Below are 72,089 nucleotides of genomic sequence, written 5' to 3'. Positions count from 1 at the left end.
ATCCAATCATCTTAAAATTTTTGAAATTGAGAGGCTTGCTGGAGTTGCTTATCATCCAGTAGGTTTTAAAAAAGAAAAAAAGGAAGATAAGGAGCTCCTCCCCCAGATATTAGTGGTCTTTTCATGGGGAGAAGGGAGCATTAGAGTTTGTTAAGGCAGCATGGGATGAGAAGTATAAAGGAATGATCATGTGAATGCTTTAACGATATGCTAGGCAATACTCTGCCTAAGGAGCGGCATTAGGACTGCAGGTCTCCAGGTCAGGAAAGATGTTACTGCTGTTTTCTGACAGGAGGCATCGACAGTCAAGGAGACTCAGACTCTAATTTAATTCATTTATTTCCCAATCCGGTTTATTTCTGCAATCCTAAAAACAATTATTAAAATCTCTATGTCTGAATTATTTTGCTCTTAAATAATGAACATAAACTTTATAGAAACACATTTGAGAATTAAATGAATTATATATCAATTGTGTCTCCTATACCTTTATTATGTACTGGTGAGGGCAGATTTAAAGAGAGAGGATAGATTTGTTCATGATAGTTTCATGGATTTTGTGAATTATGTGGATTAATTTAGGATCTGTGAATGAGGATTTCATTTTTCTAAACTCAGGTATGTTGCATAAATACATTAGAACAACTCCTGTCTGAATGTCTTCTGAGACAATAGTTAAATAAGTGTTCAAAAAGTAATGACACAATAGGGTGCATTTAAAGATATTTTCTTGAAAATATTGCATGGAATGGACTAGTGCATTTTAGTAAATTAATTCACAGTTGCAGACAAAAAGTATTTCTCTGGGAATAAATGTTATAAAGTAGGATAAAAGTAAGGACAGAAGAGGTTCGGTGTACAACTTGTGCCACTATTTGTTTTTTGAGCATAAAGTAATTTTAAGAAATGTTTTGTCAAGTCTTCTATTTATAAACATTTTTCCTCTTTTCTTTAGAGCTACAGCTACTATTTCCCTACCAGATTCATTCCATTAATGTGAAATTAAAATTTAGTAAACTTTATTATTCAGTTGAAGTTTTAGATGCATAGAAAAATTTAAATGAAGGTAGATAATTCCTATATACCCCATGTCCCCATGAATGCATAACATCCTCCATTATCAGCTTTCCCCCCAGAGTGATGCATTTGCTAGAATCATACACAACCTTCACATATCATCAGTACCCAAGATCCATAGTTTACATTGGAGTTCATTCTTGATGTTAAGGAGCAACTTCACTGGTTTTTCTGTGTTTTATCTGGAAATCCTACCTGAATATAACTGAGGTGTGGTGTTGCCACTGACTTTTCCATGACACAGATGTCTCTTCTTTATACACAGGCTCTGACACCTATGCCAATCTGTTTTTACAATATAGATGATAAACTCACTGTGCTTAGACTCTGGCACTCCCAAGCTGTCCCTTTTTATGAATGATTTATTCATTATCATGGGGGTTTGCGATATGATGATGGTCCTCTCCGAACCATCGGAGACTTATGGACTACCACTCCGCATAACCAGTGCTCCCCTACCTACTTTTATATGTGTATACTGTTCTCATGCTGTCCAGGTCCTGACTCCTGTTGCCAGTCCACCTTGCCATTTGGAAGCTTACCCTATCACCCTGGTTACTTGACCCCCACATTATACCTTCCTTTCTCATTTTAAACTCAAAATTCAAATGTTGGCACAGTGCTTACAGGTATGGGTTTATTATGGGCATATTCCTGAGCTTCAAGATTCTGCACTTGGCTACCATGACTCTCATATCAAAGCTGTAGAAGTGAGCCTTTCTTTGCTCCACCTTATGGCTTTAAAACCATTTTTTTTTTTTTTTTTAATTTTCAGGACAGAAGAAAAGACAAGAGAAAAAGAATTAGCAAAGATTTGAATATAAAATAACATGAAATCTGAAAATACATGACATTAATGAATTTAAAAACTGAAAATATGAAAACTAGGATGGGGAAATGACAGAAAATGAGGAAGAAGAAATTTTTGATGGTGGAAATAAATTATTATAACAGCGTTCATGGCAGAAATACCAGAGTTTATGAGAAAATAAATATCATGTATATTGTGCTTGAATAAATGGTAGAATTTTTATCTTAAGTGAATGTATCCTAGGTCTCTGACCTTAGTAATGTTCAAGAATTCACCAAAATCATGAGTATAGAAAGAGAAATTCCTTGGAAATAAGAAAGGAATTAAATATTTGGCATATTGAAATTAAACTGTCTTGAGACATCCACAACTTAAGCAATGGAAAAAAAATTTTTTCAGTAATAGAAAAACGGATTTCCATAATAGTTATGGTTTAACTCATGTGAGACAATGCAAGAAAGTTCAGAGGTTAAATGAATGGGTTATGAGAGCCTTAATCTAATCAATGCATTAATCCACTGATTTGGATGAACTGGGCGGTAATTATAGGCAGGTAGTGTGTTGGAGGAAGAATTAGGTTACAGGGGATATGCCTTTGGGATTTATATTTTGTTCCTATAGAACAGAGCTACCTCTCTGATTCCCATTGCCATGTCCTGAGCTGCTTCCCTCTGCTATTCCCTTCTGCCACAATAGTCTGCCTTACATTGGACTCAGGGCGATGGAGTCATTTGTCTATGGACTGAGACCTCTGAAATCTTGAACACCAAATAAACGTTTTCTCCTTCAAAATTGTTCTTGACAGGTCTGCTGTTCCCAACAATGGAAAATTGGCTAAAACAGAAATTGCAACTGTGTGGAGTCATTTCTGTGACTAATCCGACCATGCAGTTCAGAAGTCTTTGGATCTGGTTTGCAGCAGGAGGAATTTTGAAAAATTTAGAAAGGCAGACTAGAACAACTTTAAACAATAGTAAGTAAAGTTTAAAGAGTGCATCTGGTGGGGACTCAAACAATCCAGAATGCTAGTAGGACCATGGACATTAAAGGCTGAGTTCCTGAGGTTTCAGAGGAAAAGGAGGACTCTATGGAAAACTGGACTAAAGGCCATTTATGTTATGTTTGGCAAATAAATTATCTGCATTTTACACATGTCCTAAGACTTTCAGTAAAGTTAAATTTAAAAGTAATTAACTAATTAATGTGGCAGAGGAACTTGCAAGGCAGCACAGCATTTAGGCAGTGGCATAGATATTGCTGGTAGTTTTTAGCCAAGTTTACTGTGCTAATCTGTAGCAGAAAGTAGAACAGAAAGAAAAACTTGGAGTTTAACCAGAAACGGTGAGTAAATCTGGGACTAAGTCTGGTGTTAGAGAAACTGCAACTACTAAAAAAATGTTAAGTGCTTTACCCAGAAACAGTAGGAAAGATGGTTTGCGGGATCTCAGAAATTGGCAAGACAACGACCATCTCAGACTCCATAGTATAAAAGTAAAATTTCTTTAAGAAATAATAGTGCCATCCTGCTTGCACAGGGTACCCTAGGAAGTGTTTCCAATGTGCTGTGCATCCAGGCACTTAGAGGTTGTTGCAGCCATGATCAAAAAGTACTAGCTACTGCTCAAGATGGAGGCAAAACTTGGTGTCACCATGTTTAAATCATCTATGCAAAAAGTGAAGCAGCAAGGTAAATTTAAATATATTTTAATTGAATAAAAATGAAAATAAGAAATTAAAATTAATGGAAATCTATTGAGTATTTTAGGATTATAAGAAAAGTTTATAGCATTTTTGTGTTTATTATATTAAGAAAGTTTCAAAATCAGTAATTTAAGCTCAGTTTCAAAACAAGGGGAAAAAAGGACAAAGTGTATAAGGAAAGTAGATAGATAAAAACAAAAATCCATATGATTAAAACAGCCAAACAACATAATTAATAAAACCAAAATCTTGGCCTTTAAGACAACCATAAAATTGACAAAACTGTACTGAAAGAGATTATTAGAAATGAAAGAGAGAATATCACTACCACCTGAGACATTGAAAACATAAGCAAATACTACATACAATTTTATGTCCATTATATTGACAAAAATCACTCAAGAAGAAATAGTAATTTAAGTAGACATCTTTCTAAGATAAATTAAATTTATAGTTAAAATCTTTCCAACAAAGAAAACACCATGCTCATATGAACTTGCAGTGAAATCTACTAAGCATTTAAGAAAGAAAGAATGGTGATTTTGCAAAATATATTCTAAAAATCACAAGAGGAGTGTTTATTTACTATTTATTTTCCAGGTCTCATGATCTGTTATTAGCACAAAAAATGACAATATAAAAAAGAAAACTTTGGACAAATATCCTTGATAAAAATAGATTTGAAACTACTCATTAAAATATTAATAATTTGAATTCAGCAGTATATAAAAATAATATATCATGACCAACTTATTTTATGATCATGACCATATGAGGAATGAGTCTGGCTCAACATTAGAAAGTAAACATAATTCATATTGAAAGAATAAAACTAAATGCTATTTTATCATCTCAATACATGAAGTAAATATATTTTAAAATTTTAGCATTCATTCATTCATGGTGCAAATATTTTCAGCAAACTATAAATAGAGGGAATCTCCAGCTTTTTATAAAGCACACATAGGAAACTAGCAAAAAAAATAAATAAATAAAAACCCTGTAAGTTACATCTTAGATATTGTTGAAAGACTCATTTTTTTCTCCATTTTTAACAATCCAATAATGTCAGTCATCACTATTTCTACTCAGTGTATTGGAAACTCTAGATAGTACAACAAAGCTAGAAAGAGAAGTTGAAGTTGTAAATTTTTGAAAGGAAGAAATAAATCCATCTTACTTTTCTTAAAGCATGACTTTCTAAATAAATAGACCCACAAAATATTTGTCACTCTTAAATATGAATTAGTGAGCATACAAAATAATTTCATGTCAAATATTTTATGCAGATCATTAATTAAAGAGAGAATCCTTATATTCTGAATATTCAAAAAGAATTTGAAAAATAAAATGTCTACAGGCAATGTTAGGATGTGATTATTGATAGACAGGTTTTGTGTCCTATCATACAAGTAAAACATATATCCAAAGGACCATAAAACATTATCATGGAGTTGTTGGCTCCTCTGGACAGAAATTATTTGCATGTTTACTAAAAGAAAACATAGAACCTAGTTTGTGACCCTTGAGAGGTATAATATATACTAGACAATAGAAAGTAAATTCTAGCACCTCAAAGAATACAGAGTGATTTATTTTCCTTGTTTTAAACATTGTAAATAATTTTTGTGATTATATTTTTGGAAAGGACATTTTCCAGAGGTGAAATTTCTTTCTAAATTTCCTTGAAAGGTTTATGAAAATTAAAGGAAGTAGAAAATTATAAATGAAAATCTGTAAGTTACCAAAAATATATATGTCTGATTCATGTTTTTCTTCATAAATACACTTCCTTCACAAAATAAACTACTTTCTGTTAGTTTTATTAATAAAAATTACACCCTTTTATATAAATTTGTCATGAAAAATTATCACTTATGTTCCAATCAGTGAATCTTATATAGCCATCTTCACTCTACAGAAATGCAGCCACAACCTTGAAACCCCTGACTGTAAAATGAAAGTATATTATCTACTTCTCCAAATTTCCTGACACTTCTACAATTTACAAGGTGTAGATCAAATTAACATTTCTTAAAGAACTGTCACCTTTATAAATATTTATAATTTTCATGCTAGTAAATTATTATCACATATTGGCTATATGTGTTATTAAATATGTAACTAAGAAAATAGAGTGTTCTTCCAAATACTTTAATTCTGTGTACTAAGAATGACCATTTCTAACAGAAAGCCCCATCACCTCTGCCAACTGAACTTCTGCTGGTCTGTTTGATGAATTGAACGGTCAGAGCCTGAAGGCACTAGCAACTCTTGATCTAACAAAGTAGAATAAGGAAAGCTACAAGCAATAGTAAAAATCCTTATGGACAGAACATTTATAAGTCCATTTGAAATACAGGAATATCAAATCTGTACCTATGCTTCTGAAAAATTAAGAGTAATATTTACATAATATAAAGAAGGCCAAGTTTTCATCTGAGAACTTTATATGTTGGCTTCAAAAATCTCCCTTCACTTTTATATCTCTATTCAATATAAATCATTAAGATGCTGTGTTAGCCTTTTATCATTGTCACCAAAATATCCAATAATAACAACTTAGAGGAGTGAAAGTTTATTTTGGTTCAGTTTCAGATATTCAGTTAATAGAGGGCAGATTCCATTGATATGGGTCCAGGTAAGACAGAACATCATGGTGGAAGGGCTTGGTAAAGAAATGCTGCTCCATCCATTCAAGGCAAACAGAAAACAGAGAAAGCAAGAAAGGGACCACAGGGAAGATGAACCCTTCCAGGGTATGCCCCAGTGACTAAGCCCCTCCCACCCACGCTGCACCTGCCTAGTTACCACCCAGTTAGTCCATTCAAACTAGGATGGAGTGATTAAGTTATGGTCCCATAATCTATTCATTTTACTTCCTGCTGCATTAACACAGGTGCAGTTGGGGGACATTTCATATCCAAACCATAGCATAAGCCAAATATAAACAATCATGAGGTACATGCTTACAAAGAGTATATACGTAATTAATTAACTGCATGCATGTGTTCTTATATCATATAAATGATAGGCTTTGACAGAAACTAGAGTTTACATGCAGGTACATGTTTATTTTTGTTAAACATTCTTCAAGTTCTGATTTTGGCTATCTTTTCTTGAGAGTCAGGATAGCTAGAAATTCCAACTATTAAGAAATAATCAGAGATCCAAGATGACGGACTAGAGGGAGGCTGCATTCCTTGTCGCTCTGTAACTCCAGTTTCAAGCAGAGGATATCTGTTTCTCGGTGAGGCAGTTTTTGCTGCTTATCGATCCCCTCGTGTTTACCCCATTTGTCTGCTGTGATGACCTGCAGTCTGCCAGCATATCCACGCCTTTTTTGAGTGCAGAATTGCTCACTGTCAGGCATCTATCATCTGCCACTTGCCTGCCTCTCGCCTGTCCATCGCCTGCCTTACTCCTGTCCATTACCCAACGCAGGAGGTTCACCTCCCGATCTTCCGACAACAGTCAGCAAACTGATCTCCAACCACCAGTGGAGCACCAGCTGCCTGCTGTTGCCTGGAAATTCACTGTTACAGTACCTGCAGGTTTGATTACACGTGGCTGCTGCCATTTTGAGACAACAGCCAGGCCCCCGTAGGACCCCTGGCCGGAGTGACTGAGCCCCATCTCCAGGATCCCTCAGCCCAACCGATCACTCCCTGCCTCTGGGGCCATCACATCAACTGACTGTTCCCTGCCACCAGGACCCCCAGACCAACTGACTTCGCCCTATCACCGGGACCCCAGACCAACTGATTGTACCTGGGATCCAGGATCCCACAACCACACCAAACACACCAGACCTCCAGGACTCCTGCCTGACCAACTGCATCACACCTCCAGGACCTCCAGCTGACCACGTCCACCCCTGAGCTGCAGCTCCCCATTTGCCAACACATTTCAAAGCCAGAGTGGCCATCTTGGATAATCCTGGAAGCCATAGCTCTGATCTTTGGGTGGGGCAAAACCCATCCTGAGAGCCTGCTGGAGGCTTGAAGCTCATTGTCAGGTACCTCTCATGCATCAGGCTACTGAACTCTGGGAGGTTTCATTAGTATATGACTGTTATACTGTAGATTTTCTTTTTTCTCCTTTTTAAAAAATTTAAGTTTTTATTTCTTTACTTTTCTTGCTCTCTTTTCCTTTTGTTTACCTGTTTCCTCAGAGTCTCTTTCTCCCTTTTTTGCATGCTAATATCCAATTACTTTTTATTACACTCTCACCCTTTCTACTTTCTAGAACTTCTGTATATTCTTTTCTTATCCCATTAACAGTCACATTCTACATCCCTCTGCATCCTCTTTGTCCTCCATTAGAAACTGCAGACCTTATTGCAAACCTGTTTGTTTTACTGAAGATAATATTTGAACTCACTCTGTTTACTATGACAATTTTGTTATTGTCCCCATAGGCTATTTGGTTTAGGATTGCATAGTGTCTGATTTGGGCACAGTTAATATTGATCTCCCCTTAAAGAAAGGGTTTTGGAAACACACAGGGCCACTATAAGCCTATAGGGGGAAATCTGCAATACCCCAGATCTACACTGCTAGAGGGGAAGATACATGAACAACATGAAAAAACAAGGGAAGAAAATGATCCAAACAAATCTAGATTCTATATTAATAGAATCCAATGACAGTATGTTAGAAGAAATGTCAGAAAAGGACTTCAGATTATACATGATTAAGATGATTCACGAAGCAAAGGATGAGATAAGAGAGCAAATGTAGGCAATGAATGATAATACCAATAAGCAGTTGAAAGAGCAACTGCAGGAAGCAAAAGATCATTTCAACAAAGAGATAGAGATTCTAAAAAAAAAAAAAAAAAAAAAAAAAACCAAACGGAAATCCCTGAAATGAAGGAAACAATAAATCAAATAAAAAACTCAATGGAAAGCATAACCAAAAGACTAGACCACTTGGAAGACAGAACCTCAGACAATGAAGACAAAATATTTAACCTTGAAAATAAAGTAGCCCAAACAGAGAAGATGGTAAGAAATCATGAACAGAATCTCCAAGAACTATGGGACATCATGAAAAGACCAAATTTAAGAATAATTGTGATTGAGGAAGGCACAGAGATACAAACCAAAGGAATGAACAACTTATTCAATGAAATAATTTCAGAATATTTCCCAAATCTGAAGAATGAAATGGAAAATCAAATACAAGAGGCTTACAGAACACCAAATGCACAAAATCACAACAGATTCACACCAAGTCACATTATAATGAAAATGTCTAACATTCAAAATAAAGAGAGGATTTTGAAGGCCGCAGGAGAAAAGCATCAGATTACATACATGGGGAAACCAATATGGATAGCAACAGACTTCTCAACCCAGACTCTAAAAGCTAGAAGGGCCTGGAACAACATATTTCAAGCTCTGAAAGAACATGGTTGCCAACCAAGAATCCTATACCCAGCAAAACTAACCTTAAATTTGTAGATGAAATAAAATCCTTCCATGATAAACAAAAGTTAAAAGAATTTATAAATAGAAAGCCTGCACTATAGAATGTTCTCAACAAAATATTCCACGAGGAGGAGATGAAAAACAACAATGTAGGTCAGCAAAGGGAGGAACTACCTTAGAGAAAAACCACTCAAAGGAGAAACCAAGCCAAGTTAAAAACCAAAAATAAGTCAAATGACTGGGAATACAAATCATATCTCAATAATAACCCTGAACATTAATGGCCTAAACTCATGAATCAAAAGACATAGATTGGCAGAATGGATTAAAAAGAAAGACCCAACAATATGCTGCCTGCAAGAGACTCATCTCATAGAAAAAGACATCCACAGACTAAAGGTGAAAGGATGGGAAAAAATCTACCACGCACATGGACTCAGCAAAAAAGTGGGGGTTTCCATCCTTATATCAGGTAAAGTGGACTTCAAGTCAAAGTTAGTCAGAAGGGATAAAGAAGGACATTTCATACTGCTTAAGGGAAGCAAAAATCAGGAAGACATAACGATAGTAAATATTTATGCCCCAAACAATGGTGCATCCCTGTACATCGAACGAATCCTTCTCAATTTCAGGAATCACATAGACAACAACACAATAATTCTGGGTGACTTTAATGCACCACTGTCACCACTAGATAGATCTTCCAAACAAAAACCAACCAAAGAAACCATAGAACTCAATAACACAATCAATAACCTAGACTTAACAGACATTTATAGAATATCCCATCCATCAACGAGCGGTTTCACTTTCTTCTCAGCAGCACATGGAACCTTCTCAAAAATAGACCATATGTTATGCCACAAAGCAGTCCTTAGGAAATGCAAAAAGATAGAGATACTGCCTTGTGTTCTATCAGATCATAATGGGCTGAGAGTAGAAATCAAGGACAAAATAAAAAAGAGAAATTACTCCAACACCTGGAGACTAAATAATATGCTATTGAATGAAACATGGATAACAAAAAACATCAGGGAGGAGATAAAAAAAAATTCTTAGAGGTCAATGACAATGACGATAGAACATATCAAAATCTCTGGGACACTATGAAAGTGGTACTAAGAGGAAAATTCATTGAATGGAGCGCATTCCAGAAAAGAATGAAAAATCAACAACTAAATGACCTAACATTATAGCTCAAAGCCCTAGAAAAAGAAGAACAGAATAACAGCAAAAGTAGTAGAAGACAGGAAATAATCAAAATCAGAGCTGAAATCAATGAAATTGAAACAAAAGAAACAATTCAAAAAATTGACAAAACAAAAAGTTGGTTCTTTGAGAAAGTAAACAAAATAGACAAACCCTTAGCCACACTAACAAAGAGAAGGAGAGAGAAGACTCAAATAACTAAAATACATGATGCAAAAGGAAATATCACAACAGACACCACTGAGATACAGAATATAATGAGAAGCTACTTTGAAAATCTGTATTCCAACAAAATAGAAACTACCGAAGACATTGACAAATTTCTAGAGACATATGCTCCTCCCAAACTGAACCAGGAGGACATATACAATTTAAACAGATCAATGTCAAGCAATGAAATAGAAGAAGCCATTAAAAATCTACCATCCAGGAAAAGCCCAGTACCAGATGGATTCTTAGCTGAGTTCTACAAGACCTTCAAAGAAGAACTCATTCCAATACTTCTAAAAGTATTCCAGGAAATAGAAAAGGAGGGTACCCTACCGAACTCATTCTATGAAGCTAATATCACCCTCATACCCAAACCAGGAAAAGACACATCAAGGAAAGAAAATTTAGACCAATATCCTTGATGAATATAGATGCAAAGATCCTTAACAAAATATTGGCAAAACGTGTCAAAAAACATATTAAGAAAATTGTGAACCACGATCAAGTGGGGTTATTCCTGGAATGCAAAGATGGTTCAACATTCGTAAATCAATAAACATAATCCATCATGTCAATAGACTTAAGGATAAGAATCATATGGTTATTTCAATTGACGCAGAAAAAGTGTCCGACAAAATATAACAACCCTTCATGCTCAAAAACACTAGAAAAAAATAGGGATAGTAGGAACATACCTGAACATTGTAAAGGCTATTTATGCTAAGCCCATGGTCAACATCATTCTTAATGGAGAAAAACTGAAACCATTACCTTTGAAAACGGGAACAAGACAGGGATGTCCTCTTTCACCACTTCCATTCAACATTGTCCTTGAAACTCTAGCCAGAGCAATTAGGCAGACCAAAGAAATTAAAGGAATACGAATAGGAAAAGAGGAAATTAAGCTGTCACTATATGCGGATGACATGATTCTTTATTTAAGGATACAAAAACCTCCTCAAGAAAACTTCTAGACCTCATCAATGAATTCAGCAAAATAGCAGGCTATAAAATCAACACACACAAATCTAAAGCACTTTTATACACAAGCGACGAAACAGCTGACAGGGAAATGAGGAAAACAACCCCATTTGCAATAGCCTCAAAAAAAAAAATAAAATATTGGGAATCAATCTAACCAAAGAGGTAAAATATCTCTACAATGAAAACTACAAACATTGAAGAAAGAAACTGAGGAAGACCTTAGAAGATGGAAAGAAGTCCCATGTTCTTGGATAGGTAGAATTAATATTGTCAAAATGGCCATACTATCAAAAGTGCTATACAGATTCAATGCAATTCCAATTAAAATCCCAATAACGTACCTTACAGAAATAGAGCAAGCATTCATGAAATTCATCTGGAAGAATAAGAAATCCAGAATAGCTAAAGCAATCAGCAGGAAGAATGAAACAGGGGGTATCGCAATACCAGAACTTCAACTATACCACAAAGCAATAGTAACAAAAACAGCATGGTATTGGCACCAAAATAGACAGGTAGATCAATGGTACAGAATAGAGGACATGGCACAAACCCAAATAAATACAATTTTCTCATACTAGACAAAGGGTCCAAAAATATGCAATGGAGAAAAGATATCCTCTTCAACAAATGGTGCTGGGAAAACTGGAAATCCATATGCAACAGAATGAAACTAAACTGCTATCACTCACCCTGCACAAACGTCAACTCATAATGGATCAAGGACGTTGAAATCAGACCAGAGACCCTGCATCTTATAGAAGAAAAAGTAGGTCCAAATTTTCAACTTGTTGACTTAGGATCAGACTTCCTTAACAGGACTCCTATAGCACAAGAAATAAAAGCAAGAATGAATAACTGGGATAGATTCAAACCAAATAGCTTTCTCTCAGCAAAGGAAACTATCAGCAATGCGAAGAGAGAGCCTACAGAGTGGGAGAATATCTTTGCCACTCATACTTCAGATAGAGTGCTAATTTCCAGAATCTATAAAGAACTCAAAAAACTCTACACCAAGAATACAAATAACCCAATCAACAAATGGGCTAAGGATATGAACAGACACTTCACAGAAGAAGATCTACAAGCAATCAACAAACATATGAAAAAATTTTCACCATCTTTAGTAATAAGAGAAATGCAATTCAAAACTACAATAAGATTCCATCTCACCCCAATTAGAATGGTGATTATCAAGAATACAAGCAATAATAGATGTTGGAGAGGATGTGGGGAAAAAGGTACACTCATACATTGCTGGTGGGGCTGCAAATTAGTGCAGCCATTCTGGAAAGCAGTGTGGAGATTCCTTAGAAAACTTGGAATGAACCTACCATTTGACCCAGCTATCCCACTCCTTGGCCTATACCCAAAGGACTTAAAATCAGCATACTACAGAAATGCAGCCACATCAATGTTCATAGCTGCTCAATTCACAATAGCCAGACTGTGGAACCAAACTAGATGCCCTTCAATTGATGAATGGATAAAGAAACTGTGGTATATATATATACAATGGAATATTACTCAGCTATAAAGAATAATAAAATTATGGCATTTGCAGGCAAATGGGTGAAATTGGAGAATATCATGATAAGTGAGATAAGCCAATCTCAAAATCCAAAGACGAATGATCTCTCTGATAAGTGGATGATGACACATAATAGGAGGTGAGAGTGGGGCAAGAATGGATGAAGGAGGGACTGTATAGTGGGAAAAGAGAGTTGGGAGGGGTGGGGAGGAAGGAAAAAAATAACGGAATGAATCAAACATCATTAACCTATGTAAATGTGTGATTATGCAAATGGTATGCTGTTACTCCATGTACAAACAGAAACAACATGTATCCCATTTGTTTACAATAAAAATAAATTTAAAAAAATTAAAAAAAATAAAAAAATAAACATGAGTTCTATCTCTGCTGCTAAAAAAATAATAATTATCAAACCTTATGTAAAACATTCTGATTTTTAAAATTTGCCTGATTTTTTGAGGAAATATTGGTCAAACAAAACATGACTGACCAAAATATAGGTATATTTATGTAGATCTTGAAACTGTTAAGCATTGCAGTACCATAATCTAATTTAATTTTTTTATTTAACTTTAATTTTTTAATTATATTTTTATTTGATCAATAGGGTAGATGAAAGAAAACTAATATTGCCTTAGGAAAATACTTTTAGCTGTCTTAAAGAGTAATGATACTTATTTACCATTCAGGTACTAGGGACAGAATTTTAAAATAAATTACAATAAATTTTGTTATGAAAGCATAACATTTAAATGATAATAAAAAATTTATAGAAATTATCATAATAATGTGTGGAATATATTTACAATTAAATTTAAGAAAAAAATTAATATTTTTTCCAAACACAAATAAAAGTTGTTTATTCCTCTTTTATTCATCTATATAAATATTGTTCATTCCATGGAAAGGTGTATTCAAATGCTTTAGGCTAAATGCCCATTCAGGTAAAAACTGGATTATTCAGGATATCAGTCAGCAAAATTTTGGCCAGTGAATTTTTCAAGGTTGCAGCAACTAACTAAACTGAGCAAATCATAGAAAGCCTAAAAAGACCAAATTTTACTGAATGCTCTTCCAAAGCCTTACTGAAGTTCAGGTTCACATTCTGTTGTTTTAGCCTGATTCAGATTGCAGCCACATCTCTTGCTGACTATACATCCTTCCCATCACCATTCAAGAGATATCTTATTTTATAATATTTAGTAGAAGTAGTCTTAGATGACAAGAATTTTAGCTCAATTCAATTAAGCTCTCAAGCTTCAGAATTCACATTTTAAAGTGTCAGGATACAACAATTTCTAACTTTCATATCTGAAAAATAATTAAATGCATGTCATAAGAAGTAGATGATCTGTTTGAAAACAATGTTTGGAAAAGAAAATACTGCATAATCATAGAAATGTCATTTTAGCTAGGCCTAGAAATACTTTGATTTTAAAGTAACAAAAGTACCTTTCTAATATATTTAATGCTTCACCTACTCCAAGTAAAGATAGACATTGCTTACTTAATTCTTAGCGTCAAGCACCTGAATGATGTGATTGGGAATGAATCATAAAATGCTCAATTGATAAAAAATCAATTCACAAGCAGGCTTAAAAAATATCTTTGGTCTCTTTTTGATTTTTTTTATCTTTTTTTTTTTTTTTTTTTTTACTTTTTTTGCTTTCTGCTTTCTCACTTGATTTTTTTTCCTATATTTTTAAATTGGTGCATTATAGTTCTGCATAATGGCAGAATTTGTTGTTTCATATTTGTACATGTACACAATATAGCAATATGATTTAGCCTATAGCATTTTCCAGTGTTTCTCCTTTTTATCCCCATCATCTTCCCCCTGTTCCCTTTCCTCTACTCTACTGATTTCACTTTGATTTTTATGAAACCTCTCCATCTTTCTTTTCTTTTTCCACTCTAATAATGCTAATAGTACTAATGATCCTCTGAACTTCTGTGATGTCTGTGGTGGTTTCTCTTTTGTAATTTCTAATTTTATTAATTTGGATCTTTCTTTTTCTTTTGGTTAGTTTGGGTTAGGGATTATAAATCTTGTTTATGTTTTCACAGAAAGAACTTTTAGTTTCATTGATTCTTTGTATTTTTTTAAAATTCTCATTTTCATTGCTTTTAGCTCTGATCTTTATTATTTACTTCCTTTTATGGATTTTGGGATAGATTTGCTCTTGTTTTTCAAATATCTTAAGGTACGTTTTTAAGTTGTTTGGGATCTTTCTGCTTTTCTTATTTAGGTACTCATAGCTATAAACTTTCTTCTTAGAACTTTCTTCATAGTGTCCCAGAGATTCTGGTTTGTTTTATCATTATTCCCATTTAATTCTAAGAAATTTTAAAATGTCTTCCCTGATGTGTTCTATCACCTATTCATTATCTGTTGTTCAATATCCTTGTATTTATATAGTTTCTGTAGTTTTTTGTTAGTGATTTTTAATTTCATTCCATTATGGTCTGAAAAGATGCAGAAAATTATATTTTTTTTTGTATTAAGAGTCACTTTGTGGTCTAAAATATATATATATATATATATATATATATATATATATGAAAGTTCCTTGCAGCTGAGAAGAAAATATATTCTGCTGTTGTCAGATGAAATATTATATGGATGTTTGTTAAGTCCACTTGACTTATAATATTTTTTTCAGGTCCAAAGAAACTTGAATGAGTTTCTGTCTGTAAAAGCTATCTATTGGTGAGAGAGGTGTTGAAATCACACAAAGTTATTATAATGGGGTCATTCTGAGACTGTAATTTGAATAGCATCTCTTATGTAATTAGGTAAACAAATGTATGGGGCATAAATGTTTACTATCATTATATATTGCTGTTAGCTTGTTCCCTTTACCAATATGAAGTAATCTTCATTGTCTTTTCTGAGTAATTTTGAGTTGAATTCTGCTTTGTTGTATATGAAAGTAGCTACTCCTCTTATTTTGTGGCTCCATTTGCATGATATATCAGTTTCTATCCTTTTACTTTCAGCCTGTGACTGTCTTTGTATGTAACATGAGTCTCTCGCAAACAATTTATATTTGCATTTTCTTTTTAATGTATTCTGCAAGGCCATGACTTTTAATTGTAAAGTTTAGACCATTTACCTTCAGTGTTATTATAGAAAATTTTTTTATACATTTTTTTCTGTTTCCCATTTTTTTTATTTAGCTTTTAATTTTGTACAGACTGCATTTTGATTCATTGTACACAAATGGGGTACATCATTTCATTTCTATGGTTGTACACAATGTAGATTCATACCATTTGTGTAATCATACGTGTACATAGGGTAATGATGTCTGTCTCATTCCACCATTTTTCATACCCCCCTCCCTCTCATTTCCTTCTACATATTCTAAAGTTGCCCCATTCTTCTCTCATTCCCCACTCCCCCATGTCCATTATATATCATTCTCCACTTATCAGGGAAAACATTCGGCCTTTGGTTTCTTGGGCTTGGCTTATTTCACTTAGCATGATATTTTCCAATTCCATTCATTTATTTGCAGATGCCATAATATTATTCTTCTTTATGGCTGAATAGTATTCCATTGTGTGTGTGTGTGTGTGTGTGTGTGTATATATCACAGTTTCTTTATCCAATCATCTGTTGAAGGGCATCTAGGTTGGTTCCACAATCTAGCTATTGTGAACTGAGCTGCTATAAACATTGATGTGGCTGTGTTACTGTAGTTTGCTGATTTTAGGTCCTTTGAGTATAAACCAAGGAGTGGGATAACTGGGTCAAAAGGTGGGTCCATTATAGAAAATTTTTTATTAATTCCTGCCTTTTAATTTATTATGTTTAATGTTTATGTTTATTTATTTTTAATGTTTAATTTGGTCCTGTTTCTCATTTGCTTAGCTACTCTTCAGATGAGATTTGGCCATTTGTGAGTTCTGGCGTTTGTTTTTGACTTACTCTGTGTGGAATATTTCTTTGAGTTTTGCAGTGCCAGCGTAGTAGTCATGCCTTCTTTTATTTTCTGCTTTTCTTGGAAGGTTTTCACTTCTTTAATTTTGAAGGACAGCTCTGGTGGATATACCAATCCTTGTTGACAGCTGTTTTCTTTCAAGACTTGAAACACATTCCAAGATCTTCTGGCTTTTAAATTTTGTGCTAAGAAATTGGAAGTAATTTTGATTGGCTTGCTTCTAAATGTGACCTGGTGTTTTTCTTGTGAGATTTTAAAATTCTATCCTTGTTTTGTGCTTTAGGTATTTTAATAATGTGTTATGGAGATTTTTTTGGTCTTGTCTATTTGGGGTTCTGAATGCATCCTATATCCATCTCATTCTCAAAGTTTGGACTTTTTTTCTGTTATTATTCCCCTAAAGAGGTTATAGACTGCCTCTCAAAACCCTCTTTAATTGCAGCGATTATTAAGTTTGGTCTCTTAATGTTGTCCAAGGTTCTTGTATATTCTGATTATGATTACTTGTTTTCTTTTCCATAATACTCTCTGAATGTTCAAGTCTGCTCACTTTTTATTCCACCTCTGAAATCTGTCTTCAGCATGGTCTACTCTATTACAGACTTTCAACTGAATGTTTTATTTGATTTATTGTGCTTTTCATTTTCAAGATTTCTATTTTCTCCCTTTTCAATATCTCTATTTATTGAATTTTCATTTATAACCTGTAGTGACTTCCCTAATTCATACAGTGGGTTTTCTGTGTTCTCTTGGAATTCATTGATTAGTTTTATGATCATTATTTTGAATTAATTTCTGATATTTCATCTACTTTAATATATTTGGAGTCAGTTTTTGATGAATTATGTACTTTAAGAGGTGGTGTTTTCCCTTGCTTTTCATATTTTTTGTATTCGCTTTTGGATTTTATGTCTTTTGGAATGAATTTCTCTTCCACTCTTATTTGTGGATTTGTGGACCTTTCCAGGGGAAGGCCTAGTAGGCTAGTGTGATCTAGATAGTGCCCCCTAGGTGTGGTATCCATAGGCTTCGTGTTAATTCTCTGTATTTGTTATAGGAGTGGATGTCCATAATGAGACTTGAGGGCCCACCCCTAACCATTCCTACGTGGGGCCTGGGTTTTGAGAGTTTTTTTTTTCTTTTCTTTTCATTGTATTAAAATATAGCTGGAGTTTAAGTATTATTAATTTATGTGGGGAGCAAGGTATATTGTCTTTTGTCTGAGTTTTTTTCAGCAAGAGTGACTACCCTGTGAACTTGTAGTGTCCCTGTAGATTCTCAGCACCTCATAGAATAGGGATATGCAAACAATACCAACAACACCATTAAGATAAATATCCAGTGCCTACTGGAACATTTACAACACTAATTACCTCAAAAACAGAAATGATAATGAGTTAAGCAGTTGCCAACCACAGAAACAACAGATCTGGCTCTAAGATAAATAGCATTTATCAACTATGTAATTCATAGCAGTAAGAATTGCAATAATGTGAATGATGGGGCAGGAATTCCAAAAACCAAGTAGTTTTTAAAAGGTGGTAAAAATACAGTTAATTAAGAGAAAAAATATGATAAGAAGGTAGAAGAGAATTTAGAGTGTTCAAAATGTGATCACAGGGAATGCAAAAGAGAGAGTAAGTGATGGTTCCAATGAAGGAGGAGGAAAAAAGTAGGAAAAACAAAGTAAAGAAAGACAGAAAGAATAAGAGAATTTGACTTGTAGCAGGAGGAGAGATAAAAGAAATCAAACAACAACAAAAAAATAAGCAAACCAAAACCCTAATCTTGAAAAGACAAGGCAAAGAAAAATAACTGTTTAAAATGTTAAAAATGAATTTTAAAAAAGGAACAAATATGTATATATGTCCACAAATAATCAGCACAGCAAGAACAACAAAAAAAGGGGGAAAGATTCTTATAAACATGAAAGAATTGTCTCCATGAATGCAGTCAAACAGTAGATAAAGAATGAATGGTCATTGTCCATTCTATGCCTGACCGTTCTTGTACTTCTTTACATTTCTTCTTGACTGTGTACTGAGCCAGGGTGGAGAACAAGAGTGAGTGAACAAGGGCTTGGGGTTGTTAACCCCTTCTTTTTATGTTGCTCACTGAGTTGCCAGTTGGAGTCACCTAAAACTGAAGTTGGTTAAAATAAATCTTAGCATTCCTTCTCAATAGCAGAAGGTATGATGAAATGGGAAGTACTGTCAATTGGAATTTAGTCCAGAAACTCCAAGATGAGGCTGCTGCAGAGTTCTATGAGGGGAGTTTTGGCATCTGGGGCTTAGGTATAATCAGGCCTTAGGAAATTTGTTGGGTGGTGTCTGCTCTGGAGAGATTAGACCAACACATTCCTAGCACCAGGCAGATGCCAGTTTCTGCTGGAAGTCTGAATCTCATGAGCCTCCTAATAATTCTACTCACAGGGAAGGGGAGTCAATCCTCCATACACTCTATTAGACATGAACACAGCCTTGAATCTTAGTCCCTGAGCATATTCACACCCAACCCTCTTCAGTTGGTCACATGAGCCGCCAGATTCAAAGGCAAAGCAAGTTGGACTTCCCTTCATTTTTCTGACTTGAAGCTGCTGGGGTGCAACTGTCTTTGTGCTTGTTCCAATCACATTCTGCTAGGTGCACCCCAGGTTCTTGGTTGGGCAGTGTGGCAATGTGTGGTACACTCTCCCAGGCTCCTGTGGCAGCAGCTGCAGCATAGGCCTTCAAGACGACCCCCACTCAGCTCTCCATTTGCCAGTTGAGAAATACAGAGCACTTTTCAAACACCAGTTTGCTGTGGAGCATCTGAATCAGCTAACTTCAGGCTGCTGTACGGTTCTACAGATTTTTCTGTACCAAATATTTTGTGTTTCTCTCTGCGATATTTCTCCTGGCTCTACTGAACCAGTGTCCCTGAGGCTACTACTGCCACAACCAACTTGGCTTCGATGTATCTTTCTTATTCTCCTTCTGATTTCTGAGTCTCTATAACATCCTGACTTTCCAGTATTGAAATTCCTTTTTCATCCACCTCACTGAGAAACAGTACTTCTGTTGCTTAAATCACAAGCCATGGAGAAATTGGAAAGGCAGTATTCCTGTAATCTCCCATCTTGAATCTCCTCTTTGGTCTATTAATTATCTTAAAAAACTATGCATGCTTTTTGTATTGTTTAAATGAATAACACCTATTGGAGGAAAAATAATAAATATAAAATGATTAAAAAGAAGACATTTAAAATGTCCAATCTTTACCACTCAGTTATAAACATATTAGTGTGGTAAACTACTAGGTTTGTAGGACATGTATTTTTTTTTTGATATTGGGGTAATAAATATTTAAGATATTTTTTCACTTAGATTTATAATATAAACAAAGTATCATACAATTAAAGAACATTCCCTTAACAATATATCATGACTACAAAAACTGACATAAATAAGAACAAATTATGAAAAGCTAAGCGAGTTAAAACAGTAAGAATTTATAAAAAAAAAAAAAAAAAGAATTTATAATCTTACAGTTTGAGAAGTCAAAGGACTAAAATGGTATGGCAGCAAAACATTTCTTCCGGAAGCTGTAGAGGAGCATCTTTTCTTTGTATTTCTAGCTTCCAGAGTCAACCTACATTACTTAGCTCATAACCCCTGGCTCATCCACATCCCAACTGTGCTAGGGCAGTGGGGTGTGTTGCAGACAAGTTAAAGGAAGGTCCAGAGACAGTTTGGGAGACACATAATTTATTGGAGAAATTTCACAAGAGATCAGTGCCTGCTCCAAGAAGAATTTCACAGTGACAGACTGACAGCACCTATGTCCCTCATGTCTTTTTGCCAAAGAGGAACTCCTCTCCCTCAGGGTGTTTTGTCCAGCAGTGACTGTCTAGATTAAAGTGGCACATATCCTTTCCGCAGTGCCCTCAATTCCATGTCTGTCCACACTCAGAGAGCAATTTTATTATCTTAGCCCGAAGGAACAATGACATCATCAGAATTAGCTTGCTCAGTTTGATTAGTTTGATTGTCTAATCAGCATCCTATGGATCAATTGTTCCAGCGTACATGCATGAAAGTAGATTTTTGCAGTTAACACTAACTTGCCCTCATTCCCAGTGTGCATAAGAAGAAGTCGGTGTCCTTCAAGATAATATGTATCTGGACTTTCCAGTTCAGGTTTGCTCTCATTTTTCCCTCAACTTGACTAGATTTTTGGGGAACCAGAAGGGAGACATTCAGGGTCATGGTGTTTTACTGTCTCCCTTTCCTATAGGTATGATACACCACTCCACATAAAAGCCGGCAGCATAGCAATTTCAGTTTTCACTGGTCTCCTTTCTCCATTTCATAAAGACCTTGTGATTATATCAGGACAACCAGAGAGTATAATTCAAAATATTTTCCCCATTTCAAGATTCTTAATTTAATTTCTGCAAAGTTCTCTTTTTCATGTAAGAAATCATGTCAATCAATTTTGGGACAATTGTCATTTTGGTATCCAAAACTCAATTTATAATATAACTATTTTTGCATTTGCTGCCATTTTCCTTGCTATTATAAGCAATTGCATTTTACATCTGGATACATATACCTCTGTTTTTCAGGTAACTTTAAAAATTTGTTTGCTTTGGTAAAATTTCTGGGTTACATTTTAGAAACACAACTATTCAGTGTACATTATAAAAATTACCACTATCCTTAATTTTTCCAAATTATTTTTAAAAGACCATCAATTTACATTTCTCCCAAAAGTTCATGAGTGCATCAAAAATGTCATGTGCTACACAAATAGGTTAAGATACTTCATTAACTCTTAAGTAGGTTAAAGTACTGACAATTTTGTTGATAAATTCATCCCTCTCCACAGGCAATTCTTCCTCTTTTCACTGTTTAGTTGACTGCTCTAACATGCACAGTACCGAGGTGATTGTAGTATACAATGTGTCCTCAGTTCTGTTGGGATCTGTGCCCACTGTCTGAAATTTTCTTTTATTTCAAGTTTAGGTAACAAACTCGAACTTCATGTCTGTTTGAATAGCCATAGGACTAATAAAAACTAGTACTATTTGGAAATCGCTTTCTAATCTACAAATGCCTAATCCTACATACCTAATGCTAAACACAGAATTCATAGATCTGCTCTTTCATAGAGATTCTATAGATAAACTGGCATTTGTACTTAGAAAGAGAAATATTCCAAGAGAATATTAGAAATATCAAGCATTACTTTAAACTTTACTTTTACTCTACAGTGATAAACTCTTTCCATTAACTGATGAAATAGCCTTGTTTTCACTAATTTTTAAATTGTAAAATATTTATACCCTCAAAAGAAGTTGCAACAGTAGTACCAAAATGTCCTGGGTATCATTTACTTTGATTTTCCCAAGGATGATAGCATAAGTCACTGTAGTATACTATGAAACCATGGAATAGGTATTGATTACATGTGATCATGATTACAGTGCAACCTAGTATTTGAGTATTTCTTGGGAGTATTGCTTATGAAGACTGGGAAATATGGTGCTTTAGGATTTGTTTATTTTCAGTAAGATTCCAAAGTCCATAAATTCTATTAAGCAATCTGTTATTGTTCCCTTTTATTCTCTGAAGTTTCTATATAAGGAGTTTACAGTCATTTGAAATAAATATTATTTTTAGAAAGCATCACAGGTTTTCAGGAGCTACTCAGGAAATACAAAACCAAAATTATCATTTTTACAAAGACTGTTAAGTAACTTCAAAAGGTTTAGATTGAAATAATGGCTAAAGAAACTCTACCTTCATATGATTCTATATACTTTCAAAAGATAAACATTACATTCTGAGGGGTTTCTATAATGAAGTTCCTAATTTGAAGGTCCTCACTAAAAACCTTGGTGACATCATTTTCTTCCAAGAAAAAAATCTTTCAAAATAAAATATTTTACTTTAGTTCTATAGGCAAAATTAGTAATTCTTACTCAAAAGGTAAACAATAAAATTCTGATTTGAATACTATACCTTTTAGAAAACTGAGAATACATATTATTTGGTCTCTGCATGCATAATCAGAATAAAAGCTGTATTTATTTGGGACTATTAGATCCTTTGGAGGCACCAGTGACCTTCAAGGACATCTTTATTTACATTTTTGTATCTAACAAATATCTTACCTTTTCTTTCTTTTGTAAGTATGCTAAATTCTTAAGTAAGAAATCTAACAAAATGATGAACTAACTGTTAGATTCTCAGATTCTCAGATATTTTACACAAGTCTATGAACAGATAAATCATTGCCATAGGAATAAAAAGTTGTGGAGAAAACCTATTCTATGCTATAATTGTTTTTTGTAATAAAAGACCCACTTACTGCTTCTTATAATAATACTATTTTTTTTAAAATTAATTCTTGTTTCTATTTTTTTCACAATACTTGAAACATTTTTAAAAGAAGCAATAGTATGAGGAAAGTGCATCTTTCTGAAATTTTTGAAAATATGCATTACATCATTTTATATTTTTGAACATCAACTGCGTGATAAGTAGGTTTAGAAATTGAAATATTACTAACCATGTACCACTGAACGTTACTACTGCTTTCTATAAGAAAGTTTAACTAAACAACTTGAAAGTCAAAAATTGTTTCTTGAATTTGAACTTAGGTACACCATTCCTTATTTCAAGATGTACTTTAAAATCCAAGAAAACTCTCTCTCTCTCTCTCTCTCTTTCTCACACACACACACACACACACACACACACATACACACACACACAACCTTTTCCTCCTGTAAAATTCATACTATTATCAAGAAGCATAATGATAACATATAAAAAATAATGCTGCCAGATTCATTAGTCTTCTAGTTTTAGATTCAGCTCGATGGTTTTGATAAATCATAGCTATTTATTGTTAAGCCACTACTGAGCATTAAATACTCTTCTGAAAAATATAATTCAGAAAAAAATCACATAAAAAGATGTATCTATAAGGTATAATTAGTCTACTTGGAAATAAAATCACATGAAATGAATAGTTAAAATATAATTTTACCTGAATTTCAATAATAGAGCATCTAGGTAGAAAATCAATGAGAAAACAGCATGTTTGAACATCATAATAAATTAAAACAGGCAAATGACATAAACAAACATTTTTTCCACAAAAAGACATATAAATGGCCAAAAAGGATATGAATGACTCTCAACATCACCAGTTTTCAGGGAAGAATATACAAATCGAAACTACTATGAGATATCGCCTCACATTCACTAGAATAGTAAGGAGAGGTAATAAATGTTAGCAGGAGTGCAGAGAAAAAGAAAACCTTGTATATTGTTAGGAATGTAAATTGGTACAACATTATAGAATACAGTATGAAGATATCTCAAAAAACTAAAAATAGAACTACTATTGCATGACCCAGCAATCCCTGTGCTGGGTATGTACCCAAAAGAAATGAAGTAAGTACATCACAAAGGTATCTGTACTTCTACATTCACTGAGTACTGTGAACAATAGTCAGGATATGAAAACAACCAAAGTGTCCATTGTTTGATGAATGGATGAACAAATTCTGAGGTATATAGATGCCATGGAATATTATTTGACCTTAAAACAGGAGATACTCTCATTTACAACAACATGTATGAAACTGAAGAATGTTATGCTAAGATAAATAAGCCAACAACAAAAAGCAAAACATCACAGAATTTCACTTGTATTCAGTATCTGAAATCAAAAATTAAGTGCATAAAATCAGAGTAGAATGGCAGTTACTGAGGGAGGATAAAGGGAAGGAATTTGGAGAAGTTCAAAGGATGGAATTTGCAGTTATGTAGGATGAAAAATCTAGAGATCTAATGTACAGTTTAAGAACTATAGTTTATATTGTTGCCTTATATTTTGAAAGTTTACTAATTGGTAGATCTTAGGTGTTCTTACCACAAATAAAATGTAAATATAAAATGTGATAGAAATGCTAATTGACATTTGCAGAACTCACTTCACTATTTATAGGTATATTAAAATATCATGCTGTGTACCTTAATATGTACAATAAAAGTAAAAATAATTAAAAATAAATAATGAAATGTATTTCACATGAGGAAATAAATAACTTTTGTTCTAATCAACAAGGAGGTATTGCATTGCCTCCCAATACCAATCACACATACTAGGTAGATTTCTTCATACTGTCCAATAAAAGGCTAAATTTAAAAAATAGGTGTCTAGACAACAAAATCTTAGAAGATATTATTGGCTACTATAATTTGCCTCAAAATAATCAATTATGTAAAATTCTCAACCAAGTCTCACTTACTATGAAGACTTTTTAAAATTAACATCATAAGCTCTAAATTTACATAATCTTAGCCAGGTATGCTGGTAGTCCCAGCTAAGTGAAATGGTCACTTGAGTCCAGGGGTTTAAGATCAGCCAGGGCAATTAGCAAGACCCTATGTCAAAATAAAATAAAATAATGTAATATTTTGGTGTTATTCTACTTTTCCACACTTCTCCCAACACAACATATTCACCATCCAAGTATAATTGACCATTTAATTGTAGGGGATGGCGGCTGGAAAAGGGGGAAGGCATGTTCTTTACTAGAACTGGATTGTGTAAGTACTTCTCAGAAATCTCATAGCTATACATTATTTATCTCCCAAATTTTTCAAAGTTAGATGAGTATAGATGCCTTTGCTCATCGTTCTCAATTTCTTTTATGTGTCAGAATTTTTCTTCTTACATAATTGGCATTTAATAAATATTTTAAAGAGTGAAAGAAATAAGCCTACTTCATTTCTAAATGAGTGCTCTTGAAAATTGTGTCATAATTATTGTTTAATTTTAGAATTTCTAGGGAAATTATGAATCATATCATCCACACATTTGATTATGCTAATGAAAAGTTTAATAACTTGTCAAGGGAAACATAATTAGTTGAGTGAAAACTTTAAAAGTTGCTCCCAAAGGGACATTCAATTTCTTTTGAGACTAATTCTTGATTTGTTCAGGGATCATTCCCACAAATAGACCCACAAATCCCATTCGCATATGTTCTCTCTGGTTTGATCTATTATAATGGTGAGTCTAATGCAATCTTTTAGCAGTCCAACAGCACATCAAACATACTTACCTTTTGATCAAATATCAGATCATTTCATATTGGAATGATACTTTCTTTCTCCATAATGTAACATTTATTAGTGTTATATTCTAAAATAATTAAAGTTAATAAGGCATGTTCTACTTCTATGCTTACATTTTGTTTGATTTGGAGCCTCTTTCTTGCTCCCACAGAAGTAAAAATGCTGAAGATCATCCTACGTGTAGGAGTAAGAATATTAATCATTGATGATGAACTCTGACCCCATCAAGTTATCATATTGGAGAAAATTATTATTTATATTCTAAGTAGCAAATATCCAATGAAAAACTTGAGGGTTCTAGTCACTTCTAAGGAAGTTAGCTTTTAACAGAACTGGAAAAATATTTTAAAGTTATTTAAAAATCTATTTAGAAAATAATCTATTAAGTGTAATGAATTGAAAGTTTTTGAGAGGTGAATGATTAAAATCCATTCATATATACAAATATATGCATATAACTAGAAAAAAGTAATTTCATTTGATAAGGGAACTTTTGAAAAGAAAAAGCAACACATTTCCTTGTTTTGTTAGTTAAATATACACCTAGTATTTAATCATTGCACTCTTGTTTACCCATGACAAATAAAAACATATGTCCATACAAAGATTTGTACATAGCATCAAAGTAAATTTATTTGTACTAGCTAAATCCTGGAACAACCTAAATGCCCATTAAGAGATAAGTAGGTAAATAATTCATGATATTTTGGTATGTTAAGATACTTTTCAGCAATAACAATTTATGGGCTATTGATAAATCCAATAACATGGATGGATATAAAAGTAAAAATCATTTGGCTGAGAACCTAAAGGTAGAACCTCAAAAATTTACAAAATTTTTAATTTCATTCACATAAAATTCTAGAAGTCCTAAACTAATATGTGGAAACAGAAAGGAGATCTGTAAAAAGCAATGCTTATACAAGTATATCATAGAATTGGAAAGACTACTTTCCTCTGTTTTAATTCTGTTTTTAATAGGTATTAGGTTTAATTAAACAACAATTATAGACCTGTCAGATTGTCTTTAGTAAGTTAAGAATAATTGCTTTTCTTCCGCATCTTATGAGAAAATATTGACTCTAACTTTAATTATTGTTCATACTTAAAATAGCATTTAGAGGAATCATCAAAGAAACACACAAATTATGAAAACATTTGCTCATCAATAATTTTTTTATTCAATAATTTATAATAATTTAAATTCAATATGAAACTTTTAAAATGAGGTAATAAGAAAATCAGAGTGGGCTCTCAAAATCCATTGCCTATCCAATCCTATAATCAAGTACATCTTTTGAATCCATTGCAAATTATTTAATTTAATTAATATATTTCCATCCTAAATAATTTATTTTCCCAATATTGATCAGGCCATAAACAAGAATAAAGTAAAATATTGTTAAGTGCATTTGGAATAACCTATACCAAAGACAAATAGAGCCTAAAGAATATGAAAGAATGGACAATAACAGAAAATGAGAGATGGAAGTTTTTCTTATATGTGTGTTGCCAAATTTCAAAAACAGGTTCCTATGCTCTCTAACTCCTGATATGCACACTTAGTGTTTTGATTATAACTAGCCATTTTTTGCTACCTAATAGAATAAATTAAAAGTAAAATGATAGCTTTTTCATGCTCACATTACAAAAGACCATAACTTTACTCACATATGAACTTCCTTTCAATTTCATTGGCATTCTGCTGTTCCCTCATTTTTTTTTTTCCTGTTGCTGCTGTCTGTCACGTTTGGTGATGCTCTTCAGAAAGACCCAAGTGGCAAGCAACTGAAGCAGACATCTGACCTATAGCTCCCGAGGAGCAAAGGCCTTAATCCTGCTAAAAACCTGGGATTAAATTGTGCTAGTAATAATGTGTGATCTTAAAACTAAATCTTCTCTAGTGGAGAAGACTACAGATGAAATGCAGCCGCATCTAAAAACTTTCCTGCAACTTTGTGAAAGACCCTGAGATGTATGCATGAACTATGCTGTGCCCAGATTTCTGATTTGAACAAAATGTGGGATAACAGTTGCTTGTTATTTTATAATCTACTGAGTTTCAGAGTAATTTGTATTTGTTATGTAATAATATATATATGATATATATTATATTTATTATGATAAGGAATTGGGTGACATGAAAATGCACCTTAAAATATATTATCTCATAATTTTATATTTAAGGATGTAATTTGTTTTATTCAGTACCATGTTTATTCTTTAAGTCCTAAAATGGAAGCTTTGCACCCTTGTACTAATATGGTGCTGATTTGTTTCCATTTCTTGAACCATTGGCATATGTCTTGCAAAGCAATTGCCTCAAAGAGGCAATTAAGGTTTCCATAGGCAACACAGGATTAATCCCTTCAGCTGACAGTGGAGAGACTATTTCTCCTTAGAGAGATTCTACTGGCAAAGGAGACATCAGAATTTGGGGGTTCAATGTGTCCAGAGTCACCAGAACCTGTCTTCCCATGTTTCCATTTCAACTTTCCAAGTCCTATTTCTCCCTAATCAATTGTCCTCAATCAACAGACCAAATGAGAGGCTGGAGATTCCATTTTCCTTGTAAATCCACCATTCACAGGACATTCTGGATTTGTTTTATAGCAGTCTTACTCATTCTGCAGCTCCTGGAGATAAGAGTCTGTCTTGTGACACATACAAAAGCTATCAGGTCATTTATGCAGTGCTTAAGCCGAGAATTCAAATTCCCAAACTCATCTTTTTCTTCTTCGTTTTGTGTAGGAACATTACTAGGAACCAGCTGATCTTAGTATACTCATTACCTTGAGAAAAATGTTCAAAGCTGTCATTATTTGGCCACCCAGATCCTTGCTTCTTATAAATGTTTAATCAAGAGTATCCAATAGTGACATTTTACATATTTCAAGCAACTGAAGGAGACATGCCATGTATTGTTAGTGCTCTCTTTACTACTGGAAATAGAGTTATTGCTGTCTTTAAATCAAATTGACTTATTCAAGTACAGAAAGACTAGAATCAATTTGGAAAATTCAACCTTAATATTCTATTTCTCTAGAACTCTTCTCAGGACCAAAATCTGTAAGTCAGGATATTCAAGAGAAATAGAACCAATAACATAGGTAGATAGATGATAGATTCATTCATGTGGTTATGAAAACTGGTAGATTTGGTACCTGCCAATTACGTCAGTAGTCACCTAGATAACTGATATTCCAACTTGAGTTCAAACTGATATTCAACTTGTGTTCATAGAATCAGAAAGCCCAAAGGAAATCTGGTAAATTCTTTTTTTGCTCAGAGGATACTGGTCATTTTGTTGTATTTAGGTCTTCAACTAAGTGTATGAGACCCACACTATAAAGGTTAATGTCTTTTACTCAAAAGTCCACTGAAATATATATTTAATTTCATCTAAAATCTCCCTTGCGAAACTACCAAAAATAATGTTTGATCGAATATATGGGTGCCTATGTTCCAATAAACCTAACATACAATATGAATCACATATACCTATAGGAGAATAGAAAAACAAATGTAGATTTTCTTCGAATGAATCTTTCATTGTATGCCTAATTTAGGTGATAATCACACTGTGTAAAGCCCTCTGTGAACTGGGATGAACACAAGATGAAACTGAATCATAAAGGTACCAGTTTCAAAGACTAGAGAAGGCTTTCATTGATATATAATCATATACTTTCTCTATACTGTTTTCAATGATAGATGTAGATTTAGCCAAAGGGTGGGAAAAAAAAAAAAAAAGATTTAGGTACTAAAGTTTAATTTTTAAAACGTTAGCCCTAAAATTGAAAGAAGTCTATTGAAAGTTCAAAGACAAAAGAGTAAAACTTTTAAGTCTAGATAAAATATGTTACATATGTTATTAAGAGCCACAAAAGAAATTCGCATTCTAATTTTTACATTTCAATGAGTTTACAACTTTACTGATTGTAAAAACCCTGATGTATAAAGTAGAGCAAAATGTAGTACATCAATCTATGTGTATCCATCTATTGATCTATCTCAGTCTATAATACAGTCATTGAGACTAATTAAATGATTTTACGTGAGTGGCTCTTCCATTATGGTTTCCTCCAGGATCAGGATCTTTACTAACTCCTCTTTGATATTTCTGGACACAGGATTCACTATATTTATAATAATTATCTAATCAATATGGAAGATTAACTTACACATTTCGGCTAAATTTGTTATGTAAATACCTATTTTTCTTACATTATTAGATTAATTTACAGGTAAGAACCTATTATTTAACTCAATTCCTATTAGAAATGTGTAATGGCCCTCTGTGTAAGGTAAAATTTTGACTTTTCATGGGAAGATTTTTAGTACAGACAAAACTCTTCATCTTGCAAAGGAGGCTACTCAGGTCTTCAGAGAGGTGCCATAATGAGCCTAGATCAGAAACTCTCATAATCATAATTTAATCATAATGCTTTTAAAACTAACCCAGGATGTTTCTACTCATGAAATGCTAGAATACATTTCAGGTTGCCATGATTATTCTGCTATCAATTTACAAATATATGTTTGTAATATTTAGTTAAATAATGTTAGTATCTTGAATGAAAATAAATGTAATACATTTTATCATCTAAAAATATTGGTTTATTTTCTTTTTAAATTTGTAAAAGATATTATTTAGTGATAATTAATACTATAATAAATTATCATAATATATTATAATAAATCTGGGTTTTATTTTAAAGCCCAATTATCAGCATTTTTCTGACAATCATTTTAAATATAAGCATCTTTATTTATTTATTTTTTTGGCTCAAAAACTGCCTGTTTTCTCAGACACTTTAAAACATGACCTTAACCAAATTTCTCATTGTGTTCAGGTTTATCACCACCAATTGATTTTCTGGTACACAGAATGACTATTGATAATTTTCTGATTCCAAAAATTAATGATAGGATAATTTGGACATGGTCACGTGCAGGAGTTTGATTCCCTAATGTGGAAGAGCTGAGAGGTGGAAGGACCTTTATGAAGTGAGACACAAGGTTAGGTTATTGGTGGAAGCTGCCTTCAGAAGGGATTTAGATGGTTCCTATGGGACCACAGAGATGTCATAAGAGCAAGTTGTTATGGAGGCAAAGGGATCCCTGGATCACTCTGTGAGTTCCTATTTTGAAATATGATTCTGTCCTCCTACATGATGCCATGTGGCTGCTGCCATGATGCCATCCACCATGGCAATGCTGTCAAGAAGGCCTTCAGTAGAGGCCAAATCAATGGTCCTGCATGACCTTGGATTTTCAGTCTCCAAAACCGTGAGCTGTTTCTTTATACATTACCATCCCTCAGATAGTTTGTTATGGTAATAGAAAACTCATTATACACAGTAATCTTGTGGTGCTGCTGCTTGAATATTAACTGTAGGGTAGGGTGAATGCTGTATTTTGGACAATGAAACCTGCCGTTCCTGTGATAATTGAGCAGTTCAGGGTACCATTTTGCTCATGTAAAGATTAAATACAGGAGGAGTTTCAAGATGGCGGACTAGGGGGAGGCTGCATTTCACGTTGCTCCAGGATGCAAGATTCAAAAGAGGAGATAGTGAGAGACTTGGGACAAACTCAAAGTCGCTGGGTGAGTCTCTCCCATTGGGGAGGCATCCCGGATGGGGTGGTAGCCCCGGAACGCAGGGAACTATGTGAAGTAGAGTTGCTCGGCCAGAAGCCCCTCCCCCCACTGGAGCGGTAAACACGGACAACTGGGATCATCATAGAGGAGGCGGCTCAGCACAGCGCTTGGACTCGGAGCAACCACTGGGGCTCTGGGTGGCTGCCTGAGGAGGAGCTGCGTGGCGAGCTGTTTAGACCCAGAACGACCGCTTCTGAACACCGGGGGGTTGCCCGGAGGAAGAGGAGAAGTGCGGCGGGTCGCTTGCCAGAGGAGGAGCTGCGTGGCGAGCTGTTTGAACTCAGAGCAAGCCCTCCTGAACACCGGGTGGTTGCCCGGAGGAAGAGGAGGAGCGTGGCGGGTCACTTGGTCTAGGAGTGACTGCATTGGAGCTACAGGCAGTTGCCAGAGGAGGAGCTGCATGATGAGCTGTTTGGACTCAGAACGACAGCTCCTGAACAATGGTGGCCTGCCTGGAGGAGGAGCACGGCAGGTCACTTGCTCTAGGAGTGACTGCATCAGAGCCACAGGCAGTTGCCAGAGGAGGAGCTGCGTGGCGAGCTGTTTGAACTCAGAACGACTGCTCCTGAACACCGGGGGGTTGCCCGGAGGAAGAGGAGAAGTGCGGCGGGTCGCTTGGTCTAGGAGTGACTGCATCAGAGCCACAGGCAGTTGCCAGAGGAGGAGGCGAGTGGTGAGTTGATTGGACTAAAAGCAACCGCTCCTGAACACCAGTGGCCTGCCTGGAAGAGGAGCATGGTGGGTCACTTGGTCTTGGAGCCACCGCTCCTGAACACCCGGGGGGCTACCCCGAGGAGGAGGAGGAGGAACAGGGCGGGTCACTTGGACTTGGAGTGACTGCCTAGGGCTACCGGCGGTTGGCGGGAGGAGGAGACGCGAAGTGAATTGCTTGGGCTCCTAGTGACTGCATCGGAAACCCAGCCGCTGTCTGGAGGAGGAGGTGTGTGGCAGGTCTCTGGGTATCTGAGCTATTGTACGGGGCTCCAGGTGGTGGCTCAGAGGAGGGGCCACATAGCCAGACGATTAGGTGCAGAGCAGGGTCCCAGGAGCTAGGTGGCTTCTTGCTGGAAGAGCAGCACAGAGGCACGCCTGGGGCGGAGTGAAGTTTCCAGGACTGCGGGCAGATTCTCTGGGAGAGGCAGCCTAAGGAGACTCGCCTGCGAAGGGTGAGGCTCCCAGGCCCAGGAAGTAGGTCCAGGCCCCTGGGAACGTTGCAGAGGAAGACAGCCCAGCCCAGTCGGTAGTTGTAGATTGAGGGGAACCTCTAGGAGGGGAACTGATCAGCAAGACGTCCCCACCGAGTGAGTCTTCCCTGCCGAGTGAGGTTTTCCCACAGGGAATGTAAAACCAGAGACACAGGCACAAACAAGACTTGCCTCAGCCCGTAGCCTAGTTCCCCGTTGGATGACCATTGGTCAACAAGTGGAGGCACCTCTGCCCACTAGCAGGGAATATACACCACCTGAAGAACACCACCCCTAGAGAGGCAGCTTCTTCATGGAGCTCCGCATTATCAACTTCCTCCAAGACTTCAGGCTACTAAAGGATAAGAGGGGATATACTAGCAATCTTCAGGGACATTATAAGTCGATAGAGGAAATCTGCAATATCTTAATGACCCACTGATTCCTGAACAATATGAGAAAACAAGGGAAGAAAATGCCCCAAACAAATCTAGATGTTACATCAATAATATCCAACGACAGCATGGCAGAAGAAATGACAGAAAGGGAGTTCAGAATGTACATAATTAAAATGATTAGGGAAGCAAACGATGAGATGAAAGAGCAGATGCAGGCATTGAATGATAAGATGAAAGAGCAAATGCAGGCATTGAATGATAGCACCAATCGACAGTTAAAAGAGCAAATTCAGGAAGCAAAAGATCATTTCAATACAGAGTTAGAGATACTGAAAAAAAACCAAACAGAAATCCTTGAAATGAAGGAAACAATAAACCAAATTAAGAACTCCATAGAAAGCATAACCAATAGGATAGAACACCTGGAAGACAGAACTTCAGATATTGAAGACAAAATATTTAATCTCGAAAGCAAAGTTGAACAAACAGAGAAGATGGTAAGAAATCATGAACTGAATCTCCAAGAACTATGGGATATCATGAAAAGGCCAAATTTGAGAATTATTGGGATTGAGGAAGGCTTAGAGAAACAAACCAAAGGAATGAATAATCTATTCAATGAAATAATATCAGAAAATTTCCCAAATCTGAAGAATGAAATGGAAAATCAAGTCCAAGAGGCTTATAGGACTCCAAATACACAAAATTAAAACAGACCCACACCAAGGCACATTAAAATGAAAATACCTAATATACAAAATAAAGACAGAATTTTAAAGGCTGTGAGAGAAAAGAACCAAATTACATTCAGGGGGAAACCAATACGGATATCAGCAGATTTTTCAATCCAGACCCTAAAAGCTAGAAGGGCCTGGAACAACATTTTTCAAGCTCTGAAAGAAAATGGATGCCAACCAAGAATCTTATACCCAGCAAAACTTACCTTCAAATTTGACAATGAAATAAAATCATTCCATGACAAACAAAAGCTAAAAGAATTTACAAAAAGAAAGCCAGCATTACAGAACATTCTCAGCAAAATATTTCATGAGGAAGAGATAAAAAACAAAGAAGCATATCAGCAAAGGGAGGAATTACCCTAAAGGAACTGTCAAATAAAGGAGGAACCAAGATATGTCAAAAAATAGATAAATAAATAAATAAAATTTTAAATATGAACCAAATGACCGGGAATACAAATCATATCTCAATAATAACCCTGAATGTTAATGGCCTGAATTCATCAATCAAAAGATATAGACTGGCAGATTGGATTAAAAGAAAGATCCAACAGTATGTTGCCTGCAAGAGACTCACCTCATAGAAAGAGATACCCATAGACTAAAGGTGAAAGGATGGGGAAAAATATACCATGCACATGGACTTAGAAAAAAGCTGGAGTATCCATCCTCATTTCAGATAATGTGGACTTCATGCCAATGTTAATCAGAAGGGATAAAGAAGGACATTTCATACTGCTTAAGGGAAGCATAAATCAGCAAGATATAACAATCATAAACATCTATGCCCCAAACAGTGGCTCACCCATGTATGTTACACAAATCCTTCTCAATTTTAGAAACCAAATAGACCATAACACAATAATACTAGGTGATTTTAACACGCCTCTCTCACCACTGGACAGATCTTTCAAACAAAAATTGAACAAAGAAACCATATATCTCAATAACACAATCAATAATTTACACTTAACAGACATTTATAGAATATACCATCCAACGAAGAGTGAATACACTTTCTTCTCAGCAGCACATGGATCCTTCTCTAAAATAGACCATATATTATGCCGCAAAGCTAATATCAGCAAATACAAGAAGATAGAGACACTACCTTGTATTCTATCAGATCATAATGGATTGAAGTTAGAAATAAATGAAAGAGTAAAAAACAGAAACTACTCCAACACCTGGAGATTAAACAATATGCTATTATATGATGAATGGATAACAGAAGATATTAGGAAGAAAATTAAAAAATTCTTAGAGGTAAATGAGAACAAAGAAACATCATATCAAAATCTCTGGGACACTATGAAAGCAGTACTTAGAGGAAGATTTATTTCATGGAGCGCATTCAATAAAAGAAGTAAAACTCAAAAAATAAATGACCTAACACTACAGCTCAAAGCCCTAGAAAAAGAAGAACAGACTACAAAAGTAGTAGAAGACAGGAAATAGTTAAACTCCGAGCTGAATTCAACAAAATTGAAACAAAAGAAACAATACAAAAAATTGACAAAATAAATAGTTGGTTCTTTGAAAAAATAAACAAAATTGATAAACCTTTAGCCACACTAAGAGAAGACGAGAGAAAACCCAAATCACTAAAATTCAGAATGAACAAGGAAATATCACAACAGACACGACTGAAATACAAAACATAATTAGAAGCTATTTTGAAAATCTATACTCCAACAAAATAGAAAATTTCGAAGACATCAACAGGTTTCTCGAGACATATGAATTGCCTAAAGTGAACGAGGAGGACATACACAATTTAAATAGACCAATTTCAAGTAATGAAATAGAAGAAGTCATCAATAGCCTACCAACAAAGAAAAGTCCAGGACTAGATGGGTTCTCAGGCGAATTCTACAAAACCTTTAAAGAAGAGCTCATTCCAATACTTCTCAAAGTATTCCAGAAAATAGAAGAGGAGGGAACCCTCCCAAACTCATTCTATGAAGCCAATATTACCCTGATACCTAAACCAGACAGAGACACATCGAGGAAAGAAAATTTCAGACCAATATCCTTAATGAACATCGACGCAAAAATTCTCAACAAAATTTTGGCAAATTGCCTACAAAAACATATTAAAAAGAAAGTGCACCATGATCAAGTGGGTTTCATCCCAGGGATGCAAGGTTGGTTCAACATCAGGAAATCAATAAATGTCATTCACCATATCAATAGACTTAAAGTCAAGAATCACATGATTATTTCGATAGATGCAGAAAAAGCATTTGATAAAATACAGCACCCCTTCATGCTCAAAACACTAGAAAAAATAGGGATAGTGGGAACATTCCTTAACATTGTAAAGGCCATCTACGCTAAGCCCATGGCTAATATCATTCTAAATGGTGAAAAACTGAAAGCATTCCCTCTAAAAACTGGAACAAGGCAGGGATGCCCTCTTTCATCACTTTTATTCAACATTGTCCTTGAAACTCTAGCCAGAGCAATTAGATAGACCAAAGAAATTAAAGGGATACGAATAGGAAAAGAAGAACTCAAACTATCCCTATTTGCTGATGATATGATTGTATACTTAGAGGAACCAGGAAATTCCACCAGAAAACTTTTAGATCTCATAACTGAATTCAGTAAAGTAGCGGGATATAAGATCAATGCACATAAATCTAAGGCATTTTTATACATAAGCAATGAAGCTTCAGAAAGAGAAATCAGGAAAACTACCCCATTCACAATAGCTTCGAAAAAAATAAAATACTTGGGAATCAATCTCACAAAAGAGGTGAAAGACCTCTACAATGAGAACTACAGAACACTAAAGAAAGAAATTCAAGAAAACCTTAGAAGGTGGAAAGATCTCTCATGTTCTTGGATAGGAAGAATTAATATTGTCAAAATGGCCATACTACCAAAAGTGCTATACAGATTCAATGCAATTCCAATTAAAATCCCAATGATGTACCTTACAGAAATAGAGCAAGCAATTATGAAATTCATCTGGAAGAATAAAAAACCCAGAATAGCTAAAGCAATCCGTGGCAGAAAGAGTGAAGCAGGGGGTATCGCAATACCAGATCTTCAACTCTACTACAAAGCAATAGTAACAAAAACGGCATGGTATTGGTACCAAAATAGAAAGGTGGATCAATGGTACAGAATAGAGGACACGGACACAAACCCAAGTAAATACAATTTTCTCATACTAGACAAAGGGTCCAAAAATATGCAATGGAGAAAAGATAGCCTCTTCAACAAATGGTGCTGGGAGAATTGGAAATCCATATGCAACAGAATGAAACTAAACCCATATCTCTCACCATGCACGAAACTAAACTCAAAATGGATTAAGGACCTCGGAATCAGACCAGAGACCTTGCATCTTATAGAAGAAAAAGTAGGTCCAGAGCTTCAACATGTCGGCTTAGGACCTGACTTCCTCAACCCGGACTCCCATAGCACAAGAAATAAAAGCAAGAATTAATAACTGGGATAGATTCAAACTAAAAAGCTTTCTCTCAGCAAAGAAAACTATCAGCAATGCGAAGAAAGAGCCTACAGAGTGGGAGAAAATCTTTGCCAATCGTACTTCAGATAGAGCGCTAATCTCCAGAATCTATAAAGAACTCAAAAACCTCTACACCAAGAATATAAATAATCCAATTGACAAATGGGCTAAGGAAATGAATAGACACTTCACAGAAGAAGATATACAAGCAATCAATAAACATGGCAAAATGTTCAACATCTCTAGTAATAAGAGAAATGCAAATCAAAATCACCCTAAGATTCCACCTCACCCCAATTAGAATGGTGATTATCAAGAATACAAGCAACAACAGGTGTTGGCGAGGATATGGGGAGAAAGGTACACTCTTACATTGCTGGTGGGGCTGCAAATTAGTGCAGCCACTCTGGAAAGCAGTGTGTAGATTCCTTAGAAAACTTGGAATGGAACCACCATTTGAGCCAGCTATCCCACTCCTCAGCCTATACCCAAAGGACTTAAAATCAGCATATTACAGAGATACAGCCACATCAATGTTCATAGCTGCTCAGTTCACAATAGCAAGATTGTGGAACCAACCTAGATGTCCTTCAATTGATGAATGGATAAAGAAAATGTGGTATATATATATATAGAATGGAATATTACTCAGCCATAAAGAATGATAAAATTACGGCATTTGCAGGCAAATGGATGAAACTGGAGAATATCATGCTAAGTGAGATAAGCCAATCTCAAAAAACCAATGGACGAATGATATCGCTAATAAGTGGATGATGACACATAATGGGGGGGTGGGAGGGGTTAGTGTTAGGGTTAGAGTAAGGGTTAGGGAGGGGGGCAAGAATGGAGGAAGGAAGGACTGTATAGAGGGAAAAGAGGGGTGGGAGGGTTGGGGGGGAGGGGGAAAAATAACAGAATGAATCAAACAACAGTACCCTATGTAAATTTATGATTACACAAATGGTATGCCTTTACGCCATGTACAGAGAAACAACATGTATCCCATTTGTTTAGAATAACAAAATAAAAAAAAAAAAGGTTAAATACATTATTTCTATTCCCCTCTGTTTCCACTTTCTAGCATTCGCCGTGTTTGTGACTGGCCATGCCTAACTAATTAATAGACTCAAAGACTTTTAGTGAAGTTTTTTAATATCAAGGCAACTATCAAAGAAATATAGTATTACTTTCATAACATAGAAACATACATAATATAGGATATTCATGGCTATTTGATTGCTAACTTTCTTTGATTTACAGTTCATATTTCATCACTCTTACACTGTCCTCCCAATGATGTTCATTTGTCACTCTGTTGAGGGTAATTCTAAAATGCTTCTGAGAAGTATATACATATGTATGTGTATACGTATATGTTCACATATATACACATACAAATATGAATATGTAAGCATATTAATATAACTATATATTTGAAATTTGAGTTTAGTCATATTTAATTTTTTTTAAATAGTCCTTCTCTAGGATTAACTTTAAAACATTTCAGGTAGATTGTATATGGAGGAGAACTGTCAACCTCTTGTATTTTTTAGTTAAATAAGGTCTTTACAATATTTTTTTGTTATTTTTTTGCCCCATATACTACACCCACACACTCCCACAATTTTTTCTTTTAGAGTTTTTACTTATAGGTTAGTAATTCTAATGAAAATCTAAGAGATTCTCATATATACATAACCATGTCTGAGGAGAAGAATTATCATTAAAATATAGCCTATATTTACTTGTCAATTAAAGACTACCATGTATCTTTTTTGAAATAAATTTTTGTATGACTTTAATATTGTGCCTTTCCAACTTCTTGGAGTCAATATTCATTTCATGAAAATGTGATGATTTTAATGATATTTATTTTTCTGTGATATTTCATTCATTTGATGTCGTTTGGCAAAATAAAACATGATATTGAATTTTCTGTACCCTTAATATTTCAATAGTATCTGGAATATAATTCTGAAAAAAAAAAAATACAAGCAACAATAGGTGTTGGAGAGGATGCGGGGAAAAAGGTACACTCATACATTGCTGGTGGGACTGCAAATTAGTGCAGCCACTCTGGAGAGCAGTGTGGAAATTCCTTAGAAAACTTGGAATGGACCTACCATTTGACCCAGCTATTCCACTCCTCAGCCTATACCCAAAGGACTTAAAATCAGCATACTACAGAGATACAGCCACATCAATGTTCATAGCTGCTCAATTCACAATAGCCAGACTATGGAACCAACCTAGATGCCCTTCAATTGATGAATGGATAAAGAAACTGTGGTATATATATACAATGGAATATTACTCAGCTATAAAGAATAATAAAATTATGGCATTTGCAGGCAAATGGATGAAATTGGAGAATATCATGCTAAGTGAGATAAGCCAATCTCCAAAATCCAAAAGACAAATGATCTCACTGATAAGCAGATGATGATACGTAATGGGTGGTGGGAGGGGGGCAAGAATGGAGGAAGGAGGGACTGTATAGAGGGAAAAGAGAGGTGGGAGGGTTGTGGGGAAGAAAAAAAGTAACGGAATGAATCAAACATCATTACTCTATGTAAATGTATGATTATGCAAATGGTATGCTGTTACTCCATGTACAAACAGAAAAAACATGTATCCCATTTGTTTACAATAAAAATAAATTTTAAAAAAAACACTGCATTGCAAACGAGACCTTTGTTAAACTTTACAGTCTTATTTAGAATTTTATAATCCATACTTTAGTTGGGAGACTGATGTCACTGTCATAGGATCTGAATTTTAATCTAGGCTCCATCACTTCCAATCTCATTAACAGTAACCCAGTAAGATTATCTTACCTGTGAATGTTTCCTTACCTCTGAAATGTGAATATTAATTCTTGCCTCCCAAAGTAAGATTTATTCCAGGTTATAGACACTGGTTTAATTTTCAAAGATCAGTCATAATATAGGATGTAATGATATTTTTATGTGTTGACTGGGCTACAATTTTGATGTAGACTAGATTACAATATGAAGCTAGAATTGAATAACATCTTGAATGGTTATTTAATAACATACAAACTTAAGTATTATGAAGGTATTTTGTAGATGTGATTAGAGTTCATAGTCTTTTGACTTTTTAAAAAGCAGAGGTTGTTCTAGGTAACCTGGACTGCCTGATTCAATCAGTTCAAGACTTTAGAAATCAAGCTACGCCTTTCCTAAAGAAGAAAAAATTCTGATTATTGATAACAACTTCAGCTCATATTCTAGAATTTCAGTCTATCCTTCCTGATAACCTGCTTTATGGATTTTAGGCTTGCCTAGCTAGTCCTCACAAATTGTGTAAGGTGATTTGTCCTGATAAGCTTCTTAACATGTGTCTACCAGTTCTGTGTTGATGGTTGAACCCTAACTGGTACGCACTATCTTAAATGAATAAAGGCAAGAAGCATATGATCCTCTAATAGACTCAGAAAAAATACTTGAAAAAATCCAGTGCACTTTCTTGAATATATTGACAAAACTAGGGACAGAAGGGAACCTCCTCAACCAGATGAACAATATAATATTTATGAGAACCTCACAGCTCACATTGCATTTAATGCATTTAATGAAAAACCTCTCTTAAGGTCATTAAGAATGTCAGATATATGCACATACTGCTTCTCCTCAACATTGTACTGGGAATTTTATAAAGAATAATTTAGCAAAAAACAACAAAATTAAACTAAAAACAAATAAATAAGAAATAAAGAAGCATCTACATTGAAAAACTTCACAAACTTTTCATAAAAACATCTCCTTTTATAAATGGTATGTTATTATACATAGAAAACAACAACAAAGTCTTTAAAACATATATTGGAACTAAGAAATGTGTTCATACAAACTGTTGGATGTAGTATTAATATGTACAAATAAATTGTGCTGGCAAAGTAATGGTAACTGATATGGATCATCCTTATATGAAATACCTAAATTCAGTTATTAAAATGAGTAGCTCATATGCTACAAATATCAATAATTTCCCAAGAGTAGATTTATTACTACTCCCAATTTATGATCAAGAGTATTAGGGAAATTAAAAATAAATTGAGAAACACAGTGTTCCACAGATACGGAAATTAACAAACAAATAAATGATCAAATGATTTTCTTCTAGTTTTTGGATCACATACCAAATTCAAACTGTTATAACTAAATATTTATAAGAACATTTTTATGAATAATAAATGTTTCTACAAGACAGAAACATATCAAAAGGACTCTAGAAGAAATGAAAATTAGAAAAACTGCATTGATTATCAAAGATCAGAAAACATCTAATTTATACTCATCTTACCAAGGTGTATTATACAGAAATTCATTCAGACTTAATAATAGATCATTTTAATGGCATTTAAGTCAATCCATTGTATATAAAATAAAAAAAATTCAGGATTAACAAATTGGAGAAAATAAGAATGATACCAAAATTTATTGAACAAAAAGAAAACTGTGCATAATTCTAACTTAGATATATCACTTCAAAATTGTCAGATAAATCAATAACCAGTAAATATAGGAAAATACAATAAATAAGATAAAGAAATGAAGCATGATACTGACAGACATTAAAAATCTATTTTGTGTACAACTATAGAAACAAAAAGATGTACCCCATCTGTGAACAATGAACCAAAATGCAGTCTGTAAAAATAAAAAAAAAAAAAATTAAATTGTATTATGCCACATTAATTCAAAGTAGTATAGTGCTAAACTATTAGAAAATTTAGAAACTATGTTAAAATGCTTAAATTTGTTTAGTGTCTTATAATTACATTGATCACATGAAATCACTTTCAAAACATGTGAAAATCATGGATATATCAACCAAAGGCTGGGACAACTAGCTCTTTATTGAAAAGAAGATAAAGTAGAGCATCAAATTGCACACAAGGATGAATTTACAAAATTATAATATTTAAATTTAAAAAAATCAGAAGTAGTGTGTAAAGTAGAAGGGAAATATAAGTATGCACATGCATGTGTTCTCTTTTTTTCTTCTTACTTAGGAACAGGCACACTGTTAAAGAGCAATTATCATCTTGATTGCAAAAGTTCCTGACTTTATGGTAAAATATCCATTAATATTTTTATAAAAACTTGGAGCATCCAGATTGTGTTTGTTTGAGTTTAGCACTAGTGCTTTAAATTTAAATTTTTATAGTGGCATTTATAACTGGTAACAAAAAATATCTTTTGTTTTTAAGCATCTGAGACAGTTGTCAAACATCATGATTTCCATATTCTATTCAGGATGTGACCACCATTGTTCACGTGGCCTGAATGCTCATAGATAAATTCTAAATATATATTGTTAACAAAATAAGGCAATTTTAGAGAGTCAATTTTAGACATTAAGTTTTATTGATTGCTATGTACATCAATTCCTGAGTCAATAATCAAAAGTCCTACTTGCTAAATGGGGAATAAGACAAGCACACACACATTAAGAAACACACACAGGGGCATACACAAAAATATATGAATGTAACCATACCAAAGACTGACTAGGTGGAAGTTGTATGTGTTAGTGAGGATAAGTTGTATGAAAAAATAAAATAAAATTGACTAAAATTTGATCAGGTTTTTTTATTTACCTTCAATTACAGGCAAATCTAATGATATAATACTCTTCATGGAAAAGCAATCTTTTGGTGATCTAAATTTTATGCTATGTGATTGTAGAGGAGTTTTATTAATATAGATTTATACATATATGAACATGCATGCATGTTTCAAATGTGAGTATGCTATTGGTTATCCTTTAATGAACCTTGTGAGAATGATGGGTTTTAATTAGAATAACTGAATGTTAATTGAAAGAGTTCAATATGTAAATTTTGGAGCACTGACCTTTAATGAACACAGTAACTGTAAATGGGAGGTAGCACCAGATACCATTTTGTGTTCTATACCTGTGCTAATCCCCATTACTTCATTTAAATTGTATAGTCAAAATAAATTCATATACCACAGCAATTTTTAACACTGAAAAAATAAAATTTGATTATTTTAATTTATTCTTTCTAGATGACTAATTATATATTTTATTTGTGCTTCAAATTTTAAATAATAAAATATAATATGAAGCATAAGATACAATATCTTTATTAAGAAGCAAATTTTAATTCATCATATTGTAAAGAATCTCAACAGAGTATCAGAAATTATAAGTTAATCCTTTAAAGTTGTGAATTGTTTAAAAATAAAGAACAAATCACAAAGTTACTATTATTTTAAATATTGCACGAGCTGGGCATGGTGGTATATACCTATAAAACCAGTTACTTGGGAAGCTGAGGCAGAAACATTGCAAACTTGAGGTCAGCCTGAGAAACAAAGTGAAATCCTGTCTCAAAGTAAATAATAAAATAGAAGACACTAGGGATATAACTCAGTGGTAGAGTGTTCCTGGTTTTAGTTCACGGAACCAAAAGAAAGAGAGAGAAAGATTACATAATTATTATTAAAAATGATTCCTCCAAACTGTTAAAGTTTTTTAAAATGATCTATTCCAGGTGTCAAAAATATTGATACACCAATAGAACATGAGTACATGATGTAATGATTTGCAATGGGCACATTGTATAGCAAATAGTTACAAGTCTTCATATAACATGCACCATATTTGGTCTAACTTTTAGTTGATTGGTATTCACTTTCTGATAAAGAAAGACCAGGAATTATGCAGTGACAAGTGAGCACAATGGGGATGTATTCTTGGCATACTTAAGAGTTTGTGATTTATTTGCAACACTGCTATATTTGCCTGCAAAATGTTTGGTTTCTAACACATTCTTTAGCTTTGCTAGTCAAAATAATGAACACAGCAAATAGTCTACACTAAATATATTACTATTTCATCCATCTTTTAAAGCAAATATGAAATTTGAGACCAAAAGTATTTATTGCCAACTGGAAAATTTCCAAGTCTCTTCAAGAACACTAAATACCAGTGTTAATTAATTCCAATAGAGAAATTGCTTTAACAGTTTTAAATCTCAAAGGTATTGCTCAGATTAACTGATGCAGTAATTTCCTGTTACTCCAGTGACCTTTAAAATTAATACTGTTTTCAAAATGTGCTTCCCCCCTCTCTTTCTGAAAGTTCCCAGGAAGATCAGTTCAGTAATTATCTAAGTTTTATCTAACTGGCACTGGAAATTTATGCGAAATTTCCTTTAGAGTAATGAGAGACATGATTAGGTACTTAGGTTTTGGATGAATTGATGCCATGTAATATTAGAAAAGATGATACAAGAGAAAACTCTTTCAATTAATATCTTGGAATTATATTATTCTCCCTCTAAGCACATCCACTGAATCTTATGTTGCCTCCTGAATGATGAACCAACACTTCTTTTTGATGAGGAACATATACATAGACATAGCACCTATAGCTGACTGGTAAGAAACACAGATGCAGCGAAATCATAAGCTGAAATTGTCTTGAATGCCAAACTTCACAAACTCTAAGAAGCATGTTACTTAATTTTCACAAATTTAATAACTGAGGAAAATAGACAGCTATTTTTTCTTTGTTAATGTTCATTAAAAATGGTGCATCTTGAAGTTTACGATGTTGAAAGAAATATCTACTTAAAATACAGACTTAAAGAATGTATATTATTTTCAATGAGTCTTTCAAGAACACTCTTGAGTTTCACTTCTATTTCACCCAAACTAGAGGGGGAAAGGGCACAGAAAAGCACCACTGGGAGATATATTTGGACGGAAACTTTCTAGGCCATATTCACATGGCCGTCTCTTTATCATGTGTCCTCAAAAAAACTGCCTATTGTGCCATGAATAGTGTAGATTCAAATTTGACCTATGCCACAAAGGAAATTTTGGCTATTAGGCAAATGTTTATTCCATTTTTTTCCTGAAAAGTTTTTTCCCTTAAAATGTACGAAACTGTTATCTATTTCACTGACCTGTTATGAAGATCAAATGTATTTTTGAAATATGTAATTCCTTAGAACTAGCATTCAATAAATTTTAACTACTATTAAAAATATTTTCTATTTATGCACATTTTAAAAACTATTTTTAGTTGTAGATGGACACAATGTCTTTTTTATTTATTTATTTTTGTGTGGTACTGAGGATCAAACCCAGTGACTCATAAGTGTGAGGCAAGCGCTGTACCACTGAGCCACAACCCCAGCCCTATGAATATTTTTATTTGAATTTTTTAATTTAAAGAAGATTAACTCTTTCTGTATGTCCAGAACCTGTTTTAATTTTAAAAATAAGTTAATTGTGGGGAGAAAAGAATTCAGTAGTTAGATATTTAATTCTGAATATCTCCTGAGGTCAGAAGTTGATTTCCATGAAGCCCCAACACATAGCCAGCTTCCATTTTGTCAGCTGTCTCTGGACAGCAGGTGCCCCAGGGCTGTCATCGTCCTATCATTCTGGTTGCTACATGGATTAAAACTTTTTTTTCATCAATAATTGTAATCAGAACTATTAATTGTATTACTGTGTAGTTCTGTCTTCTTTCTCATATTGCCATTCTATCTACATTAATACAGCATAAAGCTATTTTTAAAAGATTCAAGTTTTACTCCATTTCTTACCTAAGAAAATAGTTACCCTCATCAAGGACAATCTCTATATGTAAATGTATGTGGAAGAAAGATACTTGTGTGTCTGTCTCAAAAAAATAAAATCACACTTGTATTTCTTTTCTCTAAAAAAAAAATACTAGTTTATTACTACAAATATTTTCAAGTAGAGTTAAAAATTTCAACTTTTGGATAATGGCATTTGGCATGCAACTTCAATGTTTTATGTCTGTGTTATAAAGCAGACATGGATTCTTGGGGCTGTGGATTAAAAAAAATGAATGATTAAAAAAAACATGGTAAATCTTGATTGTTGAAAAACCATGAATGTATACTCACTGTTTTCACCATTTTGTGTTTTCTGCACCTGTGTAGGACCTTAATGTGCCTCAAATACTATTCAACAAGTCCTTCCCAATTTTTATATTGATTTATTTCAAAAGAAGCTTCCATTCTCAAAGCCAGTGTTCAATAATGTTACTTTTCTTTCATTCTGCATTGAAGGCACAATTTGTTCAACAGGTAATTATCTAATTGGCTTTCAGACCAGTAAGAGGCGTCACTGTGTTGCACTGAGTGAGAGCTCAGCTTATGTAAGAAGGCAATTCCAAAAGAAAGCTACAGTGATTGGTCTAAATCTTCTTTGGAGCTTGAAATAGGAATCTTAACCAGGTGACCAGAGGTGGCTTATGTACGTAAATAGGAAAATCCATTGTCATCTTTAAATTGAGCATATGGGCAGATAGTCTAGTGTACCATCAAAAACATTTAGATTAAATAATATTTTACTTTGATGTTTATCTTTCACTTTTGAAATAAAGTATCTTTATACTATTGGTTGTTGTATTATATTTAACTAAGAAGAGTAAAAATTTTATTTATGTGAATGCTGTCCAAATGACTAAATATACAATTATGTCATATGACCAAGTGTCTGACATTTTTAACCCAGTTAGATGACTGAATCAGTGTTTTCAAGAACAGTACATTAAATTATCTAAAAACTTGTTTGAGTGAAATTATTTTTAATACTTTACCTTAGTAGTTGCTTTGGACTACACATTATCAAAGCAGAGTGCTCATTTTAAATCCAGTTTTCATGATTTATTACCATTTGGAGTCAAGTTAAGGAAATTATTTAACTACCCTGTGCTTCTGTTTTATTACTATTACTATTTAAATACATAAAATGAAAATCATATATTTAGCTATTTTAGATAATCTTTACATAGTAATATAATTTATAAAATTTGGAATTAGCGTAGGATCTTACAAATGGTAAATACTTGATAACTGCTAGTTACTGTTTAATTAGCATTTTATTTAACTGTAGTGTGATCTAAACTGATTTTCAGGAACTCCTGGTTAAAACCTAGGGTAAAGTTTTCACAGCAAAGTTTTCCAAAAGTCAATTTGTTCCTACTTTCATAATAGATTATTAGTAGTATGTTAAATTGTGTAACTATGTTGAAAATAGTTTAGGAGATGCTTATTAAGTCAAGCACATTTTAACAATTTCACAATACTTTTCAAAGACATTCACCAAAAGAAATAAAAACTTGACCACGAAAAAAGTTAAGAATGTAAATATCAACTTTATTTATATTAACCAAAGTGTGGAAATAACTCAGTTTCTTATCAGCAGGATAAAAAGCATACTGTGATATTTTTGTGTGATTATATATGTATATATCACACTGAACACTGCACAATAGTCATCCCTAATCCAGTTTCACCTTCTGTCTATAATATTCATATATCTTGATCCTTTCAAAAGAGAGGTTCACCACATCTACCTAACTTTTAATACAATATATTGTTGTGTTCTATTTTACTTATTAATCCCTTATTGTGCTTGATTTATAAATTAAACTTCATCATAAGTATGTATGTATAGGGGGAAAAAACCTCAATAGTATATGTAGAACTTGATGGTTTCAGGCATCCACAGAAATCTTGGAACACATCCCTTATAGGGAGAGATTGCTGTATACCTAATTACTTTATATCATGAAATTCATGTATGAATTAAATGAGTGTCAGACATAAATACACAGTCTATTGATAAACTATATATGGTAGTTAAAAACAAGTAACTAAGGGCAAAAGTTAACGTATTATTTATATCTGAGGGTTAAAGAAAACACATTGAAAGGAACACAAAGAAATTCCTGTGTTACATATGTTCTATATCAGGGGTTAGTAAGCATGGCCTGCCATCGGGTTGTCTGATTGTTGATATCAATAAAGTTTTATTAAAACATAGTCTTGCCTATTCTGTTGTGTATTATTTATGACTTCTTTCATGTTATAACTACAGAATTGAGTGTTACACAGATCTTATATATGACAAAGTCCACAATATTTACCCTGGGGCCATTTCCTGTTTGCATCCTAAACCTTGTTTTACTCCATCAGTACCAAAAGCAAACCCACATTAGATTTGTCAGGAATAGATCAAGTTAATATATCATGTAGGGAAGTTAATTCCTGGTAGTTATTTTCATTCAAAAGTACTGTGGAGACCCTATTAGTACCCAGAGAAAAAATAAAGTGACACATAATATTTCATAAAAACTGTAATGATCATTAATGCTCTTAAAGGTAATTGAACAAAGGTACATAATGATTAAAAGATAGGAGAAAAATAAACAAAGTTATATTCTCATGGTCCTCTGAAAGCAACTCAAAACATCTCATAAAAAACAACAAAAAAATTCATGTTTTAATACTTGTTCAATAATAGCAGAACAATAGCATTAAATGGTAGATGGTAGAGGTATTTTAGCCAAATAAATAAGCAAATGCTTCATATTACAACCCTTTTTTCCAACAAGAATCATTTGTTAACACATTTTCTATTATACCATGGTATGTTCTATATTCATGGATGGACTGACTAAAAACTATAAAGCTGTCTATATTTTCTAATTAGTATTGTTATAGACTGAATGTTTGCATCCCCCCAAAATTCATGTGTTGAAAGTTAATCCCCAATGTTAGTATTTGGAGGTGGGTCCTATGGCAGATGTTTGGATCATGAGGGCAGAACTCTTATGAGTGGGAAAAGTCCCCTTATAAAAGAGCCAGAAGAAACTCCCTCACTCCTTCTACCATGTGAGAACACACACAAAGGTGGTCATCTATGCACCAGGAAGCAAGCCTCACCAGGCAGCTAATTTATTGGCACCATGATCTTCGACTCCCAACCTCCAGAACTATGAGAAATAGAATTCTGTCATTTACAAATCACTTCATTCATATAATGGTTACAGCAGCCTGAATGGACTGAGACAATATATTTTCTTTAGGATTTATAATGAATATTTGACTCTACTTTCAAGTTTTATTATTTACAATTTAAAAACAATAATATTTTAATTTCTCCAGCTTGGCCTCTGTGCTATTGTTATATACTTTATTTGTATCTTTGTTAGAAAACAAAAATGTGTTGATGTATCTATTTGTATAATCAAATAGCTTTTAAACAGTAGTAAGAAAAAAACCTAAGTATTTATAAAAATAGTTACATTTCTGTGATTCTATTACCTTTAGCAGATAAAAAATTCCCTCTGCTAGTAGTTTTTTTCTGGAAGATTGACTTCAGCATTTCTTTCAATGTGAGTACACGGCTGATAAATTCTTTCAACTTTTGTATGTCTGAAAATATCACAATTTTACCTTCAATTCTGAAACATTGTTTCTAGGTAGATGATTCAAAGTTAAAGTGTCATCTTTCAGCATGTTAAAAGTATTGCTCCACTATCTTCCTTCTTGAATTTTTTTCAATGAGAAATCTTCTAGGATGATACTTATCTTTGATCCCCTTTAAGCAAAATATCATTTTCTATTATTATCTTAAAACTCTTTTGAAAAAAGAGTGATTTTGAAAAACTTAAGCATAATATTTCCTTTGGATGTCTTGTTTTTGTAGTTTGTTGGGTTTCTCAGACCTTGTACTTACAGCTTTCATCAAATTTTAAAACATTTCAGCCATTGATTCTTCAAGTATGTGCTGTTTTCCTCCACTCTTCACTCTACCATAAGTTTCCCCAAACACTTACACTAGGTTTCTAGACTTAACTCATGGTACAGTGATGCTCTGCTGATTTTTAATGTTTTCCTTTTTCTTTTGTCTTGTTTGTGTATTTTCTCCTATTTTAATTATGCTAATTGTTTTTTTTGAGGAAGTTTAATCTTTCATTGATGTCAGATAGTGAATTTTTCTTCTCAGATTATTTTATTTTTTGTTTCTAGAAATCAAATCAGTCTTTCGTATACCTTTGCTGTCACCACTTAATTTTTTTAACATGTAAGAGATAATTTTATAAGGTTTTTGGCTTGTTTTTGCTAATTTTAGTAGTCATGTCAGTTTTTAGTAAGTTTTAATGGGTTGATTTTTCTCTTCTCACTTTGAGTTATTTATTCCAGCTTCTTTTCTGGCCTAGTAATTTTTTAAAGTGATTCTGATACACTATGATTTTTATGATATTCACTGATGGTACTGTATTTCTATAATGTTGTTCAGCTCTCTACTGGGGTGCAGTTAATTGCAGGAAAACAGTTTATTTCTTTGTGATTTGTTGGGGTCTTTGGCCCCCTTGCTCTTCTCGACCAGCGACAAGGGAAGGGAGCACTCCCTAATAAGGCCAGACTGGGAAAGGTAGGGCCGACTTAACACCAGACCCAGCCCTCCTGGCGGAGGACAATCAGACGCATCAGGGAGACCAGTCACAGCAGGAACTCATTTATTGAGGAAGTCACACAGTTTTTATGTAGGGTGAAGGCTAGGTGGGAACCAATCAGCTTAAAGGTCAGCAAGGCATGGGGGGGTGTTCATGCAGGTGAGAGTCCCATAGGACTATATGGCAAGCACAAGCTGATCACATTTGCGAAACTGTTGTTAACCAATCCCTGACGGTGGTCCGATTTATCTTCATTAACTTTTGAAACTGCCTTTGAGGCCTTGATCTTGCTCATCCGCCAGGAAATAAGGAGTCAGCCTGAGTTAGTTAATGTGTCATTAGTCGCAATAGTGCTTGTTTCTAAAATTTGTTGGGGGTGAGAGCAGAGTCACCTTTAAACTAAGCTAGTTATTGCCCACCGAGGGATTCAAAACCACTCAAACATTTTACAAAATACCCTCTAAACTATGAGTTTTCCCAATAGGTACTGAGGATGCTCACCATTCCTGGAACTTTTTGAGCAATATGTACTGTTCTCTTTCACCCTTCAAGTGATTCTTTCCTCAGACTCAGTGAGTTCCATCATATATATGTGCCATCAGTAATTCTGCTGAAGAAACAATCAGTAGACTTTTGCAGATCTCTATATTCTATGTGATTGCCTTTCTCTTTGATGCACTTTCCTGCAAACTCTAACTACCTTGCAATCTCTGTACACTCAAATGTAATTCTTTTAACTCAGTAGGTCTGCAAAGTGTCACCTGGAATAGTTTTCTCTGTGCTAGAGTAGGATAGGGAAACACTAGCTACCTTAGGTTATTTTTACTATTCCAAGCCTCTTATATAAATGTGAATATAAAGAATACCATTATATAGTATGTATTCACTTAAGTGTTCTTTCTTTCAACATATCTTCAAATTATCTTAACATTTTGATAAATTAAAATGTCATAAGCATATAAATTAAATACTCAATACATGTCAATAATAGAGTTAGTTAAAATACATCAAGTTCACTACATGGTAAGGGAATTTAACAAAAATAATTAGCCCCAATTAATAAAGAATATATACCTAATAAGTTAATAGGTGAAAATGTAATATTAAATACTCTATGTCTAATTGAAAAGAAACCAAGAGAAGAAAAAAAATTATGTTGAGAAGAAAGGACTAAAAATAAATAGAAATTTGTTTTAATCAAACATCTCAGAAATGCCACTAAATTTAAGGTCACTAAAATATAAAATCACAAGTTAAATATTATTAAATCTAAAAAATAATCTATGCATACACAATAAATATATATGTAATATAAGATTACTTAATTTTAAAAGATATGAATAAAACATAGGCATTGTGCTACAAAAATGACCAAATGATGCTAATTTCATGCATAAAGATAATCACTAGAACCAAAAACCATAAGATGACAGGGATATTTTATCAGTGAAGAACATCTTAAGTCAATTATTTTGATTATGCTAAATGATACAGAGAGGAAAATGTCAAAATGAAAAGTGAAAAAAATAGGACAATTAAGCCTCAAAATAGAATATGAAGCAGTGATTCTAGAACTGAAAAAAGTTCCCTAAAAAAATGAAATAAGTAAAAATTCAAAATCTCACCAGCATACCAGAAGAATGAGAATGATAGTTGACAGTGAAGATAGGTGAATAGATATTCTCTAAATAAATAAAGCAAGAAGATTGAAAAAATTAACAGATCATCGTGAATATGTAGCAAATATCAAACTATCTAGCATGCATGTCATATGAATTTGTGCCAAAGAGGAGAAAATGGTGGAGGAAATTTTGACTAAGTTTCCAAAATTTGATAGTAATTCCAAAATTACTCTTCCAGCTGAATAAAAATTATACCAGAAAGAAAGAAACAAAAAAGAAAACATGAAGCAATTAATAGCATTGAAAAAAGTAAAAAATATATGATTATTTAGTTCTCTTGATTTACTTAATATTACATGGTTTCAGATAGGCATAATATTTTCTTACCAAGTATCAAAACACATGTAGATGTTATACAAATGATAACTTATTACCTAAGATAGTTTCAATGACCTATACTTTACATGAATGAATTGGTATATTAATAATATGAAGACATTAATATAAGTGAAGAATGACATGTAATTTAATTTCTATTCATTATTAAAATAATACAATGTTATTGGAAAAAACAGTAAATAAAAATAGGACTCTAAAAACACACATCAATTAAAATAAAGGAAAGAAGGGGGGATTAAAATATAGATATGAAACAGAAATCATGTGATAAAACATTTATTGAGATAAATGTTAATACAATAAAAGATCCAAATACATGAAGAAATTGTACCAAAACTAAATATATCTTATATGACTCTAAATAGGATAATATTGTATATTATTTTGTATATACATGCAGTGCAGTATTAATTAGCAATATCAAGGGATAGTCCACTAATATTTACATCAATGTGATACACATTATGCTAAAGGAATCCTTCAAAAGAAAACTCTTAGACAAAACAAAATACTGTGTAACATACTATACTATATGGAAATCCTAGAAGTTCCATGTTAGTCACCTTAAATTCACTATCTACACAAAAATTAACACCTTTCTTACATTGAAGAGAGGTTGTCTATTTTGTCTGTTCTAAAACATCTTATGATTTTCATCTTACAATATCTGCTTCCTTATGTCTAATTCATTTCACTTAACATTTTGCTTCTGCCATTCATCAACTCTTTCCTGAGAGTTACTGTTTGTTTTCATTGGATATGCTTATCCACTTTATAAGAAGTCAAATACACTTATTCATTTTGTTGTCAATAGGCATTTGTGAAATATACAGTTGGAACTATTATAATTACTGTCAATATGAACATCCATGATGCTCATGTGTTTTAAAAATATATATATATGTCTTATGGTAGAATGTATACTAAGGAGTAATATTGCTTTGAGAGGTATACATGTTTACGTCTGAAACTACTAGAAATTTTCCAAAATGACTATGAATTCAAAATTTTATTTTTGGGAAATACGCTTTTTGGAGGGTTTCACGTTGTTACAAAAACTGGATATTTACTAACTTCTTTACTTTAGCTATTTGAGTGGTTGTTATTTTGTTGTAGCATTGTTCTGCAGTTTTCCTAGTGATGGATTAATACAACAATTTTCAAATTGATATCTCATTACTTCAACATTATTAATTAAAAAGACAACAGTTTTCACTTGAATGAAATATAACTTTTGACATATCAAGTTACTGAATGTATGTGGTCCAATTATAAGTTATCCATTGAATTTCATTGATTTAATTATGTTATGGTTTCAATGCTATTATGAATAATATTGTGTTTTAACTACTTTTATCTTTAATATGACCATAACAGGAATCCTTATTTGTTCCTAGTCTTGAAAGAATTTCTTCCTTATTTTATGAGCTAGTATGGAGTATGTGTAAATGTTTTTAGCTAATTTTATCATGTGAATGATTTACCATTAGTCCTAGTTTGTTAATTTTAAGGTTTGTCAAATACATTTTTGGAATCTTTCAAGACAGTTAATTTTTAATTCCTTCTATTTATTAACATATTGAGTCAGAGATTAATTTTCTAAAGTTAATCTCTACAATAAAATCCACTTTGGTCATGGTTCATTGCTTTTTTATATATTAAAAAAATTTCTTATATTTCATACAAGATAAGATTTTTCAGCTATATTCATTAGAAATAGTATGCTATAATTTATGACATTTGTACTCTTTGTCATGTGTTTCATTTATGTTGGATCTCTCTCCTTACAAGTCACTAATTATAACACTAACAGTTCCTTATTACTAACAGAAGGTAAAAACTTGAACAGATACTTTATAAAAAAATAAACCTGTATAAAAATAGACAATAGTAGATGGTAGAGCGAAACAGACATTATTACCTCATGTACATATTTGACTGCATGACTGATGTGATCCTACAGTATGTACACCCAGAAAAATGGGAGATTACACTCCATATATGTATGATCTATCAAAATGTATAAATGCATTCTACTGTCATGTACAACTAATTAGAACAAATAAAAATTTTTTTTTAAAAAAGACCATAAGTACCTGAAAATGTGCTAGACCATTTTTATCATAGAGCTAAAAATTATACTGTAATAAGATAGCACTTCATATTCAGTGTTCAGATTGGTAAGTGACCAGATAGAAAAGAGGTTGGAGATCTTGGTTTCCATTTATCTCTCCTTCTGGGCTTTAAAACTTACTGAGTGTTCTTGCACGCCAAACTCAAGTGAGGCTGGCTAACTCTCCACACCTTGAGGCCTAAAGCATTCACTCTGCTTTTTAGAGGCTTTTGTTTGCCTCTTCTGGTCCAGCACAATTGCAATAATACATATAATGACCTGAATGACTCAGGACCTTATTAGTAAGCCTCTAGCCAGGGTCCAGAGTGGGAAAATGCTTCCCAGGATAACTGTGGATTCTCAGCTGTCCTCTGGAATGCTTCTTCGGATTTTTTTTTTATCTTAAATACTATTTTTTTTTTTATTCTTTCATGCCTTTGAATATAAGTTTGATGTTTGAGCAGTGGTCTTTCTCTGCCATTAATATCCAATCCTATCAAGAGTTATCTAGAAGAATATTCTTTTATACAATATTTAAAACTCATTTTTTAGTGTGATGGTATAGGAAACTTGAAACAAAAGTAAAACATCTACTCTATATTTGGCCCTGTGTCAAGCAATAGGGTTGAATTAATGATATTTTAACCTGTATGATATTTTCTTATGAAAGCATTTTCCTATGAAATGTGAAGATGAAACTAAATTAACCACAAAAAATTGTTTCATAAAAAAAGTGAATATCCTCTCCCAAGTTTTCCTTTTTAAAATTTATTCATCCTGTAATCTAATTGTGCTTTGTCTATCAAACATATTTCATCCTTCTAATGAGAATTTCATACATGAATTTTAATATCTACTGGAGTTCTCCGTTGGAATAGAAATTTCTTAAAATTTTTCTTATTTAAAAAACATTAACATTTTTTGTATATATTTAAGCATACTAAGGTTAAATTCCTTATATAAGAAATTGCATTTCTTTCTTCTTTAGGGAAGTATGTGTAGGAAACAGATGGCATAATATGATTATTAACAGTTGGCACGACAGGTAAGAAATGAGAAAAATTTAAGGGCTATTGAACGCTAGGGAACAATATTCATCCTGGCACGCAGGGAATTAACCATAAAGCTCTCGTTAGTTTTAATGAGTAAGTATGCCCAATCTGAAAATTTTCACATTGAATCAGCACAAAGTTATGTAGCACAGGTGTTTAATTGTCAATGGATTTAACATTATGATCTGAATAGATTAAAAGACTATGGGATAAAAAACTATCAGTCCCAAAGAGAGAAAGCTCTGGGAAACAAAATTGTTATTTTAAATTTGAAAATATTTTGAAAACTTGTGAAATACGTTGAGCAGAAATTTGCTCCATCTCATTTAATAAATTTAATTTTAGAGGTACGTTTTTGTTTCCTGAGCAGTGCATATTAAAATAGTTAAGGTTTTGTAATTTCAGTATTTTGTTCTATTTTAATTTTAATAGGATTAATTTTATTAAATTTATTCTGTATAATAAAAGTCATTTTCTGATACCAAGCACTAAACCTTTATTAGTGTTCCCAATGTAATAACCTCAATATCCTAGGGGTTCACTTTAATGAGTGCTAATGAATTTGTGGTTTTTATCTTGTTCAGTGAGATAGTAATTTCTTATCATGTTATGTAATCCAGGTTAGGTGAAAGAAGATATTGAACAGGCTGCCTTTTGCTAACTGTGTTTATCTAAACTTTTTTGCTATTTTTGTACATGAGATTTGTAGAAATCACCAAGAAACTTGATATCATATCTTGACAACTCCAGAGATTTACCGTATGCAGTTTCTACTTTATAAGATATCAGTGAGAGACCTCTTCATGTCTTTACCATTTTGAATGTATTATAGATTCTTTCATGAATTTGTTTCAATAGTTAGGCTTTATTGCATTGCTTATTCCCCTCATTTATCTGGTCTGTCATAAGTACATATGATTTGCAATTGTTAAAAAGTCATTATTTGCTCAACTACTTTTTAAATTACAGAGATGATAAAACTTGGACTGAGAACATGTGATTAGTTTTGATAATTAAATCAATCTCTTATCGAAGATAAAATTTCCTATAACTGTATGCTGTTTGGTTACATAATTTCTATAGCCATGCAAACATGATTTTGGAATATTTACACGTTCCTCCTTATTTCATACATTCTAGACAGGCTATTGAAACTGTCCAAACCTTTTATCTCTGATATATAATTGAGATGAGAGGTGTTCTCAGGATAAAAAGGAATCAAGGAGTAAACTATGTCTGTAATTAAAGAACTCAATATATATTGTGTCTTCTGTTTCTCATATTTTAACTGTGATGGGCTGACAGATCTGACAACATGAGAATGTTATAGGCCAGACTCTAAGGGAAATGACTAAACAGACTCCATTTTGCTCTGAGACTCCATGTTATATAGGAAATAAGCTTCTCCCATGGAAACACCCCGCCTCTGTGCCCATCATCAGTTACTTGGTGTGACATAATATACAATGGCAACTCCCCATGTAGTAAAGAATTGCTCTCTTTTGATTCCTATTGCTCCTAAACAATGTACCATGTGAACAGCGATTGTGTAGATGTTAGCAACCATTCTTTAGTTTGTACCTAGGTAAGGGTCATTTTGACCCACTTCCCCCTCTGTCGATGATCTCATTATGTTAATGTGTAATTTCGAATCATAGCAACAGACACTTATGATTGATGTGATTTTTGGCATAAGAACCCCTACAACCCTGTGGTCAGGGCTGTTCTCCCAATAGTCATTTTTTTGGGGCCTTGTGTGAGACAGTCAGCCGGCCAGCTTAATAAAGACTCTCAAGTTTGGACTTCTCAGTGGTGATCTGTCTGTTCTTAAGTTGCACCCCATAACAATAACAAGCAACAATAACTCCTTTAGAGTACAGACTGTTGTTTACTTATACTTTCACTCCACACCCCCCCAAAATTTCACTTAAATAGTAGATGCTCTGTAAGTGTTTGTTGAATTGAACTGACTGTGAAATTATTAAGTTCTCATTTACTGTGACCACAGTATGGCTTCCAGAAGCATGCTGAGGATGCTAGGTAGTGATTTTCTTCAGTCTTAATGGTAAATTGTCACAGATGAAAAGACAGCTAAAATGAGTTTGCATGTAGTTATTCAAAAAGTGGTTTTTAAATGTCTTTTAAGGTGTATAGTTTTAAATGTAACATCAAGTATAATTAAATGGGAATATACTTTGCACAATTATTTTCAAATTTTGCCTTATCAATGCATATGAAACCTGGAAGTTATATTTTTCTAAATTAACTATGAATTGTTTCTCAACTTTTTTTGACATTGATTTCCATGCCTACATTACACTTTTGAATTATGTTACAGAGTAAAAACTCTTAGGCATGAAGTTACTTGTAATACAAAATTCATGAGGTTTCATTGGGATTTTTCATTAGGTGTTGGTTTTAGAAGCAGAAGCAACTTTACCCTTCATATCAAAGAAGAAAAATAATCACCCTAGTAATAAGTGGTTGGGATTTTTGTTATACTGAGACAAAGAGAAGAGGAAGGAAAAATAGTTGACACTATGAGAGTCCTTCAGTGTGGGTAGAAGTATCACTTCAGGTAAAGCTGAAGCCTTCCTACAGGTAGACAAGGTAATCAGCAGGAAAGGGCCCCTATATTAACATAAGGAACTAAAGTGGAAAGAACTCTTAAATAGTTAATGACCCAAAGCTAAATCAAACTTTACTGATGGCAAATTATTAAAGAGTATCAAGTATTAAATGAGTTCTATAAAGAACTCAAATGAAAGATCATTTCATTTCTAAAATTTCCCCCAAATGTTTTTCTCTTAGGATATTTCTTTAGATATAGTTATATGTTTTGTTTTACAATATAATTTTTGAGAAATTTTAAATGAACAGATGACAATTAAAACATTAGGATTGTCAGAGGAGGAAGTAGATGAAGGGATGAGAATAGTACGTGTAACCATACCATCTCTATAGAAAAACTACTCAATACACATAAAGGGTATTCATGCCATTTTCATAGATTATGAAATAATCAGCTACATTACATACTTCATCATGTATTATGTAAAGAAAAAAGATGATGATTTATATACAGATGAAATAAATAATTATTTATATTATTTAGTGCAACATGGTTAGGCAGCCCATGGAATTTTTTTCCCCTACAATTTGATTCATTTGCTTTAATGTACCAGAAAGCTGACTACTTAACACATTACATATAAGGTAATGAGACTATCAGAAAGAAAATTTTTAAATATTTAAAATTAATAATTTCATATAGTTGCAGATGTTAGAATTGTGATAAAATTCAAGATGCTTAATTTGCTAGCTGTGATTTAAAAACAGAAGGAACTAAGTTTAAGTACTTATGGTATGGCAATGATTATTCAACCAGAAATTATCCTTGGTCATCATAAAAGTTACCTTCTGTCATTTACCAAATTCCATATCCTTTGAAGATGAACTTTTTATGTAAAGTAGAAAGGAATGTTCAGAAAATTCAGGAATTTATCAATGCCAGGTAAAACAGGCCACATCTGTATGTAGTCTAAAATGAATGAGACGATTGAAAGGAATGAGAAATTGGTGAATGGCAGAATGAAAATAGCAATTTTATTGTACCTTTATGGTCTTTTTTTATATACAGGATATTTCCCATGAAATAAGAGCATAACCATCTGATCCATCAATAAAACGATGATTTGCAATTGGAATACTTAATTGACCATAAAAACAGCAAACTTAAAAGTGAATATATGATAGTATGGTTATGTCAATTAAAATTCCCAAGGAAGTATTTCAAATGTCTAATTAAAATGTACAACCAGAGGTTTTAGCATAGTTATTGTGATATGGGACCACAAATCTTTTTCATTATACCTATGGCACTGCCCTTTCTGAAATGAGTTTACTACATTGGAAAATGTTTTATTAGGAAAGCCTAATATTAGTATTGGTATCAGATAGTGAGATGGTGAAATTCACTAATTAATGAGGTTTTATGTAATTGGTTAATTTTCTTTTCCCTTTATCAGTAAATATAAATCATTTCTTGGTTTTGGGGAAAAATCTTCTATCTTAAAAAGTGTCATAAAAATCATACAACACACATAAATGGTTGTATTTTTGAATGCATTAGCTACGGTGACAGATATAATTTTTTCCAATCCTACATGCACATATAAAATGATTTTAGGAAGAAAACTTTCTCTGAAACAATTCTTCATAGAACAAAAACATTTCATAGGCAACAGAAAATTTCACAGAAAAAGGGATATTACTATTTGTCTTCATGTAAAGTTACATGAGAATAGAACAAAAATATGACAATAACTCAGATCAATATGCTTCAGGTGCCAAACATCTATCATTATGGTATAAAGTCCCTCTTTGTACATAAATTGTTATTCTGTCTTCCATCGATTCTCAACAGAAAGAGGGAATATATATTTTTAGATTAAGCTGAAAGTATTTGGAAAAATTATTGATAAAAAAATTTCATTTTGCCTAAAAATATTTAATCATTGAAAAACTATAAATATGTATTCTATTACCTATGTTTCTTCAGCTCATTTAGTGGTGATAACTTTCTAAAGACAGGACAGACTGTCCTTATGACTCACTGGAAATAAGTCTTCTACCAAGCAACTAATAGAAACATACATCATGTCTCAGGAAAATCTTGTTGTTTAGGTATGTTTCAGTTTATTAGAAATTTCTATCTCTGCAGATATACATATTCTATCATAATATAAATGATACTGGATAGAGTATCAAACATATTTAACGTTGATTAAAAAGTCATAATCACTGTTTATTTTAAATATATACTACAGACTTGTCAAGATGGTGGACTTGAGGGTGGCGGTGGCTGCATTTCATGTCACTCCAGGACTCAGGATTCAAGAAGAGGAGATATTGAGAGACTTGGGACCAACTCAAAGCCGCCAGATGAGTCTCTCCCATTGGGGAGGCGTCCCGGATGGGGCGGTAGTCCCAGAACACAGGGAACTTTGTGAAGTAGAGTTGCCAGAGACACCCCACTGGAGCAGTGAACTCGGATAACTGGGAGCATTGTAGAGGAGGGCTGCTCAGCACAATTCTTGGGCTCGGAGCAACTGCACAGGAGCTCCAGGTGGCTGCGCAGAGTAGGAGGTGCATGGCGAGTTGCTTGGACTCAGAGTGACTGAACCGGGGCGCCGGGTGGCTGCCTGGAGGTGGAGGCGTGTGGTGGGTCGCTTAGACTTGGAGTGACTGCACTGGAACTCCAGGTGGATGCTTGGAGGAGAACGCATGCAGCGAGTCACTTGGACTCTGAGCGACTGCACTGGGATCTGGGCAGCTGCTGGGAGGAGTAGGTGCGCAGCGAGTTGCTTGAACTCAGAGCGACCGCACTGGAACTCCAGCCGGCTGCCCAAAGGAGGAGACACACGGCAGGTTGCTTGGACTCCGAGCGATCTCAACAGAACTCCAGGCGGCTGCTTGGAGGAAAACACATGCAGCGAGTTGCTTGGATTCCTAGCGACTGCACTGGAACACGAGGCAGTTGCCCGGAGGAGGAGGAGTGCGGCAGGTCGCTTGGACTTGGAGCGACTGCACAGGAGTTCCAGGTGCTGCTCAAGGAGGGGTCACACAGCCCAGGTGATTAGGTGCAGAACAGGGTCCCAGGACCTAGCAGCTTCTTGGTGGAAGAGCCGCACAGAGACACGCCTAGGGGTGGAGCGAAGTTTCCAGGACTGCGGGCAGATTCTCTGAGGAGAGGCAGCCTAAGGAGACTCGCCTGCAAAGGGTGAGGCTCCCAGGCCCAGGAGGTAGGTCTGGGCCCCTGGGAATGTTGCAGAGGAAGGCTGCCTAGACCAGGCGGTAGTTGTGGATTGAGCGGAACCTCTAGGAGGGGAACTGATCAGCGAGACCTCCCCACCAGGTGAGTCTTCCCTGCCGGGTGAGGTTTTCCCACAAGGACGGTAAAACCAGAGACACAGGCATAAACAGGCCTTGCCTCAGCCCACAGCCTAGTTCTCCTTTGGATAACCATTGGTCAACAAGTGGAGGCGCCTCTGCCCACTATCAGGGAATATACCCCACCTGAAGGCCACCACCCCTAGAGAGGCAGCTTCCTTGTGGAGCACTGCATTATCAAGTTCCTCCAAGACTGCAGGCTACTGAAGGATAAGAGGGGATATACTAGAAATCTTCAGGGACATTATAAGTCAATAGAGGAAATCTGCAATATCTCAGGGATCAACTGATCCCTGAACAATATGAGAAAACAAGGGAAGAAAATGCGTCCCCCAAAATCTAGATGTTACATCAATAAAATCCATTGACAGCATGGCAGAAGAAATGACAGAAAGGGAGTTCAGAATGTACATAATTAAAATGATCAGAGAAGCAAACGATGAGATGAAAGAGCAAATGCAGGCATTGAAAGATCGCACCAATCGACAGTTAAAAGAGCAAATACAGGAAGCAAAAGATCATTTCAATAAAGAGTTAGAGATACTGAAAAAAAAAAACAAAAAGAAATCCTTGAAATGAAGGAAACAATAAACCAAATTAAGAACTCCTTAGAAAGCATAACCAATAGGATAGAACACCTGGAAGACAAAACCTCAGATATTGAAGAAAAAAATATTTAATCCTGAAAACAAAGTTGGCCAAATAGAGAAGATGGTAAGAAATCATGAACAGAATCTACAAGAATTATGGGATATCATGAAAAGTCCAAATTTAAGAATTATTGAGATTGAGGAAGGCTCAGAGAAACAAACCAAAGGAATGAACAATCTATTCAATGAAATAATATCAGAAAATTTCCCAAATCTGAAGAATGAAATGGAAAACCAGGTACAAGAGGCTTATAGGACTCCAAATATACAAAATTACAACAGACCCACTCCAAGGCACATTATAATGAAAATACCTAAAATACAAAATAAAGACAGAATTTTAAAGGCTGTGAGAGAAAAGAACCAAATTACATTCAGGGGGAAACCAATAAGGATATCAGCAGATTTTTCAATCCAGACCCTAAAAGCTAGAAGGGCCTGGAACAACATTTTTTCAAGCCCTGAAAGAAAATGGATACCAACCAAGAATCTTATACTCAGCAAAACTTACCTTCAAATTTGACAATGAAATAAAATCCTTCCAAACAAAACTAAAACAAAAGCTAAAAGAATTTACAAAAAGAAAGCCAGCATTACAAAACATTCTCAGCAAAATATTCCATGAGGAAGAGATGAAAAACAACGATGCAAATCACCAAAGGGAGGAACTATCCTAAAGGAACAGCCAAATAAAGGAGAAACCAAGTCGTGTCAAAAAAAAAAAAAAAAAAAAAATGAGCCAAATGATCAGGAACACACAACATATCTCAATAATAACCCTCAATATTAATGGCCTGAACTCATCAATCAAAAGACATAGACTGGGAGATTTTATTAAAAAGAAAGATCCAACAATATGTTGCCTGCAAGAGACTCACCTCAGAGAAAGAGATACCCATAGACTAAAGGTGAAAGGATGGGGAAAAACATACAATGCACATGGACTAAGCAAAAAAACCAGAGTATCCATCCTCATATCAGTTAATGTGAACTTCAATCCAAAATTAGTCAAAAGGGATAAAGAAAGACATTTCATACTGCTTAAGGGAAGCATAAATCAGCAAGACATAACAATCATAAATATCTATGCCCCAAACAGTGGCTCATCCGTATACGTTAAAAAAATCTTTCTCAATTCCAGGAATCAAATAGACCACAACACAATAATACTAGGCGATTTTAACACACCTCTCTCACCACTGGACAGAGCCTCCAAACAAAAGTTGAACAAAGAAACCATAGATCTCAATAAAACAATGAATAATTTAGACTTCACAGACATATATAGAATACATCATCCAACAAAGAGCGAATACACTTTCTTCTCAGCAGCACATGGATCCTTCTCTAAAATAGACCATATTTTATGCCAGAAAGCTACTGTTAGCAAATACAAGAAGATAGAGATACTATCTGGCATTCTATCAGATCATAATGGATTAAAATTAGAAATAAATGAGAGAGTAAAAAACAGAAACTACTCCAACACCTGGAGATTAAACAATATGCTATTATATGATGAATGGATAACAGAAGACATCAGGAAAGAAATTTAAAAATTCTTAGAAGTAAATGAGAACAAAGAAACAACATATCAAAATCTCTGGGACACTATGAAAGCAGTACTTAGAGGAAAATTTATTTCATGGAGCGCATTCAATAAAAGAAGGAAAAATCAACAAATAAACGACTTAACACTACAGCTCAAAGCACTAGAAAAAGAACAGAGCAACACTAAAAGTAGTAGAAGACAGGAAATAGTTAAAATCAGAGTTGAAATCAATGAAATTGAAACAAAGGAAACAATAAAAGTAATTGACAAAATAAATACTTGGTTCTTTGAAAAATAAACAAAATTGATAAACCCTTAGCCATACTAACAAAGAGAAGAAGAGAGAAAATTCAAATTACTAAAATTTGGAATGAACAAGGAAATATCACAACAGACACAAGTGAAATACAAAACATAATTAGAAGCTATTTTGAAAATCTATACTCCAACAAATTAGAAATCTCGAAGACATCAACAGATTTCTACAGACATAAAAATTACCTAAACTGAATGAGGAGGACACGCACAATTTAATTAGATGAATTTCAAGTAATGAAACAGAAGAGTCATCAAAAGGCTACCAACAAAGAAAAGTCCAGGACCAGATCGGTTCTCAGCCAAGTTCTACAAAACCTTTAAAGAAGAGCTCATTCCAATACTCCTCAAAGTATTCCATGAAATAGAAGAGGAGAGAACCCTCCCAAACTCATTCTATGAAGCCAATATCACCTTGATTTCTAAACCAGACAGAGACACATCGAGGAAACAAAATTTTAGACCAATATCCTTAATGAATATCGACGCAAAAATTCTCAACAAAATTTTAGCAAATCGCATACAAAAATATATTAAAAAGGTAGTGCACCAGGATCAAGGATGCAAGGTTGGTTCAACATCCAGAAATCAATAAATGTAATTCACCATATCAACAGACTTAAAGTCAAGAATCACATGATTATTGCGATAGATGCAGAAAAAGCATTTGATAAAATACAGCATCCCTTCATGCTCAAAACACTAGAAAACATAGGGATAGTGAGAACATTCCTTAACATTGTAAAGGCCATCTATGCTAAATCCATGGTCAATATCAATCTAAATGATGAAAAACTGAAAGCATTCTCCCTAAAAACCGGAACAAGGCAGGGATGTCCTCTTTCACCACTTCTATTCAACATTGTCCTCGAAACTCTTGCCAGAGCAATTAGACAGACCAGAGAAATTAAAGGGATACGAATAGGAAAAGAAGAACTCAAACTATCCTTATTTGCTGATGACATGATTACATATTTAGAGGAAACAGGAATTTCCACCAGAAAACTTTTAGAACTCATAAGTGAATTCAGTAAAGTAGCAGGTTATAAGATCAATGCTAATAAATCTAATGCATTTTTATACATAAGTGATGAATCTTTGGAAAGAGAAGTTAGAAAAACTACCCCATTCACAATAGCCTTGAAAAAAATAAAATACTTGGGAATTAATCTCACAAAAGAGGTGAAAGACCTCTACAATGAGAACTACAGAACACTAAAGAAAGAAATTATAGAAAACCTTAGAAGATGGAAAGATCTCCCATGTTCTTGGATAGGCAGAGTTAATATTATCAAAATGGCCATACTACCAAAAGTGCTATACAGATTCAATGCAATTCCAATTAAATCCCAATGACGTACCTTACAGAAATAGAGCAAGCAGTCATGAAATTCATCTGGAAGAATAAGAAACCCAGAAAGCTAAAGCAATTCTTCGTAGGAAAAATGAAGCTGGGGGTATTGCAATACCAGAACTTCAACTATACTATAAAACAATAGTAACAAAAACGGCATGGTATTGGTACCAAAATAGACAGGTAGATCAATGGTACAGAATAGAGGACATGGACACAAACCCAAATAAATACAATTTTCTCATACTAGACAAAGGTGCCAAAAATATGCAATGGAGAAAAGATAGCCTCTTCAACAAATGGTGCTGCGAAAATTAGAAATCCATATGCAGCAGAATGAAACTAAATCCCTATCTCTCACCCTGAATGAAACTCAACTCAAAATGGATCAAGGACCTCAGAATCAGACCAACAATCCTTCATCTTATAGAAGAAAATGTAGGTCCAAATCTTCAACATGTCGGCTTAGGATCAGACTTCCTCAACAGGACTCCCATAGCACAAGAAATAAAAGCAAGAATCAATAACTGGGATAGATTCAAACTAAAAAGCTTATTCTCAGAAAGGGAAACTATCAGCAATGTGAAGAGAGAGCCTACAGAGTGGGAGAAAGTCTTTGCCACTCATACTTCATACTTCATATAGAGCACTAATCTTCAGAATCTATAAAGAACTCAAAAAACTCTACACCAAGAATACAAATAATCCAATCGACAAATGGGCTAAGGAAATGAACAGACACTTCACAGAAGAAGATCTACAAGCAATCAACAGATATATGCAAAAATGTTCAACATTTCTAGTAATAAGACAAATGCAAATCAAAACCACCCTACAATGCCATCTCACCCCAATTAGAATGGTGATTATCAAGAATACAAGCAACAATAGGTGTTGGCGAGGATGTGGGGAAAAAGGTTCACTCATACATTGCTGGTGGGGGTTGCAAATTAGTGCAGCCACTCTGGAAAGCAGTGTGTAGATTCCTCAGAAAGCTTAGAATGGAACCATCATTTTACCCAGCTATCCCACTCCTCGGCCTATACCCAAAGGACTTAAAATCAACATACTACAGAGATGCAGCCACATCAATGTTCATAGCTGCTCAATTCACAATAGCCAGATTGTGGAACCAATCTAGATGCCCTTCAATTGGTGAATGGATAAAGAAACTGTGGTATATATATACAATGGAATATTACTCAGCCATAAAGAATAATAAAATTATGGCATTTGCAGGCAAATGGATGAAATTGGAGAATATCATGCTAAGTGAGATAAGCCAATCTCAATAATATAAAGGATCAATGTTTTCCCTGCTCAGTGGATGATGACACACAGTGGGGGGTGGGAAGGAGGTAAGAATGGAGGAAAGAGGAAGTGTATAGAGGGAAAAGAGGGGTGGGAGGGGTGGGGGGAGGAAAAAAGACAATGAATCAAACACTATTATCCTATGTAAAAGTATGATTACACACATGGTATGCCTTTACTTCATGTACAAACAGAGAAACACATGTATCCCATTTGTTTACAATAAAAAAAAAGTAAAATAAATTTTATTACATGTAAATATATGCTATATTGATTCCTGGGATCATGGATATTTTTGACCCAAGCTTTGGTAGAGAGGGTATTTTTAAAAAGTAGACATAGCTGATTTTCAATGTATATTAAAGTATATACAAAGATATTTTGTAGTATTTGAGGTGATAAAAAATTTTCTTATATTTCAAAATCCTCTTCAATAGATTTGTATGTCCTCAGTATTTCCATCCCACAAAATCTAATGTGAAATAATAATTTAAATTTTTCATATTATAGTACATCTGAAATTCATAGGTTTACATGAATAGTAGTAGTTCCTCAAAACTTTGGTGTTGAAAAACCATCTACCAATGTGATTGTTTTGAGATGTGTTTGTGAGTTAATTAGGTTAAATGAGCTAGAATCAGGGTAAAACCTCATCCTATAGGTTTAAGACCCATGTAGGAGTAATGAGAGTTCTCTGTCAATCTTCTTTCTTCCCTTCAACCTTTCCCCGTGAATATGCACTAAAGAGGTCATGTGACCCTAAAGAGACCAACTACCTTTCAGCCAAAGGAAGGTACCTTTAACGGGAATCTATGTCTCTGTCCACCTTAATGTCTGTTCTTAAGAACTGTGAGAAATAAATCTTTCGTTGCCTAAGTTACCCAATCTATGGTATTTATGGCTATCTTATAGGAGATGTTTCTGAATAATTATGAATGGATGCTACTTCGTTTTTAATTCTGCATAAACAGATTACCACACATTCTTTGGTTCAAACAAGTATCTCACATTTTCCCTGGGCCAGTGTCCAGGTACTGAGTCCTTTGGTCAGTATCTTACAATGCTAGGTTCCATGTCTGTGACAATGAATTCTATTCAGAAAGCTTAACAGAGAACTTGCTCCTAATAATGCCCTTGCAGCCACATGGCTAAAAACCTGGACATTTTGCCAATTGTCAGTTGTAGTTGCTTATAGTTGAAGCTGTAGTTGAAACTGATGTTATCGATAGAGGTGAACTATAGTTCCTTACCACTTCACTTCTTCAGAAAAGCCATCTTTGTTATCAAGCCACAAGAAAGTCTTCCTTCAAACAGCTAAGAGGGAGTTTTATATTAAGTAACAATCATGGGAGTGTCATCCCATCACCTTTGTCATATGATCTATTCTAATTCCAGAAGATTCTATCAATTTAGCTGTAGTCTATAAATTAGAGCAAAATATAATTCTCAGGTGCACTCAAGGAAAGGGCATTGCACAAAGAAGAGACCATCAGGCAGAAGAATGACAAATCAAATTTGGTTGCCGTAGATACTTGTCCAAACAATTTTTTTACAAAAGTACAACTTATAGAGGCATTTTATCACCAGTGAAATACAATGCTTTGAATCTTTTTCAGATCATGGAATAGTAATGACTTATTTCCATTTGCTCTGTGTAATTTTAATTAGGTAATAAGAATATTAGAATAAAGTAGTACTTCTTCCTCATTCCTTTGTTGCAGCTGGTCTTTTTGAAAAGGATGTCCTACCTTAGCAACTATTTCAACCCTCGGCTATAAATTCTGAACTCTGACTCTTTATTGAAGCCTCTTGTCTTGCATTCCCTCCTAAAAAAGATCCCAGAATGAATTATATACTTAATACTGGTGCTCCCATATTAAAATTCATGCAACTCTGTCTACATTGTCAAAGATATTTACTTGTCTGTTTAACCATTACTCCCTCTTTTCTCTTCCACTCTGTTTGCAAGGTCTTTGCTAGCAGAGCCTCTTCCTCTTTGACTTCTTGTGCCCTGTGTGTGAGGCACTTGGTAGTCACAGCAGATTACGTTGACATTTGAAGACATAGCTATCTCAGGTTAGCCTAATATTTGCTCTCATTGAAGAACACTCCATTTTTTGTTATTTGCTCTGTGTGTGTGTGTGTGTGTGTCCCATTGGTAGATAAGTCCAAGTGGGGACTTAAAATTTAATTTCTGAGTGATATTTTATTGCTCTGTTCAATTTGGGTAAGTTTCACAATCAAGCAATTCCCCCAATGCGTGACAACTCATATATCATATGCTAGTGTTTACAAAATTCTCTAAAACAGGCATTGTTTGCACCCTAACCAGAAACTGTGAGCCATTGGCAGTCTAAGTATTGAGGAGGCAGGGAAGTAAGAACTGATTATAATTATAGCACAAACTATCTAACTAATCATGTTTATTAAGTAGTATACATTACAAAACTGATTTAATTTCTATACAAGAGGAGAAATAAAACAATTTCATCTTCCCATGTCTTTCTAGTTATTGTTTTGATAAGTCGCTGTACCCAAAGAACTAAAAATGAATATTGTCCTACACATTCAGATGCACTAATAAAACAAGCCTTAGCGCTTCTGATTTAAATAGCAAAAATGTGTTATATGCAATAGGTAATAAAGTAAAATAGGTCTTTATGTTCCTGAAAGTAGTCATGAAAGGTGACATAAACAGTTTAAAAATTATTAAATATTAACATTTGTGTGTTCTCAAATGTTAAAATCTGAACTAATAATTTTGTTTCCATCTTTGTCTCCATTCACATTATTTCTCTCACAAATATCTTTTGATTTTCACATTTTGAACTACCAAATTTTATCTATGTAAAGGAAAGTATATATATGTATGTATTCTTATTGCATCCCAATCTTAAATATAATACAGGAGCTCTGTACTTGTCCCCCACCTTGAACTCAATTTCAAGACTCTTTCCTGATAAGCACAACAAAATTTGGATCATTCCTTAATGAGATATAAAATACCCCATTATAATTTTTTTTTCTTTTAGCTACTCCTCTATTGCTAGTCCCTATAAGAGTTTCCAGGTTTTTCTTTTCTTTCATATCATTATAAGCAAAGACTAAGTTAATGTTTGTGTAAAAGTAAATTGCACAGTGTTATATGTAGATCTACAGGTGTGCAGAAATGTTTGTAGGACCAAGTCCAGCAGTGATGGTGTTGGCTGAAAAACTCAATGTATTTTTAAAACCAATAATTGATGCTAAAGTCTCCTGTACAGGTATCATTTGTATTCCTTCTAGTTTTCCTTCTAGTGTATACAAAAACTCCAGATTCTCACACCACCTACTCAAAAAGTGAACCATCAAATGGTAGAATTTTCCTCTTTATATAAGGACAGGTGAAAACAATATTTCAGTGTATAGTAACCCCTTCTTCCTTATCCGCCAAGGATATGTTCCTAGACTCCTAGAGAATGCCCAAAACAGCAGAAAGTACTAAACCCTAGATAGTTTTTTTCATATATCTACATAATTACCATAAAGTTTAATTTTCTTATCATGTGAACATGAATAAAATGCTGAAAATTAATTTTCCCATTTCAAATCTTTGGGGAGGAATGTCCCCAATTTACAACAGTATTCATGATAAATCTTTATAATTAAGATTGTACAGAAAGTTAGGATGGCAAAAGCATATTTTGTTCAGGCCAGTTAAACTGCAGAAGCATAGAATTTACAAGGATGCTTTCAAATGATTCCTTGTGTTTCTTTCTCTATATAGCTTAAAATTAAAAAAAAATACCCTTTTAAATGATCAAAGGTGAGTATCAAACAACATTTGAAAATAATAATTTTAAATTTTTTGCCCAAATTATAAATTATAGACACAAAGTTCTTTCTTTATAATATGCTATGAAATACTTCTTCCTGAATTTGTCCTGGAATTCTCTATGAAATATTTGTGGACTAATTACAGCAATTGACAGCAGGTAACTGAAGCCATGGAAATAAAACCACGAAAGGTGAATTACTATAGTTTTAGATTCTATTTTCCTGACATGTAGGATTGAATACCACTCAAGCACAAAGGCATAGTATTTTTGTCTTTTTCTGTGAACATCTGCTTTTATTCTCTATCTGTATTTTTATGGGATTGATATTTCTAAGACGTGTTAAAATATTAGACCTTATTTATCAGTTTTTTGTTAGTACTTTAAGTTGCAAATATCGTCTTGGAATCTGTCCCTGACTTCTCAGCTGTTGCTCTGCTTCTGCTCCTCCTCCTTTCCTCCCACTCCTCCTGCTCCTCACCTCCAAACATTTTTTATGGCTTTAAACATGTATTATTTACAACCTATTTTCTGGTCTTCGGAACTAGAGAGATGAATTGCCAACACTCTGACCATTATTTTGGTATGTTTCAGCACAAACAACATACCTTGTATATCTGCTTGAGGAATATTCCACTCTTTTAGTTTTTTAGTTCCATTTTTATTACTCAACATATGTGAGTTACTTTGAAGAAAATATTCACAAATACAAAATATATTAAATTGGGATACACATCATGCCACATTTGGTATGTCCATATTGTGCTAGCTTCCTTCCATTCCTAAATATCAAATCTCATAAATCTGGCATGACAAGCATGTCATACTAATTAATTAAAACTACATGTTTTCGTTTGTGTTAAAATTTTCACTTCATCATTATATATCCTTCTCATACCATAGGCAAAAAATGTAATGTCATAATTCAAAGACATGAATATAAAATCAATATAATAATAACAATATGGAAATGTCATCAATGTGTAGCTATACTCTTGCTATCATAGAAAATGTGAGAGAAATATTAGACTAGCAGTAAGGATATTCACACTGTAATAATCATTTTCTCACCTATAAAGAAATAATATGTTTGTTTTGCTTCACTTTGATTTCTATGAACATTCTGACTATAGAAATCTAGTAAAG

Source organism: Sciurus carolinensis, chromosome 5, assembly GCF_902686445.1.
Source record: "Sciurus carolinensis chromosome 5, mSciCar1.2, whole genome shotgun sequence".
Classification (NCBI taxonomy): domain Eukaryota; kingdom Metazoa; phylum Chordata; class Mammalia; order Rodentia; family Sciuridae; genus Sciurus; species Sciurus carolinensis.
The sequence above is the reverse complement of the archived record's forward strand: the minus strand, read 5'-3'. Positions refer to the sequence as shown.